Raw genomic sequence first — 72089 nt, 5'->3', positions numbered from 1 at the left:
TTAACTATCAACAAAGTGGAGGGAAATCTGAGTAATTTCATTTGTTTTGGGGCTTACAACCTCATTTGCTTGCTAACAGATTAAACAGAGGAAAAATTAAATTATCATGACATATGAAGTGTGATGAATTGAGTATAAATTATTGTATTGCGAAGGGATGAAATACAGGGATAATATTATATTCCAGATTTTAGAAATATATGCCCACCTCACAACTATAATTTACTTTATGGTTGGTTGATAAAAGTTAAAACTTAGTTATAGTAGTAGTTGTAACATATCTTTATTAATAGTTAATTCTTAAAGGTAGCTGTCGAAGTAGGTGTTTTTGGAATGTGGAGAATAATCTCTTAAAGTAATAACACTTTGAATAATTAATCTTCCCATTAAATCTAATATTGGTACGATTAGTAAAGCAATACCAAAATCTTATATAGTTGATCACACAACTTTACCAAACACATAAATTCAATGTTGATTACTCTAGCACAAATTTTGGGTTATGGTCACAATATTTATTCGCTTATCCCTTTATTCAAGCAGAGCCGTATATGGGTGAGAACCAGGACCCATTCCCACCTAATTAATTTAACCCCAATACCCCATTACATTGTTATGTTAATGTAGTACCCTTAAAATATTTCAAGTAGTACAAGTTAAGATCGCGTATAATTTTAGACCCACAACACCATTATTTAATGGACAGGTTTTTTATTTCAGGGAATGAAAATTCCAGGAGAACTACATGATCTCACTTTTTATATTTTTGAAATGATAATGTATTTTGGCTCTAAGTATTAGAACACTGAAGATGTTCGAGAGATACATTAGTGCACATGCATATGTCTATATAACACTGCCATTGATAAATTTAGTGGGGACCTCCATGGTTGGCAGAGGTTAAATCTGTTGCTGTCAGCCTTCCGATGCTTCTGTTCTTGGATAGGCAGTCAATTTGACCTTTATAGCAGATATTTACTGCTAATTGTTTAATTAGGAAAAGAACAGGGATAGTGACCAAAGCTCCGCCATTCTTGGAGCCAATTTAGTAGGGATTCTTTCTTACCTACCCAATCGTGTTTGGATTCTCACATAATTTTGATGTTGTATTGCTACTAAAAAGGAGTTATACTCTTACTACCCATTTGGCAGTCGTTAATAAATTACGGTAATGAGAATGAATTTTAAGTGTAATTTTATAAGGAAAGCACTCTTAAAATGTCCATGGGGAGGTATTTTTTTCTCCATGAACGCAATCTCATTACCCCTAAACTTGTGTTTTTGTCTTCAAGGAAAAGCAATTTTCATTACCATTCATTAGCACCTACAAGGTGGTATTGGATGGGAATGAAAATTGAACAAGAAAAGTGAACAATTTAGGATAATTAGCATTACCAAGGAAATGGACAATGATATTTTTTACAAATTTACACACAAATTCATTCCCATTACCATCATTTATGACCAACTACCAAACGGGCCGTTATAGTTGGAAAATTATAATCGAGTTTAGTGTTTTTTTAAAAGTAGGATGAAGAATTCAAGTTAATGTATGAGTTTCATATTAGGATTTGTCTTGATTCTCGAATTATGTTAAAAAATGCATATAAAAAAATAGTGTAAATCTAGATAGAATTTCAAATATCATAAATGGGCCAAATCTGGTTGAATGCCGGTTTTTGGTTAAGGTAAAAAGTTTCTCCTATGAACTCCATATCGGACATGGTCCAATTATCAAATCAATCAACAATTGCTAGGTATATCTAGTAGTACTAAAGGTGTAAAGTGCTCCAATGACCCTTTTTTCTTTTTTATTTTATTTTATATTGGATTAGAAAGTGTTTAGGTGATATTAAAATCGTATAGTGTTTAATTGGTACTAAAAATTATACCAAAGCCACATTTGTAGTACCAAAATGTGATCTAATGCTCCTATTAGACTCCACAAGCAGACATGAGGTGAAGAGCTAATGCCTACACATGTGATGCTAGTCTTTTGTACACAAAAGTGCTTAATATAGAATCATAACCCCATGTGATCTTACATGTTTGTCTTACAGCTTCTAGCTAACGAAAAGCACGAGCAACACAGGGCAATGCTCGAAGAATATCACTCAAAAGCAAAATACTATCTCTGCTCGTGTCTCAACAAGAACAAGAATGGAAGCAACGTAGAACGTACACCGGGAGGCCTCTTATACGTAAGGCAATGGAACAACATGCAGTACGTCTCATCCGCAACCTTCTTACTTACCATATACTCCGATTTTATCCGAAGCACGAACCAAGTTCTTCAGTGCCCTGAAGGCCCCGTGAATCATGAAGATATGTTTAATTTTGCCAAGTCTCAAGTTGACTATATCTTAGGCTCAAATCCTATGAACATAAGCTACTTAGTAGGGTATGGATCTAATTACCCTAAAAGGGTGCATCATAGAGGAGCTTCAATTGTATCATATAGAGAAAACAAAGGCTTCATAGGTTGCACCCAAGGGTATGATAATTGGTATGGTAGGATTGAAGAAAATCCGAATGTGCTTATTGGCGCGCTTGTTGGAGGGCCAGATTTCCAAGATAATTTTACTGATCATAGAGGGAATTACATCCAAACTGAAGCATGCACTTACAATACAGCACCTTTGATAGGAGTTTTTGCAAAGTTGAATAGACTAGAGGGCCTTGAAGTTAGTCCTCTAGAGGAGTATCTATCTTCAGTTGCTTCCTTTTAAGTAGCAACATTGTATGTGCGTGCACTGTGTTGAGTCAAGGATTTATGCAGGTTTTTCCAAATGTAAAGGCATATATATATATATATATATATATATATACATATAGGGGTTTTCTCCACCCCAAATAGTATACAGATTGTAACTCAAAATTTCGATTTTGCTTATCAATTATTTCCCTCTATATTTTGGCTTTTCTTGTCATTTATTAACATCATCTGATAACTACATGATTTTTTTGTTAATATGATTAGATAAGAATGTATTTTGGATATGTTCTTTTCACTTTATTTTTGTTTGTAGAACAGGTAAGGAAAAAAAACATTCAGAAAAAGCTAAGAGAATAAAAAAAAATAAGAAAAGTTAGAGAAAATAAGAAAATTTAGAAAAACAAAAAAAAAATAGAAAAAATATATATAAAAAAAGGTTTAGAAAAGCGACAAAAGGTTAGGAAAAATAAGAAAAGTTTATAAAAGTTAAAATAAATTAAGCAAAAATAACGTGAAAAGAACAAACCCTTAGTATGGAAAAATTAAATAATAAAAAATATTTTGTAGAAAAAGCGTGAATATGTACTACACAATTGTTGCACAAGACCATATTAGAACGTTTTAGCTAATTGGTTAGCCTCTGATTTTTTTCCCCTCCAATTTCCAATAAATGCAAACATTTTTTTCTTTGGAGAAATAATCAAAAAAAAATCTCAAATTTGAGTTGTCTTCTTTAGAGGTGTAAAAGGAATGAGAAAAAACCCATTGCCGAATCCCGTCGGCATGTTGAAAAGGTATGGACTGATAATGTTTGAACTGAATTTGGTTCAAATTTTTTAATCAACAAAAAATTGGACTGGATTGGACTCAACGATTTAAAGTCCAAAGAGCATAAAGAAATTTATTGATTGAAATTCTCGATTTAAAGTGGCACGGAAAAATTTGCTTCAAAAATTTTGTATTCTAGAATACATATGTATTATTTATATTTCAGGATTTTTTAATAAGTGACACGGACAAAATGGGAGAGTAACAAGGAACCTAAAAGAGAGAAAATGAGGGACCACATGTTTAACCAAAGTGGGTGAGAATTAAGATTAATAAACAACAAGTTCTTTTATCACTTTGAACTATGTGTCTTATATTTTCCTAAAACGAAATGTAATCACTTATTAAAAACGGAGGAAATATATATTATATATTCATTTACATTTTAAAAAATTAAAAGAGGAAAAATGATGTTTCTTTTTCATGTGAAGCATGGCTTAAATTAAGTTTAAAAACTATTGAGTGTTCCGGGCGATGCCCCAGGTTATTTCTTTTCGTAAATTTTTGCCTTGTGAGGAAAAAAATTGACGTCATAAGATGAAAAAATACAAGAAATTAGAGTAAGAGTTTATGTCTACAATAGTCTATTATCATTACCATTAATGTGTTAGGTATCTAACTACTTGTGTAAGTCTTTGAAAAATATATAATTACAAGATCTTATTATATTTTATTTTGAAATACTAACATATTGATGTTATGCTGGATCAATGATTAAGCTCTCATTTTTCATTTCAAAGGTCATGTGTTTGATACCTTGCAACTATACAACATTATTTTTTTAGTTGAGGGGTTTGACATGAAATACATTTGCATTAGAGCCTTAGAGGAGAGTGTCACATGGCACATAGACATTCTTAGGAACGTCTTTTAATATATTAGTATAAATGAGGTATTTCCTTCACAAAAACGACCATAATTAGTCAATGATAGCTCCTACATTGATCAGAGAAGTAGTACAATTTGATGTCCTACAATGTTTTGCTAAAACGTTAGCAATTCTATTTTGCTAAATTTAGTGAAACCCGCTAATTGTACAGATTGCCATTGATCAATATTTATAGTTACAATGCTAAGCGTACGTATTATAAACCTATATCTATATTAGAATTCTATTTACAAAACATATCTGCAAAATATCATATTCTCATATCTCACAGTCAGAGCATGAGGAGTGCGAACACTAAGACTGGACTTAAACTCCAAAAATAATTGTCACGGAAGACTTTTGGTGAAGAAGTACTCAGCAAATTGATACCATCTAGGAAAACGCAAAACCCGTATATAACCCAACACAACTTTTTCCCAAACAAAATGAATGTTCATCTCAACATGTTTGCCTATTTGGTGCACTGGTGTTGTATTGGGTTGCGAGATAGGTAACTAGCATTGATATTATCACAATAAATTATAGTAGCTTTCTAGAGCGAGCAATGCAACTTTAAAAAGATTATGTAGCCAACAAGCTTCCACGACAACATTCGCAACGCCTCAATATTCTACCTTGGCACTTGTTTTAGAAAGTGTAGCTAGGTTGATGTTTAGATTGCCAGGAAATTAAGTTATCCCCAAGAAAACAACAATATAGTGAGATAGAAAGACGAGTGTTGGGAAAAACTCACCCAAATCAGCATCAGTATAAGTGATAAAGCGTAATTGAGTAGTAGGATATAAATGTAATCTATGAACAACGATTCCCTGGATATAGCAGAGGATGTGTTTTAATGCATTATAACGAGATTTGGGGGGTCATTCATAAAAAGGTACACATGTGTACAATATAAGCAATGTCTGGGCTACGTGTAAGATATTGAAGTGCATATGCCAGATTGCGATAATGAGTCAGATTTGCCACTTAAGGATCTGAATGCACTAAGGTTGGAGTTAGTGTCAACTAGAGTTGTGTAGGTCTACAAGTCTCCATGCCTGCACGCACTCAATATTTCTAGAGCATACTTCCACTGAGAAAGAAGCATATAAGAAGTCGTACGAGTAACTGAGATGCATAAAAAATATAATTGAGAGGCTCTAAACAGATATAGCAACCGAGCAATGATATGGTCCCGCAAAGCATTAGAAGATGTGCACAAAATAATACCATCAACATATAGAAGAAGGTAGGCCATATCAGTACCATGGCAAAAAGTGAATAATGAGTTGTCACTCAATGCAATAACAAAACCCATCTGAAGAAGAAAGTGTGCATAATGCTAGTACCAAGCTTGGGAGCACGTTTGAGACTATGGGGATCCTTAAGAAGGCGACAAACATGATATTGGAACCTCTTGTCAACAGACTCGAGAGGTTGATGCATATAAAGTCACCATGTAAAAAGATATTTTTCACATCAAGCTGATGAATAGACCATTTGCGAGCCATAGCTAACCCCAACAATGTATGAATAGTTGCAGGATGCAAAACTAGACTAGAAGTTTCATCACAATCAACACCCACTTACTGAAACCTGCCATCACAAACAAGAAGAGATGTGTGCCTTTGAATGTTACCTTATCATTTTCTTTGTGAGTATAAATCCACATGCAACTCACAATATTCACTTCTATAGGCCTAGGCACTAATGTAATACCTCATATTTTTGAGTATTTATTTTAGTAAATAAATATTTATTTTTAAAAAATAAATATTTTAAGCAAAGGGTATTTTAGTAATTTATTTGTTTTAAATTATTTTGGCAGGATTACGATGCCAAATTTCTAGTTAAATTCTTATTGAGTTATCTTAATAATTTTTAATATATAAAGCATTTAAAATATTTACTCAAAATAATTTTCTTCTTTATAATGGGATTTTACAAAAAAACAAATTTATGGGGATGGCCGACCACCCTTAATGAGGAGGGGGGTGTTGGTTTTGATTTTTCCAGAACTCCCAAATTAACATGTAGGTTACAAATCTTAGATTAATGTTCTAATTTATTCTGAAGGTTACAATCTTTAATTTTGAAAATTAAGTACACCCTATTCTATAACTATAAAGACCCCAAACCTTAAGCCATATATTCCACATAAAAACTTTGAAAAATCCAAACTCTCTTAGTTTTGTATTTCTTATTCAAGTTTCAATTTTATTTGATTTAAGTAAAAGATTTTCATGTTTCTAAGTTTAATATTTTGTTCATGATAAGTTTATGTATATAGTCAATTTCTAAGAATTCGTGTTTAAGTTTATGTAATAAGTTACTTATTAGATTTTTACATTATTGGTTGATTAGGAGAACACTCAAGCATAAGACTAAGTGAAGTTACTAGTATACTCTTTGTGCAAGATCAAGGTACATTATGTAGCTAGATATTTTGAAATGTGGTTTTATGTGTTAAAGTTGTTTGCTGATTTAATGGTTGAATTAATTTAGAAATTTAATTTAAAATAGTTATAACATTTTATTGTTCACTTCTAGAAATGAAAAGAATGAATGAATTTATCAATCATATTATATGAATGTTATGATATCGTTTTCGGAAATTCAAATTATTATTACAAGGAATGATTTGATTGGTTTGATGAACTTTGTGGGTTCAAAAATTGTTTATGAAAAAAGGAAAATTATTCGTGATTTACTAAATCGTATTATTATATTACCGCTTGATTAACATCAAGAAGGGTTTATATTTCAAATTCCACTTGTTAGCAAATATTGTTACCCCTTGATATAGATCGGTGATGGGATGACTAGCTTGGGGGGAGGGGGTGCACACTTAGGCAAAGATAAGGGAGATAAGAAGAGGGATTGTTTTCAAGATCATTTTAAATCCAAGTTATTTGGAAAGAGTTTGTTCTTAAAAAGTATCCTTAGATTATTATTTAAGGAGATTTCGGAATGTAAAATGTTGTGAGCTAGTAATTGTGTTTCCTATCTTGTACATTTCGTACTCATTTTTATATTGACGCGTATTTTCCTTTTTCCTATTTATCTTTGAGTTGTTTACCTTTTGGTAAGTAGTTTTGTAGGTAAACTTTGAATGCGCACAGGAGAATTTTAGGAAGTGGATTTTCTCCTAGCTTAGGATGCTTAACTTGTTTTAAGTTTGAGATAATATTTATTTTGGTTAAAGTCTTTCATTGTAAGTTATTTTGTAAAGTAATTAGTTGCCAAAAGCGTGAGGCAAGTGGCGATAATACTCCTAAATTGCTCAAAATATATTTTTTTAATTATATTATTCTAAAGTAAGTAGTTTGGGGGTGTTACAACTAATTCCCGTGCCCATATATTAAATAAAGCAGTATCATATTCATCATGCTTCGCCGTATTCCAATTCGGGTCAGTCAAAGCCACTTTATGAGATTTGGAAGAGGGAAACGATGTAGAGGAAGAGAAGGGGTAATACAATGTAAGCCAAATTTAGGATTGGGCTTTGAAATACCTGATTTGGACCTGGTGCGCTTAGGAGGAGGGAGGGATGGGGACGCTGATGTGGACATGGATGGTTTCCTAAAACAAGTCCTAATTTTGTTAGGACACGTTATATGGTCTCCTAGTTCTGTTAGGAAACTATGTATTTTAGGTGATTTATTTGAATTAGAATTATTTTACCCATATGTTTTTACCTTTCACTTGAAAGGGTTTTTCCTATTTTAGGCCTTAGATTTAATTTGAGTTATTTAGATTTCAGTTTAGGCGTATGGTTATGAATTTGTGTTAGCTTAGGTTTCTTGTTTCCTAAGTAGGCGTGTAAAAGGAGTCTTACTTGGTGAACAAGTATCTCTTAGTTATTTATGTTTATCTTTTAAGCTTTCCTACTTCTAGCTGGATTAGAATTACTTAGGCTTATTTATTTGCTTTTCACGCATTAATTATAATTAGAGTGAATTTGATTAACAATTATTCCTTTATAATAAATTTGTTGTTTTTGCCGAGATAGCAAAATAACTCGTTGAATTTATCCGAAATAGCTTTATTCTTCAAACCTTAGTTGAATTTGACCAAGATAGTTTTGCTACTGATTTCATCCATTATAATACATGGTTGCTAAATTCAACCCCACTTTACTAAACACAACACTTCAAAATACCAAAAATACCCTCTTGCTCATAATTCTTTTCTCCCTCTACCCATCTCTCTCTCCTTTCCCCTTTCTCCTTCTTTCTTATTCCTCAATCGTCCAAAGTTGGGGATAATTACCTTCATAAATTCACCCAATTTCTTCGTATGTGACCGAAAATGGGAGATTAATATTATTTTCTCCCTATTCTTCTTCCTCCTTTCTCCATCTTTCTCCATTTTCGTGCGGATGGAAATTGAGAGTTAATTTAAGGAACTTGTGAGTTAGATTTTGGAAGGAAATTTATAAGAAGCAAATTGTATATTGTATAATCTTTGAATTGTGTGTTTCTGTTTGGTTTCCTTCGGATTTGATAGGCCATTGATATCTATACTTCGTACTGCATCGAAGTGTTTCAAAAAAAAAAATTAATCTCATGCCCATGCGTTAGAATTTGATTTGCTGGCATGATGGAATTTCTTCAATTAAATATTGAGTTGAAGATTATATAATCTTTGTGAAGCATTATTTTGGTCACGGTTAAATCATACTGTACTAAGATGGAGTGAATGTATTAACTTAATAAAATAGCTAATTAATTTGATGGTGCATTTTGTTGAAGGATCAGAATTCATGTGACAACCTTGAATCTGAAGAATGTTTGCGAGTCTCTGTTGGTGATCCATTAGGAATCTACTCCTATTTGGATGAGCAAGGCCCTGTGAAACTGGTTATCTTGTTTCATACAATTTGCACGAAGTAGATTAATCTGTTTCATACAATCATTAATAACAGTTTAATCTATTTCGTTCAATTTGCACGAAATATAGTAATTTGTATCTTTGGGATTACAAAATTGCATGAAATCGATTAGTTGCAGAAGAAAAAAAAAACTGTTTTAATAAATAATAAATATAATAACATAGTAGACTACTTGTACTGAACTTGACTCCACAACCAATAAGTTAATTAATTTAGATAAAATAGGCACTAGTGAAAAAAAGCTTATCTGATGGGGTCAAGATCGGGCTTACTGATGCGGTTTTGGTCCGCATCATGTGGGCTCGCAGCATGTCCCATTTATTTATAGATGCGGTTCTTAAGAAAAACCGCATCAGTTAATGTGATTAACTGATGCGGTTTTCGTTAAGAACCGCGTCAGTATATCATCTGGCGCCAACTCCTTGTGTGCTTTGGACACAAACTGATCCGGTTATGTTATAGAACCGGATCAGTTTGTTAAATATATATATAAATATTAATATTTATATAAAGCTTGTATCTAAACCTGGTATAACTGAAAAACGTCTCACGCATGATATATATATATATATATATATATATATTATATATATATATATATATATATATATAATATATATATATATATATATATATATTATTTTGAGAATGTACTACAAATGAAGTTGTAATAAGTACTAAAATCAAAAATAATTATCGTGTAAGTAGCTAGTAACATAATAAGATCAAATAAACTGTTGCGACATCATATTCACATGCAAATGTCGGTAAGGTAGCGTGCTCGCAAATTCCGAACCTCGTTTATCTCGGTAGTGGTGAAAAAACCCTCCCTTGGTTTGCCATTGAGGAATATAAGGAAACACACATAAGACTTTAGTTGACTCTAAAGAGATTAAGCAAATAATATAATGTAAGAAATCAAGGAAATCGAGCATAAAAAGCAAAAATCGGCCAAAAATAACAATCATAATTACCCAAAATGGGTTCCATAGCATGTGAGTGGAATTTAGTTAACTCATTCACTTACATATGTACTTATTAGTACTATTTATGACCTTAAATAGAGACAAAGTGCGGGAGGTAAATGAAAGTTGAGCTAAGAAGTCGAAAATCTGCCCGAAATGGCCTTCGTTTAACCAAAATGGGTTTCAAAGCATGAAAAATGAATTTTCTTGACTCTAATAGTTATATATGTTGCTATTATAACTATACATGTCCTAACATGTGGCTAAAATATGGAAAACTAAGTAAATTAAACTTGAAAAGCCAAAATCGTCCCGAAACGACCTTCATTTACCCAAAATGGGTTTCAAAGCATAAAAAATAATTTTATTGACTCTAATGGTTATATATGTTGCTATCAAAACTGTATATGTCCTAACATGTGGCTAAATGTGGGAAACTAAGTAAATTAAACGTGAAAGGCCAAAATCGGCTCGAAACGACCTTCATTTACCCAAAATGGGTTTCAAAGCATGAAAAATGATTTTTCTTGACTCTAATGGTTATATATGTTGCTATTAGAACTATATATGTCCTAACATATGGCTAAATGTGGAAAACTAAGAAAATTAAACTTGAAAGGCTAAAATCGTCCCAAAATGAGTTTCAAAGCATGAAAAATGATTTTTCTTGACTCTAATGGTTATATATGTTGCTATTAGAACTATAAATGTCCTAACATAGTGGCGAAATGTGTTAAACTAAGTAAATTCAAGTTAAAAGGCCAAATTCGGCCTAAAATGAGTTTATTTTTACCCAAAATGACATTTATCTATCCAAAATGGATTTGAGAGAATATGAGTGGACTTTACTTGACCCTAATGGTTATATATGTTGTTATTATAGCTATACATGTTCTAACATGAGACTAAATGCGGGAATTAAGGAAAATGAACATGAAAATCTAATATCGGCCCTAAATCACATACATTTACCCAAAATGGGTCTTAAATGATGTGAATGTATTTTAACTGACTCTAATGGGTCTATATGTATTTGTTATAAGTATATATGACCTAACATATGGCTAAATGCGGGAAAGTAAAAAAAAATTGAGCTTACGAGGCCAAGGTTGGCCCTAAATTGAGCTACTTATTAGTTATGTATAATACCTTCTCAAGATCCCCGACTTCCTTGCAACTTGAGGTTATATCGAACATGAACTTCAACACATAGTAGCGACACACGGTTCCCCCGGGTTGTTGAGCATACTAATTATAGAATTACATTAAAAAATAATTTAAGAAACATACATGTTTGTTTTTTGTAAAAGAAAGAAGTAGCTTAAATAATATGTATTACCTTCATTGCTTTCCACCAAGGAACTTTTCCTGTTTTCTCAACCTTCTTCAAATAACTGTAGTTATGTTAATTTCATGTGAGAAGTGAGCAAATGATTAAATTAGTGAAACGTGTTATGCTAATAATAAGCATTTTAAGTAACAAACATACCTATTTATGCATGATTTGAGGAGTAAGGATCGTGGTGGATCTTGAGTTGCAGAATCAAACTGATATACTGTGTTGTTTGAAGGACAAATGACAAGAAGCGACCAATGGAGACGAAAATCCCAAAAAAAGAAGTTAGGAAGCAATCATATGAGTACTTGTATTGTATAATAATTATTAAGTGGTAAAAATGAATACAGGGTTAAGAAATATACTCTTCAAAACAAGGGGCAAATATGAACATATGTTGTGCACGTTTAACTGTTTTGAGACATAGTCAAATATACTCCTTAACCTCACTTGTGTTTTGCAAACAATTGTCAGCTCGGACGAAATTTGGACATAACTACCGAAACTGATCGCGTTGACAAGGATAATCTTGGAGTAATCTTCAATTCAAAGCACAACCAAGTACATAACATAATTATTAGATGTGTTCATATATTTCATAAGTACAAATGTTATACCTCATGAATGCTTGAATCAATGAAGCATTCAACATCTCTCCGCCAAAGGAACTCCTTCACATCAACCTTGGACACCCATGTCGATGTTTCCTCGTGGTAGTTGAATTCCGTGGTACCCAACTTCACCTCCACAGGTGTATCATCCGGCATATCACGCATATTTGCATGTAGCCATAAGCATGCCTTAGTGAGACACTGAAGTGTTGATGACTCAATCCAAGTATATTTAGAAGGGTTTTGTTGGCGACTTGAATTTAGGAGACTTGCGTTCCTTTACCCGAAATGGCCTTCTTTGGCTTGCTTGAAACCTCCTTTTCCTTCGCCTTTTTTAGAGGAGGTGAGTCCGCCTTGCTTTCCTTAGGCTTGTTTATTCTCTCCAAAACCTATTGATTCAGACAGAAAAACATTCAACTTAGTTAGTTGATACTTAATAGGTATGAATTAAATAAATCAATATGAATATGGATTTTAGTTGCTTCATTTTACCTCGTTTGAAAACCTCACCCATGCCGATGGCCATAACACATAACCACCACGAACGTCGGTCAAGACATTTATATCAACCGACAATTTAGGCAACGGGAGAGCAAAGTCTTTGTAACCAGGAGTGATGGTGACTACACTAACCGCCAAGTGCTCATTGTCCACAGACTCATGATGGACTATTTCTCATTCAATTCGTGGTTGTGCATTTCCTTCAGCCACCACAATCAAACCCTCATCTTTTATATCTAGTAAAAGCTGGCAAAGCGTTTCTTCCTTCAAAAGTAAATGAATTGAGGTTAGTTTATATAATTACTTTGTTTTAAAAATTATAAGAAGGATAGTAGTTACCTCTAACTCAAGTATAAATGTTGCTGATTTTTGTATGTTTGGATGGCTAGCTTTGTCCTCCAAAGGACGATCTAGTTTAGGTTGACGTATCGCCGGTATACCATATTGTGAAAGGACCGTGTTGAAACTTTCCATGAGTTTATCCGTCACCTTCTCTTTAATTTCCTCCGCCAGCTTCTCCCAAAGAGCTTGTGCCATAGCTTCCATATCATGTGGTGCGGAAATATTAGAGCGTGATTTTGTACCCATGGAAGAATCTTTAGTATATGCTTTTGTCCCACCGAGAAGAATACCACCAAAACTCCTCAAACGTCCATTGTGGTCCTTTTCAAAAGTCTCGTAAAGAGCATCTTTGTTGCCTTCGGGAGTTAACTCGCTGCTAACCTCTTTTTTTTTTAGCCTCATCTATATAGATTATAGAACTACAAGTGTTAGTTTTAAAAAATAACAAATTAACAAGGGGAGTTGTGCAAGGAAGGAGGGGATTATGCAAGTGAATGAGAGTGAGTGTGCTAGGGGGTGGGCAGTTGGGAGTGGAGGGTCTGAACCAACAAGGGGAGGGCGGTCTGCAGGGGGCAGCAAGGGGGGAGGGTGGCAGGTCTGCAGGGTGGGGGCAGAAGGTGGGAGGGTGGGAGGGTGGGAGGGCAGCAAGTGGGGTAAAGCAGGTTGGCATCAGGCTTGACAGCAGGGTCGACAGCAGGTTCGCAACAGGTTGGCAGGGTGGGTGACAGAAGGTGGGAGGATGGCAGAAGGTAGGAGGGTGACAGCAGGGGGTGGTAGAAGGTGGGAGGATTGGCAGTAGATCGGAAGGGTGGGTGGCAGAAGGTGGGATGGTAGGCAGGGTGGTAGAAGGTGGGAGGGTGACAGTAGGGGGGTGGCAGAAGGTGGGAGGGTCTGAGGGTTGGTAACAAGGTGGGAGGAGCGTCTGAGGGTTGGCAGCAAGGGGAGGGCGGTGGCAGGGGTGAGGTAGCAAGGGGAGGGGGGTGGTAGAAGTTGGGGAAGCAAGGGGAGGGGGTGGCAGGGGTGAGGCAGCAAGGTGAGATGGGTCGTACAAAAAAAGCGGGGGAGCAAACAAAACCGAGGGGAGAAATTTAAAAGGAGCGCAATTACATACAATGGCATTAGCTATCTTCAAGGTCCCCGGATCTGAAATGATCATTTTCTTGTCTGAATCATGCCTAAGCATGGAGCACCACCAAACAGAGACACGGTCAACTTTGACAGATGCGGCATTGGAGGTAGAAGATGTTGTTGTCGAAGGGTAAAAATAGTCGTCAACCCAAACTTGTCTCGCCCTCGCATGAGTGTACGAACCCATATGATGGTAGTGGTTCCTTTGTCTTGCACTATGTGCATGTTTCTCACGCTTAGCCTATAAATCACATGGTTAGTTTAAAAACACATCTAATTGTACTAAAAGTAAATATGCAAATTCTAATATAGCTTAAAGCACAATACTTACCACCATCTTCGGCGTAGTATTTTGGGCAACAAATGCCTCCCGATCTTCTCGTTTTATATGTGACCAAATCTGAAAATAAAAGGCATGGTATCCGGTTGTCGTGGCTCTTCCTCTCCCCCATCCTTTTCTGTTTCTTCCGTCTCGTTTTGCTTTGATTTTTGAATTTTCCTCCTTTTTACATTCCTCTTTCTCCATTTCGTGATCCACCCACTAACTAGTTTGCTTTCAAAAGTTTTAAATCTTTCGGCCACCGCGGATAGGAACAACGCCTTTTTAGCTTCATTAAGAGTGATATGGAACAAATTCTATAGAAACAAGAAATAAACAAATAGTTATTTTCCATATACATATACATCAATAAAACATGTTGCTAATATGTGGATAAATACGGAAAACAAAGTAAGTTGAGCCTGAATAGCAAAAATCGGCCGAAATGGCCTTTATTTACCCAAAATGGGTTTCAAAGCATGTGAGTCTAATGGTTTTATATGTTGTTATTAGAGTTAAATATGTCCTAACATGTGGCTAAATGCGTGAAACTAAGTACATTGAACATGAAAAGCAAAAATAGGCCCGCAATGACCTTCATTTACCCAAAATGGGTTTCAAAGCATGTGAAATGAATTTTCTTGACTATAATTGTTGTATATGTTGTAATTATAGCTATATATGTCCTAACATATATCTAAATATAGAAAACAAAGTAAGTTGAACATGAATAGCAAAAATCGGCTCGAAATGGGTTTCATCTTCCCAAAATGGGTTTCAAAGCATGTGAATGTATTTTAGTTGACTCTAATGGTTGTATATGTTGTTATTAAAGTTAAATATGTCCTAGCATGTGGCTGAATGCGTGAAACTAAGTACATTGAACATGAAAAGCAAAAATCGGCCCGAAATGACCTTCATTTACCCAAAAAGGGTTTCAAAGCATGTGAAGTGAATTTTCTTGACTATATATAATTGTTGTATATATTGTAATTATAGCTATATATATCCTAACATGTGGCTAAATACAGAAAACAAAGTAAGCTGACATGAATAGCAAAGATCGGCTTGCAATGGCCTTTATTTACCCAAAATGGGTTTCAACTTCCCAAAATGGGTTTCAAAGCATGTGAATGTATTTTAGCTGATGCTAAGGGTTGTATATGTTGTTATTAGAGCTAAATATTTCCTAACATGTGAATAAATGCGTGAAACTAAGTACATTGAACATGAAAAGCAAAAATCGGCCCGTAATGGCCTTCATTTACCCAAAATGGGTTTCCAACCATGTGAAGTGAATTTTCTTGACTATAATTGTTTTATATGTTGTAATTATAGCTATATATGTCATAACATGTTGCTAAATACGGAGAACAAAGTAAGTTGAACATGAATAGCAAAAATGGGCTCGAAATGGCCTTTATTTACCCAAAATTGGTTTCATCTTCCCAAAAATGGTTTCAAAGTATATGAGTGGATAAAATGGTTATATATTTTGTTATTACAACTATCCATGACCTAACATGGCCTAAATGCCAAAAATTAAAGTAATTGCATTGAAAATTAAACTTACACAAGTGTCTTTCCATAATGATTTTTTCATTCCCTTGAGCATATCTTTCCGTTTGACCAAAATGTTGAGTTTGCGCATATAAAACCAAATATGTTGCCCATACTTTGCATGCCACTGACCACAAGGTTGACCCAAATCATCATACTCGATGGTCATATGGGTCTTAACATTTAAACCCTTAGTCGAACCCTTCCTTTCCGCTTCTTTGTTGCAACACTGCTTGGAGTTTTGGTGATCCTATGCAATTCTTTCCCCGTATTTTTGTGTGGCACAATGATCGATGAGACACATGGATGACCTTCCCTAGCATTGTTGTCAATGGGGGGAGCATTATCGGCTAGCTCCTCATTTATTTGAACCATGCACAATTTCTCATCTTGCAAGCACTTCTCCTCATCATGTGTTATGTCTTCCGATTCACCTTTATCCTCCTCCTTCTCCGCATCATACTCATCATCATCCAATGACTTATCATAAGCATCGTCGTTTTCTTCCTCCACAATCACATCATCTCAGACCATGATTGAAAGTCCTGAAATGTATAAAGAAAAAATAGAAACGCGCAAGAGTTAACAAATAAAAATAAAGATTAGGAAAGAACATCAAAGGAATATCAAACGAACATAATAAAAAGACGAACGTCAAACGAGTCCGACCCCCCCCCCCCACACACACACACCGCGCTGCCCCCTACACTCCCCCCTTTGTTGCCCCCACCCTGCTGCCACCCTCCCACCTGCTGACCCCCACCCTACTGCCACCCCGTCTACCACCCTCTCAACCTGCTGCCCTCCCCACCCTGTTGTACCCCTCAGCGTAAACCCCTACCCATGTTGCCCCCATGCAGACCCCCTGCTGCCACCCACCCTGCCACCCTCCCACCTGCTGCCCTCACCCTACTGCCACCCTCCCAACCTGCTGCCCTCCCCCTGCTGCTCTCCCTACCCTATTGTACCCCTCTGCGGAACCCCCACCCCCTGCATTGCCCACCTCCCTGCACTCCCCACCCCTTGCACTGCTTACCTACTGCCCACCCCTGTACTCCGCACTCCCCTTCCCACCCCCTGCAATGCAAACCCCCTTGTTGTCCCGCATCTCCTTGCACATTCCCCCATGCACATCGCCCCTTGTATAGTCTCCCCCCCCCCCCGCCACAATCCATAATTAGGCCCAAACGACATTCATCTACCTAAATCGGATTCTTCCACTATGTGACCAAACTGTAAGTGACTCTAATGGTGATACATATACGAATAAGAACTATACATGACATTACATGCGGCTAAAAGTGATAAATTAAAGAAATTGAGCTTGAAAAGCCGAAATCGGCCCAAAATGACATGCACTTACCCAAATTGGGTTTCAGAACATGTGAAGCGAGTTTAGTTGATTGTAACATATATATATATATATATATATATATATATATATATATATAATTATATATATATATATATATATACTAATTAGAACTATAAAATGACATGTATGAGGCTAAAGCGATAAATTAAAGAAATTGAGCTTGATAAGCCGAAATCGACCCAAAATGACATTCACTTACCCAAATTGGGTTTCAAAACATGTGAAACGAGTTTAGTTGATTGTAATATATATATATATATATATATATATATATATATATATATATATATATAAAAGTCAAGGGAAGAGGTGTGGTGTCCTCATTTGAAATGACTAGAATACCCACTAATAAATTAAAATATGTTTTTATATTAAATTTAAAAATGAGAATCAATGTAACTTGCCATATGGAATAAGTCAAAAATGGAATATGCAATCACCATTAATAACTTCACTAGTTTGACACAATCAATTCACGAAATTAATTAAAATCTTCAATTTAAAAAAAGGTAGTGATATATCATGACAACATAATACTTCGTATTTAAAAAGTTCAAACAATATGCATGATTTATTAACATTTACAATCGTTAAAGAACTATACTAAAGCTGCTGACAAAGAATTATTAAATCTCGACCAAAATTTTTAACAAGTAAAAATCGGTCACCTTTAGTTCAAAAAGATAATAACATCTACAAAAAAAAAAACTCAATAATTTAAATCACTACCAAAATAATTTAGATTAAAAAAATATATGTCGACGCACGCATCGCGTGCATATACGACTAGTACTATATATACTAATTAGAACTATAAATGACCTATATGAGGGTAAAAGCGATAAATTAAAGAAATTGAGCTTGAAAAGCCGAAATCGGCCCGAAATGACATTTACTTACCCAAATTGGATCTTAGAACATGTGAAGCGAGTTTAGTTGATTGTAATACATACATACATATATATATATATATATATATATATATATATATATATATATATATATATATATATATACTAATTAGAACTATAAATGACAAATATAAGGCTAAAAGCGATAAATTAAAGAAATTGAGCATGAAAACCCGAAATTGGCCCAAAATGACATTCACTTACCCAAATTAGGTTTCAAAACAGGTGAAGCTAGTTTCGTTGATTGTAATACATATATATACTAATTAAAACTATTAAATGACTTATATGAGGCTAAAAGCGATAAATAGGGAAATCTAATTCAACACTCCGTCACTAGCTAGCTTCAATAATCAACAACAAAGTTTAAAGTTAAAATTAGTATAAATTAGCAAATCAAACAAAACTAAACAAAACAAAACTAAACAAAACAAAGCTAAACTAAACTAAGCTAAGCTAACAAAACAAAACTAAACTAAACAAAACTAAATTAAACTAAACTAAACTAAACTAGACTAAACTAAACTAAACTAGACTAAACTAAACTAGACTAGACTAGACTAGACTAGACTAGACTAAACTAAACTAAACTAAACTAAACTAAACTAAACTAAACTACACTAAACAAAATAAAACAAAACTATACAAAACAAAACAAAACAAAACAAAACTATACAACACTAAACAAAACAAATTAATTAACTAAACTAAACAAAACAAACTAAACTACTTACTAACTAAATACTACTACTACTACTACAACAACAAAAACAACAAAAACAACAACAACAACAACAACGACGACAACGACAACGACGACAACAACAACAACAACAACAACAACAACAACAACAACAACAACAACAATAACGACAACACAACAACGACAACAACAACAACAACAGCAACGACAACAACAGCAACGACAACAACAACAACAACAACGACAACAACAACAACAACGACAACAACAACAACAACGACAACAACAACAACGACAACAACAACAACGACAACAACAACAACGACAACAACAACAACAACGACAACAACAACAACAACAACAATGGCGAACCTTCTCGAGCCGAGCCCAAGTTTTTTTTCAAGCGCAAGCCGAGCCCATATTTTCGAGCTCAAGCCGAGCTTGGTCCTTCCCAATCTCGAGCCAAGCCTATCCAGGTTCAGTCTCGGCTCGTTAACACCCCTAGGCGCAGGTAGTTGGCAGTGTGGTGGACGGTGGAAGTATTATGGCTAGCTGTGGTGTGGTGGACGACAGAATCAATGGCAGTCGCAGGTGGTGGCTGGTGTGGTGTTGGGTGGTCGAAATCTTCACTTAGTGGAGCAATTAGTCTAGCTAGTTGAACTAGATAGTAGGTGAATTGAAGGAAAGAATGAGAAGAATGGAGGACGCGGATTTTTGAGGGAAAAATAACAATAATCTGATGTGGTCCTCCAAACCGCATCAGATTTTTAAAAACCCACATTAGTTTTTTTTAATCTGATGCGGTCCACAAGAGGACCGCATTAGATTATCCTCCTAGCTCTCCCTCCCATTTTTAATGTTGATCTTCGGATGCTGTTTTACAAAAAACGAATCTGTTACTAAGTTACAGATAAGGTTTTTTCCACTAGTGAGGCAATGAATAAATTATTTAGTTGTTATGACTCACAAAGTAAGACAAACAATATAATCATCATGGATACATGAACTTTCATTATTATCTTAAGATTAGATAAGGTTATCATCAACTTAATAACCCAAGAATAATTCCAATATTGAATTCCAGTACCATTATTTATTTGTTGGTCCAAGTCAACAACCAACCAACCTTTCATAGGTAAATAACCAACTTACCAAATAAGGCCAAAGGGAACAACATGATCCAATACCAACATAATTATTAATCCCTCATGTGAATTAATATAGTAAAGTTTCCAATCCCATATGCTTGCATCAATCATCCATACAAACATAATCTAATCATCATATTCAACATGCTTTACACAATGGCATAGAACATGCAAATTCTCTTGAATATAAATCATATATGAACTATAAATAGTTCCCTATACATAATACTACATAAATCTCATCCTTATGACATGCTTCTAATCCAACCTATACATAGTTACGTATGTACCTTGTGTAGACAAAATGTGAGGCTACCTTAAGAAGCTTAAAAGTCGCCTAAAGACAAGTCTTCGCCTACCAATAATCAACGTAACCACAAATCAGTACTCTAATAAATTTCCAGCGACTTTAAAATACTTTAAACCCTCTTTAAAAGTGTTTGAAAACCTTTCTCATCATTAAAACTTCAATTATTAATACTTCCTAACATAGTACTACTATACTAGTCACTAAAACCCTCAAAACCTCATACTTTGATAATAAAACTCCATCATAAGCATACTAATAAAATTCCAGCAACTTATAAATGTGTAGAAAACCCTTTAAACCATACTTAAACATGATCAAAATCATAAAAGTACTCAATTTCATAAACTATAATATATTATTATGATTTTCCAACTCATAACACCCTAAAAGATCATGCTTTGATACTTACATTAATTTTAACGTAATAAATTAATCTGAAATTTAATTACTTCATTATATAAATTACATAATCTAAAATTTATATTTAAATCATCGAACTATAAACTTTAATCATGAAAACATTAAATCAATCTTTAAAATATAAACTTTAACATTAAATAAAAATAAAGGAGAAATAAATAACCAAAAGATCGAGGGCAGAAAGATGCCGGAAGAGGAGGAAGGTCGAGGGAGACCACCAGCGGCGCGTGGCTACCGGCGAGTGACGAGAGGAGGATGAGGAAAATCGGGAGAGAGAAAAATAAGATGAGGGAGAGCCGAAAAAAAGGGAGGAGGAGAATGAAGAGAGAGAAAATAAAGTGGGAAAAAATTGGGGTTTGGGAGTTTATATAGTTAACCCTTTTTGGGGTTAGTAATTTTTGTTTGTGCTTTAAAATTTTTTTAATGATTAGGTATTTGGCATAAGTGGGTTATTCTAATCCAATTTAAAATCCATTTTACTAAACCTAAATATGTTTAAGCTATTTAAATAATTTTCAAAGTATGAATAAATAAAATATTGGAAAAATTGATAAAAACAGTCCCAATTATTGGACATCTTCTCTAATCAGTCCCAATTTTTGATTATTTTTAATTAGGCCCAACTTTTAAATCAATTTGATAAAAACGATCCCTTGAATTAGAGACCTATGTGTAGCACGTAAACCAAGTGTCACTTCAAACTCACGTGACTTTTAACGAATTTTGTTCTTTTTGCTATTCTTTTTTTACTTTATACTTTACTTTTATCTTTTCTTTTTCTTTTTTTCTGGTGTCCTCTTTCCCAGACTCCCTTTTACTTCCTTGTTCCCTCCATTCTTCTTCTTCTTCTTCTTCTTCTTCTTCTTCTTCTTCTTCTTCTTCTTCTTCTTCTTCTTCTTCTTCTTCTTCTTCTTCTTCTTCTTTTTCGACTTCATGGCTACACCAAGTCATCAAATAATCACAATCAAAGCATATTCTTCTACTACTCACTGCTTATGATCAATTTCCATTTATTGCTCGCCAATTTCATGTGTTTTTGCCTCTTTTTTTGGGCATGTAAACGTCAGCATCTAACGATGGGGTTCGATCCCGGAGATCGACCAATTAGGATTCTCCATTTTTATCACCATAGGTGTTCCTCCTCTTTTATGGTGCTTCTCTCATTCATTCTCCTTTCAATCATTTAAATCTCTAAGATTCATTATCTTTGTGGTGCCATTTTTAGTTTCTCTCACCTCCTTAAAAATCAAAAACAAAACAAAAAAAACTCACATCTAAAAACCTTAAATCGATAATCAATCAATAATGTGATAAAATCTAGCTAAAAATCGAATGCCATTGTTGAGATTTAAGGTTTTTAAAGAAGGAGAAACAAAGATGGGAGAGGTGGGAAATATGAAGAGAGAGAAAGTAAGGTGAGAAAATACATAAGAAAGAGTGGAGAGAGGAAAAGAGTGAAAGAATAAGATGAAGATGAAGAAAAGTAGAGAGTGAGCGACAATGGAATGTGATAGATAGGAAGGTATGGTTTGATAGTTGGTTGGGACATGTGAGGGGTGGGTTTTCATTATGGTGGGTGTTTGGGGCTGGATAGAGGAGGGTGGATGAGGTGGGAAATAAAAAAAATAAATTAAAGGAAAACAAAATAAAACAAAATCGGCAAAAGTCATGTGCAACTCACATGTGAGGGTTTTAACATGTTACTATAGGTTATCAGGTCACCATGACTGTTTTCAGCAAAGTCATGTAATAGTTTGGCCCAACTAAAAATAGTTAGAACTTTCAAATAGTCAACCTTTTAAAAAATAAATCAGTTAAACATTAAAATTATATAATATACATTAAAATGCATTTATAAAATTCATAAGATTTTGTGGGATTACACAAGATGAATTATGTTCCTGTTGTGGGATTGACGTTGAGTCAATATGTCATGTTTTATTTGAGTGTACAATGAAGATGGTATGGAAAGATAACAAATATGTGGCTATTATTATAGTAACCCCGATAGGGTCTTTTGTTACAAAGTTGCAATGGTGAGCAAGCAAGAGGTGAGAGAAATTATGACTATAGCATGAGCTCTTTGGTTTTGTCGTAATAAAAGCATTCATGAACAAGAAAGCATGAGTTTTCAAGATTTGGTGGAGAGTTTTTTTGAAGTTGGTTAGTGAGTGTGGATTGTATAGGAAGCTGGTTACTTTTTCCTATCCTACTAGTGTGGAACAACAGACATTTGCAATAGTGTGAAAGTGCCTTCCGAGTGCCTACGTAAAGGTGAATGTTGGATGAAACATGGAGAAAGAAAGTGTCGAGAGAGAAAACCCTCTCCAAAAAGAATCCCTAACACCACTAACCCAAACCCACCCAATCGCCCTCAAGACCTAGAGTGAGAAAACCAGTCCGAGTCTCCTGGGGTAGACCCCCCCATACACACGTTCAAGCAAATGTCGGTTTCAGCGTCGTCCCAAATCTAGCACTAGACCCGCTGCCACCATCGTGCTTGGGTGCCTAGTCTTTCAAACATGCCATAACCAAGGTACCTAGGGGTGAATTTGCAGTTTTTCAGAAGTAATCCTATCGACGAACCAAGTGTGCCCTTCACGCTGTCTCAACCCTAGAAACCCGAGGGGGATGAAGTGTTCATCCCAATATCGGAGGAGCGATACCTGGAGATGGTGAAGCCTTGGAGTGAGGCCATTATATGAAAAATGTTAGGTCGCTCTTTCTCACATGAATTTCTAAAATGGGAATTGCAAAATACATGCAAATAGGAAGGGTCGATGGACCTTGTATCTTTGGGGAGGGGATTTTATAGCATAAAATGTAGCTCAGCCAAAGAAAGATCTCGAATCTTAGCTGAGGGACCATGGTTTGTCATGGGATCCTTGGTTTTGGTCCAAGCATGGCAGTCTGGGTTAAAACCCTCCAAAGCCAACATTTCACAATATCCAATTAAGGTCACTCTCCCGGAGTTATCGCTTGAATTCCATTGAAAATATATCTTACAAGCTATTGGGAATTCGATGGGAAGTATTATAGAAATTGATGCTCACACGTTCGAGGGTGATCGGAAAAAGTATGCGTCCCTTTGTGTGCTTATGAGGGCAAACCAAAAACTCCCTGGGAAAGCATGGGTAGGAGAGATTTCTCAAGACTTAACCTTCTTCGAATCATCGTGGGTCTGCAATGCTTGCCGACGTGTAGACCACAACTTGAAAAGGTGCCAGAAAACACAAGGAGAGAAAAAATGATAAATCGGGTCATAAAGAAACGGGGAAGGTGAAAAGAATTGTTGATCAACAAGGTGGAGATGCATGGGTACAGGTGAGAAAGTCAACTAAAGTCGACAAAAGGAAGAAAAAAGGAGTTGGGCCCATATCCAGGTGGACGTCCAAAAAGAAAGGGGGGGGGGACACTTTTAATTTGGCGGCAGCAGCAAACTTCTCACAAGTTTGAGGAAATCAAATCCCCAAAAAGGAGGGTGGGGCCGAGGAACTTAAAGTTCTCTCCAATACAAGCGAAAATAGATTTTCGATTTTCGAAAAATGGCAGGAAGAGACCCATATCCCCGGTACCTCTGCAACAACGAAACGTGAAGGGAAGGGCTTGCAAAGGTCACTCCTAAGCCTCCCTACTCCCCTACCATGTCAACTCACTACTCCCCTCCCCCATTACACTCTTCCTTGTTGGCTTCTCCACAAAAATCAGACACTAATTCCCTCCTTCTATTTAAACCCTAGTGTGAAAATCAACTCATCTCACAAAAAACCCCTCGACAAACTCCACAAAAAAATTCACTCCATTGCGTCCCCTTCTTCTAAACAGGAAAAATCTCCCCTACCACCATGATGATTCCCCATTCCCCGAAACAGCTCAACCTATCTGAATCTTCCTCCCCACCCCCACCCTTGTCTCCTCCAAACTCCACCGAACCGTGTGTATTAATGGTGGTCCGTCCCCAAAACCCGGTGATGTTTTCTCGCCTTGTCCACCCCCTCAAACCAAAAATCAACATGGAGACAGTGGAGTATTGCCTATCCTATTGTCTAGAAGACCCGAACGAGTTCCACACGGAACTAACTCCCATATAAGTGAAATCTCTTATTGCAAACTCGGGTCTGAATCCCAAAACAACCGATCTTTTAATGATGTACTACAACTCCGAATTCCGGCCAGCCCATGTCCCTCAAGTGTTAGATGTCAGTCATCTTCCCCTAACCATGAAGTTGTTCTTGAATTGGCTCCTAGAGAAAGAGGTCGAAGTAGAGAGCAAAGAACAAGCCATGTTGGCGAGCCTAGGGTCGTCGAGAGACCCAACACAACTCCTACCTATGGTGCGCACGATGCTTCGGGTGGAACAAAAGGATGTGCGGATGATGGTTCGATGTAAGACCCCGATAATTCTCTCTTTTCCGATATACCTTTTCAATATAGAACATAGAGAATCACCAAAGCATTATCGCCCGTGTGATAACGTATCGGCTTATTTAGAATTTTGCAGCGGAAAACATATAACTAAACTTCATACTTGAATATAATAAATAAATAAGTAAATAAGTACTTAAAACCAAACACACTATAAATGTCTACTCAAATCAAACTTAATATAATATGTTTCTACTAAGGTACTAAATATGAAATAGATTACACAAGCTCTTCATTTCTAGATTCCCAATGGTGCAACATCTGCGAACCTGTAAATGGCAATGCTCTAAAGAATCTGCTCACCAAAATGGGTCATCATAGGATCAATAAGGCAAAGCCATGATCAACAATCACAAACAAAGCACGTAATCAGCAAAGTTGAGTACTACATAGTATTACATAAACATTCCTAACATGATACTAAAAAATAACATGCAGGGATAAATAATAATATAACAATATAACATTCTGCAGATAACTTCTACTAAACTAAACTTCAAACATCTTTTTATTACTTTAATGGAATAGTTATTGGACTTTAGTTGTCTTATCTAAACTTGCCTTCACCTAGGAAGACCAAATACGGGCGCTATATTTCAGAATGACCTGCGATATTGAGGAACTTTTGAAAAATATAGGGATGGTGATCAATCCATCACCCAGAAAAAGCCATGGGCTACCACCATGTACTCTAACTTGTAAATGTCCAAATCTAGACGTGCACCGGTCTACAATTTATGACTATCCAAGTTACACTTTATTTGATTTATAATTTATTACTTGCTATAACACACACAAGTAACGCACAAATATCAAATCAAACAGTCACAACTGAACTTCTTTTTATCTTAGGATTTAATAAGTGATCAAACAACTTACAATCCAAGATTACTTTCTCTAATTTCAATCTTTCTTATTTTGTTGAACCTAGCCAACAACCAATCTTACCTTTTAAAGGCATAACTTATCAACTTACCAAATAAGGCCCACATTCCTTATGAAGTAGTGAAAATAATACTGTAAGAGAACACATGATAAAACATGATTCTATCTCAATAATATATTATTTCCCCCGTGTGAATTAATATCTAAAGTTCCCATCCACATGCTTGCATCAACAATTCCATACAAACGTGATAATCTTTAACTCATAATCAAATCTCAATATCAACATGCTTGCACACAGGCATAAAACATGTAAAATCCAATCATACTAGAAAATCACATATGAACTTTTAAAGTTCCTATACAATTTCCTTCTTAAATCATGATACTATATCACGTAACACATAGGTATGTACGTACATTGTGTAAACCAGTTGATAGGCCACCTTTAATTCCTTAAAAGTCACCTACTGAATATTCTCCGTCTAAAATAATCAATATAAACTAAAATCAATATTCTAAATAAAATACAAAAAATTTAAAATACTTTAAATCCCCTTTAAAACTATTTAAAAGTTGTTTTTACTATTAAAATTTCAATTACTTTTAATATCTAGCATAGTACTACCATACTAGCAATTAAAATCCTTCAAACTCCATTATTAAAGCCTTTTCTAAAATTCCATCAACTTATAAAATTATAAAACTCTATTTAAACATATATAAACATGCCTAAATAAATAATTTAAAACAATCTCATAGTTTATAACATGATACTAGGATTTTCCAATAATTAAAACTCTAAAAATCCATGCTTTGATAATGTAAAAACTAAATCTAAAAATAATAAACAAATCTGAGATTTTATTCTTTTAATACATAATATATATGAATCAAGATTAATCATTAAAATAGTAATTTAAAGTTAATATTCATGGTTAATATTAAAATAAAGTATAAAAATATGATTTTTAATGGAAACTTGAGGAAGAAGAAAAGAAATCAACGAACAATTCACAGAACCAAGAAGAACAATGAAGGGCGCCGAAATCAAGGAGGCACGCAGCAACGATGGCGTATAAAGATTTATGATTTTGAAGGTGTGGTAAAGTTTCTTGTCGAAGAAGAAACGTTACTTGAAGAAGAAGAAGAAAGAAACTTGAGAGAGAGAGAAAGAAATTCACGTGGAAGAGGAAGAGAATAGGGGGTCGGCTGGTTATCTGAGGAGAGAGAAAAAAAAAATCTTGTGTGGTAAAATAATTGGGTATTAAGGTATTTATAAAGAGGCTTCTCCTTTTGGGCTTAGGAAAAGGAGATTGGGTTCAAATAGAGCTTAATGATGAATAGGATAAATGAATTAAAACTCCTAACATCAATATAAATTCTTTTCCTAATCTACTTAGAATTTTGGGTAGTCCTTTGGCCACATAGAATGATGTGGACTTGTCCACAAACAGGAGCCAAAGTCGACCCGTGGGTAGTAGAAAACGAGGGGATTCTAAAGATACTCCTCGACAAGACACCTTTACATAAAGGAATGATAGTTCTCTTTTGGAATGTTAGGGGGTTAGTGAGGCCCTCCTTCAAGCCGAAATTTCGCCTACTTATGCAACAACACTACCCGTCCCTAGTTGTACTTGCTGAAATTTGGGTAGGTCGGGAAAAAACGAATGCTATTGTTCGGGACTTGGGCTTTAATTCGTGGCATTTTCTTGAACTGGATGAGCTTGTGGGTGCCATTCTCCTATTATGGAAATCACACTTCCTGGATTTTCATGTTGTAGGGGAAGGTGCTCAGGGAGTCTATGTCGTGGTGGAGGTACTATCTTCTAACATCTCTTTTGTGCTTATTTCTTGCTAATACAAAATTTCATATTCGTGAGAACTTGTGGAATGATCTAGAGAACTTTGCTCAAAATCTGCATAAACCATGGTTAATAGTAGGTGATTATAATGAAATCACTTATCAAAGTGAAAAGCTGGGGGAAGACCCATTTTTAGGCTAATAGCCAAATTGTTTACTAGTAATATGAATAGTTGTAATCTGGTAGACCTTGGGTATGATGGCCCGAAGTACACTTGGACCAACAAAAGAAAGGGTAATCCGATTTTTGAGAGACTTGATAGAGGATGGACAAATCCAGAATGAATCCAGTTGTACCCTAACGCTAACCTTTGACACCTCTTGAGAGTCATGTCTGACCATTGTATTATCTTTTTAAAATTGGACAACCCCCCGTTCACTCTAGGTGAAAAACCATTCTAGTTGGAACCTATGTGCGTGGCTCCTAGACAATAGGTTTAGGGAGGAAGTGCTTAAGGACTGGCCTAGACCTTGTAGCACAATACAGGAAAGCTTGAGTATCTTTAGCGAGTCTCTTATTGAATGTAACTGGGGTTCATTTGGTAATATCTATCATAGAAAACGCAACCTACTAGCTTGTTTCAAAGGCACACAGACATACCTCCAAGCCCATCCCATGTCCTAATTTCACCAGGCTCTAGAGACGGACCCACATAAAGAATTTAATGGACACATTGGACCAAGAGGAAGTACTTTGGAGAACAAAGAGTAGGATGGACCGTGTTAAGAAGGGATCGTAATACTAATTACTTTCATAAGAGTGTTTTGATTAAAAGAAATGCCTCTAGGATGTAGGGGAGGATATCAGGGACCAAGAAAGTATCCGCAACTTGATGTTATTTTTTTACAAGGGTCTATATACAACAGATAAATTCTCGTGCGTAAGAACCCCCGATAGATCAATGAGTGTTGAATAGAATGTCGGCCATGAGCCTACTTCAGCTGAAATTAGGGTTGAGCTATTTAAAATGAAACCCCATAAATCCCAGGCCCTGATGGGTTCCATCCAGTTTTCATCCAAAAATCTTGGGATATTGTGGGTGATGACGTCTGCATGGAGGTGAGGAAATGGTTTATACAAGGATGGATTCTTGAGGACCTATGTCAGGCTTTGATATTGCCTCATTCCTAAACAAAAATCCCCCGAGACGGTCAACCAATTTAGATTTATTAGCTTGTGTAACACGTTATACAAACTTGTCACAAAAATCATTGTCACTCGCCTTAAACCTTTGATCCCGACTTGGATTTTGAAAACCCAAAATAGTTAACCTAGTTGTAGCCTCAGAGGTGTTACACTCTATGCAAAAGAAGAAAGGGGAATGGGGGTGGTTTGCCCTAAAAATTGATATTGAAAAGCATATGACTGCGTCGAATGGGCTTTCGTGAAAGAGTGTCTACAAAATCTTCAGATACACCCAGAGGCTGTAAGTCAAATTATGGACGGTGTCTCGAAAGCCTGCTCTTTGTTCTAAATCAATGGTAGGAAATTTGAGGATATTAAACACACTAGAGGGCTAAGACAAGGGGACCCTATGTCCCCATACCTTTTCAATATATGCCTAGTGTAACGCCCCGACCTCTAATCATCGTGGTTAAGTTAATTAATCGATTATTAGCAGCGGAACCTAGATAGTCGGCGCGTTACCGCCGTACTTTCCATAAGGAAAATACAAGGCGACATAAAATCATGAACTTAAACATTTTATAACATGAAGCATAATATAGATCCAACATTAGTCTTGATTAATAGAAACTTAGTTACTAATCAGAGTTTTGACATAAACTTAAATTAAAACCAAGAGAGTCTATATAATCTAGATATTAATTAAATCCTCACTGCTACGCCGTCCCGTTGTCACCATCGGTACCTAAAACATAAAACAAAACGTCGTGAGCCGAGGCTCAGTAACATACTATTCTAACATCGTAAATTCATTTCACATCATTTTTAGTTAAAAACAGGGAGGAGAGAATAAGTAAAACCATTTCACAAACATAACATATCAGGTTACATTATCTTCTTTATCATGTTCGTCATCATATATCTTTTACTTTGGTAACTTGGCTAGTACATCATAACATAGGGGACGTCTCCCATTACATAACAGTCAGGCGGTCACATCATAGGTAGGGGTGTTCAATGTCGGATACCGGATCCGATCCGATCCGAAACTTCGGATATCCGAAAATTTCGGATCGGAGGAATTGCGATCCGAATCCGATCCAAAATTTTCGGATATCCGAACTTTTCGGATCGGATCACCGGGTTCTCGGATCGGATACCGGATTTTCGGATCGGATCACCGGATTTTCGGATCGGGTTCGTTGAAATTTTTGAAAAATCCCGATACGTATCCGATCCGAAAACCCGAATTTTTTTCCGGATACCTGATCCGATATATCCGAAATCTTAAAATCGGATCGGATATCCGAAATTTCGGATCGGATCGGCGGGTTTTCGGATCGGGTATTTCGGATCGGGTATTTTTGCACACCCCTAATCATAGGTGACACTTGCGGTGCCCGTATCATTTAAACAGTCAGGCGGTCACAACATAGGTGACACTTGCGGTGCCCGTATCATAAACAGTCAGGCGGTCACAACATAGGTGACACTTGCGGTGCCCGTTAAAACGTCAGGCGGTCACACATAGGTGAACTTGCGGGGCCGATATACTGCAAGAACCGTCTTTCACTTGAATTTATCATGTTTCATTGGTTTTAAGTAACATCACATTATGAATAATCATAATCATCATCATTCATTTATAGCATCATATCATAATAACCATCATAAAATTTCATTTCCCGCAATCCATAATAAAAATAATATTAATCATGATCATAAAACATACTTTGAAGGGGAATGCGGGTGTTAGCAGTAGACGTTACCTGGATTCCTGCTTAATACCTTGATAGCGGGGAGGCTTGTAATATCTTTATCTTCCTTAATCTATTCAAGAATATTTTATTAATGAAGTTTCGTTATAAGTTTTAAGCCTAAATATTAGTAGCGTTATTAAGGTCATACGGTTATTATAACGTCGTAAAGGTCTCCTTAAAGGTCATTATTTCTTAATCGTTAATAATTTTTACAAGGTGATCTTTAACAACTAATTAATGAAATAATCATTTAGCTATATTTTTAGAATTATGAAACATTAAGTTATATTACTATATATACTTTCGAAAACATAACATTATTCTATTCATAGTTATAACTAATTAGTTACCATTAATTAATTAAGTTTAAAGTTTAATAGATCATTAACATTATTTAATATTATTTAGTCATTTAAAACTAACAAGTCAAGTAACTAGTTTTATAATGAACTTTAAGGATAATGAAGTACTCCTATTAAACTTAATTATAAAACAATGCTTAATGAATTAGTTTTTAATTAGTTTTAAACAACTCAACTAGTTTAGAAATCATGAATTATAACCCAATAATAGATTTTGTAATAAGTTAGGTGTTTAGTAAACTAACTAAATCAGTCCACTAAGCTCAATATACTAAGTAACGATTATTAATGATTTAACTAAGTAATTCAGATTATAAGCCCAATTATACTTAACTTGATTAATTAAATAAATAGCTTAATGAAATACTAAATCTGTTTTAGTTTAATCAATTTGGCCCATCTAATATAAGTAGTTTAGCTAAAACAATAAAGTCAGATTTGAGCCCCATTTAGTGAACATGCAACACTTAAATTGAGTTGGTTTAACTAATATAAATCAGTCCATAAGTATAATTAGTAAGTCATGAACAAGTTCAACTACATCTAAGTCCAACAACAAGGATTCAGTTTAAGTACTAGTTTAGGTTCTAATTGAACTATTCTTTGGCCCAATCTAAACTAACTTAACAATAGGTAGAAATTTGGGCTTGCATTATAAACTTAAGGAAATCAGAAATTTAAAAAGGAGAATATCATCACTCTGCTACTAGGAGCAGGGAGGACGAATCGCGACTGAGGTGGACGCCGGCTTCGGTGGTCGACGGCGAGCAGCAGCGACGTTCGGCGATGGTCTCCGGTGTTCAGCGCGCGGGTCGTCGGTGGTTCAGCCCGGTACTGCAGCGCACGAAGAAGAAGAGGGCCGAGAGAGAGAGAGACCGCGAGGAGGAGAGGGAGAGAACGTGAGAGTGTTTGCGCAGGTCTCCGGCGAGCTGCGCGGTGGTCGGCGAACGACAGCGGGGTGGGGACGGGACTGGGCGCGGCGCAGGTGGCGCGCGCGGTGGCCGACGGTGGTCGGTTGTGGGGGTCGAAACAGAGGAGAGAGAGAGAGAAAATGGGGTTTTTCTTGTGGGTTTCCTTTAGTCACAATTTCAATTTTCCGGTAATTCGTTGACAGAATTTCTGATTAGAGAGAGAAGAGGGGATGAAGATTGTTGGTGTGTTCTTGATGTTGAATTTCCATGGCTATTTATAGTGGAAATTTGGGAGTTAAAATCAGTGGTTGGGAGGAAGATGGTGAAGTAAATAATCTGATTTTGTTAACTTGAAGAAGCAATGGTGAGGATTGGTAATAGATTTGACTGAAGAAGGAGAAGAAGAGAGTGTGATTGCATGAGTGACAAATGGACATGGTGGAGTGAGGAGGAAGACACCATTAATGGGGATTGACCATAGCTTTCTCTTCTTTTTTTTTCCTTCTTTTTTTTCTCAACCAAAAATCAGAAATTTTCCACACTAACACCTATCAACATGACTTAGTGAAATCTTGGGTGAAATGTTGACATTTTGTACTTTAAGTGAATTATCAACTACATTAACCTTCTTGTTTCACTCATGAAATTGTAAATTATAAATTAGCGTCATAATTTAAGTTGGTAAATTTTTATGTTAAAATTTTATAATCATTTTTATTATACGTTGCTTAAGTAGTGGAACGAATAAAATAAAATATATTCTAACTACATTATTATGTTAATTATTCACTTAAATATGTTTAAGATTTTTAGGATATTACACCTAGAAGTCCTAACGAGTAAGATTAATGAGGCTTCTCATAACAAGCTTTGGACCCCGTTTTGGGTTGGTCGGGGAAAAGTCTCGTTTTGTTGATCACCTCTTACTCTTCGGAAGAATGGATGAATCAACGACATTTGCGATTCGGGAAGTGTTGGAGAGCTTTTGTCGTGAGTCAGGAAAGAGAATCAACGAGGCTAAGAGCAAGCTTATCTTCTCCCCTAATACCCCCGAGGACCATATGACGCTGTTTAAAGAGACTCTAAATATTAAGGAGAATATTAATTTTGGGACGTATCTAGGGCTACACATCTCGCACAAAAGGCCTACGAGATCCTAGGTCTAGTTTATTGTCGAGAAGGTCAGATCTCGACTGGCCAATCAGAAAACAAAATATCCATCCAAAGCTGGCGTTTATGCCTGATCTCCTCAACCTTGACCACTATCCCTGCCTATTACATGCAAGCGACTTGCCTCTCGGTTAGCACCCTTAATGACATGGACACCATTTGTAACAATTTTTTATAGGGTGAGGGGCGAGATAAGAAAAAGCTCCACTTAGTCAGTAAACAAAACACATTCCTCCGCAAGTTCCAGGGGGGATAAGGATTTGAAGCCATAAGATTCTGAACAAAGCATACATAGTTAAGTTTGGGTGGAAATTAGCTCAGGATCCACCTAATCTGGCCCAAAAGTGTATCAATTCCAAACACTTGTATAAGAATCGGTTCACAAAATTCAAAAATGGTTTTGTCATTTGGAAAAATGTTGGCTTGGGATGGATGTTCTAAATCAGAATAGCCTTTGGAGCATAGGAAATGCTCTAATGATAGATTTCTGGTATGATGACTGGTTATCAATTGGCCCTATATGTAACTGGATCCAAGGTCCCTTGGGCTTTGAGGATAGTGCCAGGAAAGTCCATAGTATAGTCCATTTAGGGAATTGGGACCTCTCTACTCTAATTATTACCCTCTCGAGCTGCATAGTCAGTCGTTTTCTTAGTATGTCCCCACCCACTCAAAACTCTTCGAAGGATCTTCTCATCTTAAAGTTTGTCAACCATAAAGATTTTATGCTCAAATCTACCTATGCTTCCCTTCTCCCCCAACCTAGATTATGATAAATCTGTCATGAATTTGGAGTGGGAATATAGAACCAAAAATCAAGTTCTTCATGTGGTTATTATGGCAAGACCGTATTCCTCATAGACATCTCCTTGCTGTTAGGGGGGTTGTTCAGGACTCTGCCTGCCCTAGGTGTCATGAACATACCGAGCATGAAGCTCATATCATTTGAGATTGTGTGAAAAAGTAGAGAGATTTGGAGGTGCCCTGGGATGCCCGTAGTACTTAGTGGGGAGTTTCAAGCGTGGATTTATGAGAATATGTCATCGAAGGAGACCTTTAGAGAGATTCCCTAGAGTAGTGTCTTCCCCTATCTCTGTCATGAAATTTGGAAGGATAGGAATAATTGTGTCTTTCATGACCGAGAGCCTTCGCCTATGATGGTATTGTGCTTTCGGGCTACGGGTCATGCTTGGGAGTATATCAACTCATAGGAATAGTAGCATAGAATAACCCGTCCTTACGAAATTTTCTCATCCTCAAGATTACTTGATGATTCATGTTGACGCTTCTTTTGTTGGTCTATTAGAAATAGCTGGGATTCGTAGGGTGGTTCGTCACGGAAATGGCCAATGGGTTGTGGGATTTGCGAAAAGAATTTACATTCACAGCTCTCTCGCAGCGGAACTCCTTACAATATTGGAAGCCCTGTACTTTGTGGAAACACACAATCTCCCCAAGGCTATTATCTACTATGACTGCCAAAATGCAATTGACGGAGATTTTGATTAAGTACTGCAACAGAGAGTATAATCAGGTGGCGGATAGCATGGCCAAGGCATGTAGGGTCATAGAAGATGATTGTGTTGTAACTAGGATTTTCCATCACCCCCTACATTGTAATGAACACCTACTCTCGAGTTGTAACATTTTGAACTTTGATGTTTAATGAATGAAGGACTTTGTTTACCCAAAAAGAAGGTGAATGTTGATGTGCTCACGTGGTTGAGGGGGTATATATTAGCGTGGGCGCTGTTATACGAGATTATCATGGCAAGATCCTAATGGTGGCAGCTAAGCGAATTGAAACGTGTTGGGATGCAACCATGGCAGAAGCAACTGCAGTGAGATATGGATTTTAGGTGCCAAGTAGATATATAGGTTGATAGAGTTGGCTTGAAGGAGATGTTGTAACGTGGTCATGGCGATTAACAAGGCTCAAGATGGGTGTTCTCCAACTTTTGTTTTATGATAATATTATTAAGTTGGCTTTGTCCTTAAGATATTTTAGTTTTCTCATGTAAAGCGTGCTAGGAATATAGTACGTAGCTCATCTAGTGGCAAGATGGGATACAAAAGGTAATGCATAACTTATTTGTATGGACTCGATCTCCCAAAGTATTATAACTTTGTCGGATCTTGATTTGCAATAATATCCCGGACTAACTTTCCCCTTAAAAAAGTAAAACATAATAAAGCCATATAAATTATATGTAACTATAAAGACATAAATACTCTTTTTGATGTTTAACCTTTTATTAAGGTAGTAACATAGTCTTAACCCCCAATTCTATTGAAATTGTTATTTTTATCTCCAATACTATTTAACACTTATTATGTCATAACGTGATTTTTCAATTTTGTACTGGATACAAAATTTACGAAAAACTAATAAAATCAATTATAAAATTTATGAATCATAACATATTTGATAATTGCAACCGACCAGCAACATCAGCCAGGCCAAAATACTTGTTTTTTTTGGAAAAATTGATAATAGGGGGTATGAACTTTGGGTGATAATTTTAAATATCTGAACTATTGATTAACCTGTGCAGGTCCTAACTACGGGGGTCATAACTTTGATTGAGCCCACATGACTTACAACTTGCTCATCAGATTATTTTCGCGTAGGACTCACAAAACTTCTTCCACTTTGCTCCCCCTTTCTAATTTACTCTTCTCTTAAAAATTTACATTTTTCCTTTTAAACTATCTTAATTAATTTCAAACAACATTATTTCTCACCTTTTGATTTTACTTTTCCTTTCATTTAGAGTATTATGATAATTTCTCACCACTAATTTCAGCAATAAAGTTGTTATATACAAATACAAAGAATACAAAGTGCATACGAAGTTGTATTTTTCCAACGATGCTAGAGTCTGGTGATGAGCAACTACGTTAATGCACCAGGAGCAGCGACACCATGCAACTGTAAAGGGACAAAGAGAGAAACACACAGGGGCAAGAGAGCAACACCAAAGTATGCCGCCAAGAGCAAGCAAGGCTTGCTGCAGCTTCGACAACCAGATAAACAACGATAGAGCTTCTCTCTATTCATTTAGCAGTATGCGGTGGTGAAGGGATAGACCCACACGTATGAGACTGCTCCTTGATTAACTTCTGCATACCTTCGTTGATGAGATATTCGATTCTTCCCTCTTCAAGTTTGTTGCTCCAATTGTCATTATTTTGTACACATTAATTTTTGCAATTAAGGGGGTTTTTAATTGGGGTTAAACTATTTCAAATCCTCCTAATCATCTTCCACTTAGTTAATCGTGATCCATGATTCAAGACCAAATTTAATTTCAATTTCGATGTTGCTCATAATTATAATGCATCTGAAATTGACAACTATATATTGTTTCGCAATTATATGAGATGAGAAAACGCATCCATAATTTAATAACAAAGAATAATCAAAAGAAGTTTTTAACTAAAGAGAAGAAGATCAAAGACAAATGAACAGAGGAAGAAAGAAACTAGAGTGACAAAAAATTATAAAAGAAAATATAAAGAATTAAATCACATAACTTTATTAATGTCATATGACCAGTAAACCTCGTACAATAGGTTGTTATAACCTGTTGGGTCCAACCAAAATCAACACTCTCTAAACCTCATTAGTTAATCATTAGTTAAGAATTAAGACCTTCGAAAATTTATCACTAAAGTTCACACCATTTATCGTCAATTTTTTTCTCTAAGGGTCCAATCAGTGCAAATTAGATCCTGCACCGAGGTGTAGGATGCATCCTACACATTGCCCAAAACGATGCCATTTGATGGTTTTAGGGGAGCCAAAATTTGACTGGCTTTTGGCAATATTTTTGAAAGTGGGCCAGCTCTTCTCTCTCATCACTCACTCTTTCACTCTCTTTCTCTCTCATTTATTTGTTGAAATATTTTTTTTAATGTACAAATGCATATGGTTTGGTGTACAATAATATACGAGTGTACATTTGGGGATTTTCAGTGATCAAAGTAATGACCATTAGTGTACATTGTGATTCATCCTTATTTACGTTGGTTGCGGTACCTTTTTTATTATTAGGCACCTGGAGCACTATGAGGTATGGGACTATAATTGTACATATTGAATTTCATTAGTGAACAAACATCAAGACACCAGCGTACAAAGATTGCAAATTACTCACTTGACATCAACTTCAGGAATTGGGTTACTTTCAGCTGGGGGGCTGTCATGGTACATTTTGATTTTGTTAATGAACAACCACGAAGCCAAGAATGTACAAGGAGGTTGAGTGTGGAAAAGAGAGAAGCGGTGAACAATATATGGGGGGAAATGATGGCGGTTGACATCAAATCAGTTATTAAATGGTGAACAGTAACTGTCAAATTAGTTACTTTTTGAATTTTCGACATGTACACTGGATGTAATGGGAATGTACATTGGCTGTCAAATCAATTACTTTTTGTATGTTGAATGGTGCGTTTCATTCTTCTTGCCTTGCGTTTTGGAGCTGGTGTAGGATGCTCATCCTACACTTCATACCTAATGCGTGCATTATGCTCTCGGGAGCACAATGAGAATTGTGCTCCCACAATACAAGATAGAACATTTACGAATACGAAAACGAATATTTACGAATACGAAAACGAACATTTTACTGTTGAACTGGAACATTACAAAATTCATTTACGAAAACAAACATTTTATTGTTGAAATGGAACATTATAGAAATTCTTTTATGAAAAAGAACATTTTATTATTGAAATGGAACATTACAAAAATTCATTTATGAAAAAGAACATTTTACAGTTGAAGTGGAATACCAGAATTCAAATATGAAAATGAACATTTTTGGTTGAAGTGGAACATTACTAGAATTCAATTACTTAAATAGAGCATATGCTTATCAAATATAGAACATATTTTTAGTGAAAATAGAACATATTTTTTGGTGGAAAATAAGTTTTAAAAGAACATTTTTTAAAGTTGAACATTTGCTTATCGAAAATAAAACATATTCACAAAATATAGAACATAATGTTTTACTAAAAAGTAAGCTTAAAACGAACATTTGTTGAAATAGAACATTTGTTTATTGAAATTAGAACAATTTTTACAAAAACTAGAACATATTTTTTTGCTGAAAAATATGCTTAAAATGAACATTTGTTGAAATAGAACATTTACTTATCGAAAATGGAACAAATTTACCAGGTGCATGGTGTGCACCGTGCTCCCAGAAGCACAATAAAATTTTCACCTAATACCAACATCTACTAATTGTCCAATCAGAGTGTTTGCTAAAACCCGATGCAGGTTTCAAAATTAGTTCGAAATTAACAACAGCCGTCCCGCAGCCCATCCTCATTCCTCCCTATACTGTTAAACCTCCTTAAACCCCTCTTCTTCTTCTTCTTCTTCTTCTTCTTCTCTCTCCTCTGTGTAGCTGCCCTCGCAAAACCCAGGTAAAAATGGGAATTTTTGAGCCCTTCAGAGCTATAGGTTACATCACAAGCTCAGTACCTTTCTCTGTTCAAAAGTTGGGTACTGAAACTTTCGTCACTGTTAGCGTCGGAAAAGCTTGGCAAATCTACAACGTACTTCTCTCTCTTTGTTTTTATCTTTCTATCTTTGTTATATAGTTGATTTTGGCAATATAACTAAAGCTTTATTTTATTTTCTCATTTTTTTTGTGGGCAGTGTGCTAAACTTAATTTGGTCCTCGTTGGTAAGTGGGCATCTTTCTAATTGCTAATTCTCAATTTTGTTTTACTGGGCAATATTTATCTGTTGTTATTGTGGGTTTTGATTGTTTGTTTTTTTATTGATTTTGTGAAATTTCTGTAGTCAACTTATTATTCTTGACGGAAATGAGTGCCAAATTATTCTTACAATTAACCCAATTGTAACCGTTATTAAGAAGGGGCGAAGGATAGAGATGTTGGAACGTTTTATTGTTAATTTGTTCGATCTTTAGGGAAGAAAGTCCAGGTTTTTTTTTGCACCATTGTCAAAACTTTGCCTCAATCTGCATACTATGTGATTTGATTCATTTTAATGTAGAATATAAGGATACTGCTTTAGGCTGAGTGTGTTGAAGGTGCCATATCCCGACGTCTTACTTATTAATGCCAATATGTTATATAAGTCTTGTGGGAATTTTAATTCTCTTGTTCGTTGCCAACACATTGTTGACAATTGATTTTCTGATGCTTTTATGATCTTTTTCTTTGGATAATGGAGGTCCTCAACTTCCCAAGAAAATTCGGGCTCTTGCTTCCTATCGTGATTATACTTTTGCAGCATATGGGAATAAAATTGCTGTGTTCAAGCGTGCTCATCAGGTTTGTGATTGGAGGCTCTTTATTAAGTGCATATTATACATATGAAAGATTCTGTAACCTGTCAATAACTGCTGTCGGATACTCTATAGGTTTTATTTGCTGTAAGCATACAATATGTCTAGCTTCAGTAACAGCAGAAGCATGTACGAATTATGATAGATGTATATAGAGTTGTTAGCCAATATCCGTGGTTGGAGTGTTTGGGGTGGTTATACTTTCGCTACCTTTTCTTGCAACTTATTTGTACTAGCACTCACATGTTACTCAAAAGAGACACTATTTCCCTCTTCCAAAATTTATATGTAAAATAAAGTTTCTGGTGAGGAGAAAGCTTCAATTTTAGCAGCAATTGAGATAAACTTGATACTAATTACTAGCGATGAAAAACAGATAAGGAGGCTCAGTAAATCCCTTTCCCTGAGAGTGCATTACAGTGTTATCTAATCAAAGTAAAAAAATGAGTTTCGAATCACGATTCACTACCTAATTTAGTTAAATCAGCCAAAAGTATACCACTTGCATTGTTGCATCTAACGATTTACCTTTTTCTGAACATAGTAGTTTGATAGGGATTTAGCGAATTTGGTAATACTAGTATGTTATATTTTTCAACTTTCAAGGTAGGGAACCATTTACTTTTCAATTGTGAGTTTTGCAAGATTATCTTGGCATAAGCTCTTTGAGGTGGTTGATGTTTTGGATTTGTTTTGGAAGGTGGGAACCATCTCGATTCATTAGCATGTTTCCTACTTCCCATATCCTGTGGGTGTTGTGGGTATAGTAGATTCACGCGGTGTTCCATAGTAAAGGTTTTTAATGAATTCTTATGTTGGATGTAGCTACTTGATTTGGCCTTTCTTTATCCTTATGGGGCGACAGTGTTATTGGCACCATATTTTTTTGAAGAGGACTCTATGACCTCTATTAATATACATATAGTTTATATATTTCTTTAGCAGAAATTCTTATCTGAAAAAATATGCTGTTCTTAGTACATCGTAACATATTTCTGCTCTGATTTGCTGCTAAAATGGTTTACTATGGTCATTCTGGATTGATTTTCCTGACGTCTAAAGGTATTAATATGTCTTCCACTCTTTATTGCTCTCTTTCTCTTTGGCATTTTCTTTTCCACACTTAGAATGATTACATTTCGGTACTTCATGGTTATATTCTAAGTAGCTCTTCAATGAGTCCCTCGAACTAATTAGAGGCAAGAGTCAAGACTGTGTATGTTTGGCAACCTTGCCATTGGTGGAAATTATAAGATGTTGAAAAGTTATTTTGGAATAGTTTGGATACCTCAAATTCAGATGTGAACTTGTTATAATGATAAATGAGCATCAGTTGTCTCTATCCGGCTGTAACCGTTACAGCTTTGCAGTAACATATATATCTCTCTCGGATGTCAAAAGGAGAATATTTTGGTCGTCTGTTCATATCCATCTGCGAACTAGCTTGTATGTTACACATTTAGCTGAGCATGCAACTCATTTTGCTGGCTCTCGTTACCGATTTTGCAAGCTACCATGACCCATCTCTTGAGTTATCTCTGGCAATGAAACCACAACTGGAACAGTCTCTTGGCTACCCTTTCAATATGGAGAGAAATAAGGACAGAGTGATGTGACATCTGAGAAGTTTGAGGTGCTGTTGGCTCAGTTGTTCAGATTTCGGCAGTCATCGAGTCACTCAGCTATTGGGTTGCTTCTAGGAGCGGATCCACATTCAAAGACTTTTTATGAGGCAGCATATGGAATATTTGAGGATGCTAGATGTTGAAAAAAGCTGTCTTTCTTGCTTGTGGGGAGATTAAGCTGCTCTAATCATGTTTTTCCAGTAATCCACTCTACTATCTTTCTCTTTTAAGGCTACAGAGGCTATCTCTTTTGCGTCAGTTTTAACTTTTGCTTGGGATCTTTAATATAGGTCTCCCCACAAGAGGCTGATAATGGAGGTCACTTGAGGTTTTCGTTCTTTAATTATTTGAGGTTCTAGATTCCAGGTGGGGTGAAGCGATTCATGAAAGTCTTTTATTCAGTCTTTATCTTTGCCAGTTTCTTTTATCCCCATTTTGTAGTAGCCCACATTATTGGAAGGATAATGTTCGATATAAGGTGGAAGCTTTGTGTGGACGTTAGCATTGGCAGGAGTAATGTTTTAGATATGCTCCAAAAAACAAAAATCCGAGTTGACTATCTCACTGAATATGTGTATGCTTTGCCAAGTTAATAGTGAATCCCACTTGTCTCCATTCTCGTCTGGTATATTATACTTTCTGTGGACTGGGCATCCTAGGATATTTACTTGGCTTGTTGTTCTATATTTTTTCTGGCTTACTTTCCTTACTTTCACTTTCCCAGTTTCTTTGTTTACTCTCTTCAGCTTATTCCTTTACTCTCATTTGTCATGGAAACAATTTCCCTCCAACGCTAGCTATTTTAATTGCATCATTGATCTTATTATTGATAATTAAACAGGTTGCAACTTGGAGCTCTCACAGTGCAAAGGTCAATTTATTGTATCTATTTGGCGATCACATCTTGAGTGTTGACGCTGATCATCATATGTTTATATGGGCATTTAAAGGAATTCAACAAAATTTAGAGCCACTTAGTCATATCTTTCTGGAAGGCAAATTTTCCCCGACTTGTATTGTGCATCCAGATACTTACTTGAACAAGGTAAAGACCTTTCTCCAATCTCATTTTAAACTGTGTAGACTATCTTTTTTCCTTTTCTTGATCTACAAATATTGCAGCTATACTTGAAATCTGAAGGAGGATTTATATGGACATATTGTTGCTGTTTCTCATTTCTTAGTACTGTTAGACGGCTTTTAAAGTTCTATTTATGTCCAGGTTATTTTTGGGAGCCAGGAAGGCAATTTGCAGCTTTGGAATGTTAACACAAAGAAAAATCTGTATGATTTTAAGGGATGGAATTCACCCATTTCTTGCTGTGTCTCGTCTCCAGCACTAGATGTTGTTGCTGTGGGTTGCGCTGATGGGAAGATCCACATCCATAATATTCGTTATGATGAAGAGCTAGTCACATTTGAGCACTCTATGCGAGGTGCTGTGACTGCTCTATCGTTTAGCACAGGTAAGCGTTTTGGTTCATTAGGTTAAGATTTATGAGAAATGTGGGTTAAAGCAAATCAAGGGCCAGCTTGAATTGACGAGCATCTGTTTCCTTCCAGGGAACTTTTATTTTCTGTAGCTAGAATGACATCGTTTTGTATTGAATTCTCTTACAGGATACCCTGCTCTCTATGGCTATAGAATTTTGTTTTTTCTTTGATCCCCTATTTTCTTCTTTGTGATAAAATCTTGACAATTCATGTAAAGGGAAATATGTAGAAGATGGATGGAGTAGTTTTACATAGATGTTTTTGGGTAGCGTTAGTAGTTGGTTGCACTTCTTTTTAAATATGCACTGTTGGGATGTATCATCCGAAAGACATATATTGGGTAGCAATATTGAGATGCCAGAAGAATTCAGATCCAAAATTTTGGTCCTGGATGTTATTTTCTGTTAGTATGTACAAGAGTGGGGGAAGGCCAAGATGATGCACGTCATAGTTGTAATGTGTTGGTGGTGAACTCTGGGAAACTCTGGGAATATGGTGGAAACATTGCCATGTAAGTAGTCATTAAAGAGATAAGTGACTTCAAGTTATGGGTTTGAGAAGGTGATTCTGAACAGGGGGGTAATGTCGTTTGCAGGAGGTGAGTATTTGATAAACGGTTCTGTCAATGTGAAGATAGGTGAAGGCTGTGAGGATGGGGAGGCCAAACGTGTGAGAGATTTCTTTGAGTGAATCATGAAGATGTGTTATTGTGGCTGCATAAGAGAGAAACGACTTTCAGTTCTGTGTTTGAGAATGTAATTCAATCCAAATCTGGCAATGCCATCCAATGGAGGTGAAGATGATGAACATCACCAAGCAATTTGATCATTAGTAGAGATTTTGAAATTTTGCTCTGAAGGATCATTTGTTATTTTATTGTAGTGAGGATTTACAAGTTTCTCCATTAAAAACTTGTACTTACTTGAAAGTTGAGGATTTTAGCAGGTGGTGAGAATAGAGGACGCAAGAGAGGGACCTTTGAAGTTATCCTTGTATTCTATCCTTTGTTTTATAGTTGAAAAAGAAATGAAGTTTAATTGTGTAAAGGGGTTTCTGCATCAAAAGGGTGGTTTGCTGGTTTTGCGTGTGATTACTGGCCCTTGCTTTCATCTCCTAGTCCTTTCACGCATGAAAGAAGTTCGTTTGAAGTCAGGACTAATTAATTTATTTGCTAGAGTGCTCTAGAACTTTTGGGTCTGCAATTTTTTGGACACTTGAGAAGTGTTGGTGCTAAAGAAGACCTGTGAGGAAATGTGCCATTTCTTTGTTTCATGTTAAAACATAAAATTTCTTCATAGAGAGCTTGTACAAATGACCAGCCAGCTGCCACATAATTGCTAATTAACCCCTTCTGGAAAGCAATAATTTTTGATACATTTGTAACTGCATACCTTTGGTATATGTGCTTCTTCAATAACTCTTCGTGCGTTGCTTAGTTTTTGTTTGGACATCTCCTCATATCAACTTATTACTAATATTGTTCACAGATGCATAAATGTCAAAGATTTTGCTGCCTGGTATAAGGACCTTGAGGGACCTGTCGGAACTAGGAATAATTGATGCTTATGCAAATATAAGATACACTCAATAGATGTTGCGTCATTGCATATCCGTACTGTGATGTAAATATTATAATTTTATAGGCAGGAAGGCATTGTGTCAACTATTAAACACCTGGTAGGTAATAAAGAGTACCCACAGTACCTGTGTTTGCTTGGATCATTATTCTACTGCATCCAGTAGATGATCTATGAAGAAGTTAGAAAAATTATACAGAGCTTCCTGAACTTAAAGATGGGCATCAAGTTAACTGGAATGAACTTTTCTATCCTCTCCATGTTTTAGTTAATTGCTGGGAGTAAAATTTTAAACATAATTAGTTTATTTGTGTTCGTGAAGGATTGTACAATTTAATTTTCTGCACCATTTATCTAAGCAAATTTGGTATACCAGATGGACAACCTCTTTTGGCATCTGGTGGTACATCGGGTGTCATTAGTGTGTGGAATCTTGAGAAGAGAAGGCTCCAGTCCGTCATAAGAGAGGCTCATGATGGTGCAATTATTTCACTCCACTTCTTTGCCAATGAGCCTGTACTGATGAGTTCATCAGCAGACAACTCTATAAAAGTAAGTCAAGCTTCTATGTTGTTGACAACTAGTTTTCGTTTGGCTATGCTTGACTTATCACTTGTATTGATATCCTTTCACATCATTTATTGGCCCGTCATATATGAAAATGCATTGCATAGAAAATTGATTTATGTATGAAGAACTGTGATCTTACCAGGATCACCACTACTTAAATGTATTCAGAGAGTTGTTAGTTGGTGAAAGGAACAGTATTTAGGTCTGTTGAAATTTGTTCTACTTAAATGTGTTTATGCATAATTGAACTGCTGGGATTATTAAAAATTGACCTAGACCTGCTTGAGTATTGTGGATATTGGATTTCTTCCCTGAAGGGAGATTTTTATGTGCTAATTCCTGCTGCTTCTATTTTTATTTTTGGCCTAGGCTCTAATTTTGTTTGAGTAATTTCCTTTCTCGCATGTTCTCCATTCTTTTGCACATTGAAAGGTATTGGCTTTCCATATGGGCTTGTAAAAAATGCAATAGTTATTAACAATGTGTCAGGTTATGCAAAATAAGAACTATAGGCTGCTACCAACTTTTTAGTCTGTGACCCTACCTTAGCATTTTGGATATTGGCACTCGAATTACGTAGTATCAGCATCTTTGCTATTAGCTGAAATCTTCTATTTGTCAATCTCCAATTACCTTGATTTTTGTTAAACCTTTTATCAAATTCCTTCAAATCATGTCCTCTCTCACATTTTCTTCATTTTTTTGCCACCTGAAATTTAGTGGTTGTCATACCAATGGGGTCGCTGAGTTTAGTAAAAGAAATTAGGAATCCATCAATTTGTAATAAAAGCTCTAGATTACTGCCAATTGCAGCTTTTATTCTGTGAAAGCTACTGAATTTTGTGTTTTGGAATGTCATTTTGACAGGATATTCTCCTGTGCAGCTTATGCTTTACTAACCTTTTTGCCTCATGTAGATTATTGTGTTATATTTCTTTAAATTTCCTTTGTATGCTCCGATCTAATTGTGAGGACCTAGAGGCCATTCATATCTTCAGCAATGAAAAAGTGAAAACTTTCAACTTCTTCACCCATTTCAAGTTTTCAACTAAATCTTTTTTTTTCTTTTTTTTTTGCAATACGTTTCGTTCCCAAAATTCTTGATATTCTGACTTTCTTTTCTTTTCCACGACGCCCTTCTATTTTTGATAAAATTATCCTCTAATTCTCATAAAGAAGTAGAGATTTGTTTAAGGTGAAATCTGTTGTTTTTTTTCAATGAACTGTGAGGATTATTACAAGAATCCAACAATTTTAGTATGTTATTCAGACTCGGATAAGGCGTCTTCTCGGATCCGGTACTTTGTAAAAATGTCAAGTTTTTGGTTTAAAATGAAGTATCCAAGTGTCGTGTCACACACAACACGAGTCGACATGCGACACTTGAGGTAAATGGAGGTGTTGGAGTAACAAAACGGTGTTGACAACCTTGTTGTGAACTATAACTTAATTTTTATTTATCTGGCAAATAAAAAGAACTTTATTGAAATTTGAAAGGAAATACAAACTAACAAGGTTACCATTGAGACTAGAACCTGCAGATCTGAAAAAATTGCAAATATGTTGCGTCACTATGTCCTCAGTCCCCACCTTCATGGGTTGTACTGTGGAAATTCATCATGTGCAGACAGATTTTGATAGTAGGCACTGCCTGTGTTGATAATTACATCTAGAGGCAACCTTAGAAATGATTTCTCTGATAACAAACTCATGATTTCTGCTCTGATCTAGAAATAATTGCATTTCGGTGGAGCCTAACCTGAAACTTTTAGGGAACAGCATTGCATACAACTCTAATCTATTAAGTGCCAGGTCGAATGTCTTAATGAATTTCTGTAGCAAACCCTGCATTAAGTCTTTTGTGCTGTAGTAATATAAGACTTGGCCAAATCTCTGCTGCAAACTTAAACTTAACAAATAAATGCTCAACAGATTCTGGGAAACTGTCATATAGGAATGTGTGGAACCAATCATTGAGCAAGCTTATCAGTGGTAGGAAGTTTATTGAGGATAGCCAACCATATAAGTAGAAAGACTTTTTAGAATTTGTTTTGCTATTTCATAAAGAAATATGTTACTTCTGTTCTTGATAAACTCTTAAGATATATTTTAGAAAGACACCAAGCAATTTAATACCTTCGAGCATGCCTTTAAAGTTTAAGCTATCATGAAGCAATATATCTACAAAATCTAGGAACCTCAAGTTCTGCTTAAAATCTAATACCAGACTGTAGCAATGCAAAAGCCTCAAGAAAAGGAATTCTTGCAGGAATTATTACTGTAAGAATAGGAAAAATAGAATGCAACTTTAAAATTATTATTAAGGCTTGAATCAGACAATATGAGTTTGTTGAGAAAGAATTTGCTTATCATATCCATTTTGGAGCATGAAAGGCAGCATACAAGATGTGCAGTTGCTTTTCATGCTTCATTCCTTCATCATTTAGGCATATTAACTGTTTCTTGATTCACTTGGCTTTATATTTCTTCTAAATCTCCTTTTTCTTTTCTTTTTTGCCTTGTGTTAGATGTGGATATTCGACACCACTGATGGGGATCCTCGTCTTTTGCGATTCCGGAATGGTCATAGTGCACCTCCACTTTGTATAAGGTAGTGTGTTATATATTCTGTTAAATTTCAGATTCTAAAAAAAATTCAGAGCTTTCAAAACTTTCTGATAATGTTTATAATGTGACTTTATACATGTCGATATGTAATTCATTCTTAGTGCTCTTAAAGTGACTAGTTTCTTAGCCCATGCAATGCACGGGCTTTGTTATATTTTAGTTTCTTTTACTAATGAATAATAAATTTTAACTTTAGCAATTCAATTACCATATTAATTAGGGTTTATTCTATCTTATTAAGTCTTAAATTCTAAGATCATGACTAAATGAAATGGGTATAAAACAATTACCAAGAGATCATATTAACCAATTGTAGAATTCCTACGTGTATATCTTTGAAGTTCTTGGATCGTTGGTTGCTGATTTTTTTTTTTTTTTTTTTTGTGTTGGATGATATGGTCTCTCATACGGTTTATGTGGTTTATCAGATTTGGGATTTCGATGGAATTTCGTTAGCTTGTACTACCTTTGTTTCTTTTTAATCTATGCGTTTCATTGTCACGCTTTCAACGCACAACGTTGACCATTAATATCTCTAATCACGAGTAAGTAGAATTTGTAAAAGTTGGTGTTCCAAAATACATGTTTAGACAAATCTAACAAGATCTCACATGAGTATATTTTTTCTTATGTATAAACCACAAATGATGGTTAAAGTGAAGTATGTGAATAATGGTGAAGTACAAAGTGTGCAGATTAAAAAGAAATGAAGAGGGTAGTTGCTTGAAATGTTTTTTATTAGCATCAACTTTTAGTTGATAGGGATGGCTATTTTAATACTCACTTCATAGAGAAAGAGGAAGTGAAAGATGAAGATATAAGGGAAGTTAAATGGGAAGGGAGTAGACACATTGATGATGAAGGAAAGGAAAAGATTTGAGCCATAGAAAAAAACGCATTCGCGGTAACGGTCGCGTTTTCGCGGGAACCCCCCGTAACGGCCAAATAGAACGTTTCGCGGCCGTCGCGGCGTGAATTTTTTGGAAAAATTCACATAAGTGGCAATTTAATTTTGTTTTATGTTTTTTTCTTTAAATTGTGTCTAATAGTATTATAAATGCACTCTTTGGGATATTTATAAATATATTTTAAATTTATTTATTTATATAGTTTGAAGTTCAAAGTTTACTACTAACAAAAAGTAAAAAGAAAAAAAAAACCAATGGTTTACACTTTACTATATATAGTTGTTCAGTGTTTGAGAGAGAAAGGAGAAGAGAAGAGGTGTACTACTCTTAATTGTGTTGTGGTACAGCTGCACTGCTACTTTTTAAATATAAAAAAAGTACAGCTGTACTGCCACTTTTTAAATAAAGCATTGCTTCAGTTTTTGGTTCACGTGGTACCATGTAAAAAGTCAGCAACTCTTAGATGAGAGAAAAGCCCCACGTCACATCTCCGATTGCCGTCGTCGGAGAAGACAACTGGCAGGAGATTCAACGTCATTTGGCTCGCCTCCATCCCACAAGTAAAAGCCCCATCAATTAATTTCTTTTTGTGATGGATCTTGTCGTCAATTTCTAGATCCAGGTTTTCTCCTTCTCCCTCTTTCGCTTCTTCTTCTTCCTTTAACTTTTTTCAGAAATAACGGGGATTCTTATATAAAACCCGTTACAGAACGGTATCGCGGCGAGTTTGTTGTGAATTCCAACTCCCGGCGTTATAACGGCGTTTCTCGGAACGGTGGGTCTGAAATCCGTTACAGAACGCCGGTTTTGTAACGGAACGGACGAGTTTTTGATCCCTGATTTGAGCTCTTAAATGTTTGTATGCGTAGTAGTCTTCACCGTAATTTTAATTATGAGTCCCCCTTATCATTCAAGGATTGGATATTTTGCACGAAGGGTATTATGCTTGAAGAGAAGTGGAACTAAATTCCTTCGAGGCTGATTTTATCTCCTTCCTTTCAATGAGCCACCTTGTTTCTCCCCCTATGATGATCCTTTCTTAAATTTGTCAATTAATCCTTCAATGAATTTCAACAAACCCCACAAACCTCGTGAATTATAACCTCTCTCGAGAACACTAACTAGAAAGATAAAAGTCTTTGTAATCTCTCCCCATATTTGATGAGCATCTCTACAATACAAAGCTGCCTAGCCTTGTTTATATAGTAAAGTCCTACCCCTTTTTTCCAAGAATCAAATATTCTATCCCTAGAATACATGATTTCTTATTTTCTTAATTCAAATATCATCTTACTAGGAAATAAATAGTCTTAAAATATATAAAGTAAATTCCAAGTAATAAAGAAGCAATAATAGATGTGTTAAAATCTGTATGCAGAATCCCTTGCGCGGGCACACAAGTTTTTCTACTTCTAATCTTGGTGTAGGTGCATGTGTTTACTCTAGGCAAGCGCACAAAATCTTCTATTCCATTACTCTTCTTCACCTACGAACTTCCTTTAACTACTCCCATAATTCACCACGTGTCTCCTGGACCTACTATCGTGTTGGAGTACTGGGCTTGCATACCTAACAAACTGTGGGTAATCAATTTAGACAATGTTAGGGTTTATTCCAAAAGAAAAGAACGGATCACAACAATTATCAATATCTTTAACTACATTCAGATGAATTAGATGAAAATCATCCTCGCGACTACAACAAATTGTTATACCGTCTCTCTGAAAATTTTAGTGCGAAAAATGTCCTATGGTGCAAGATCTACTCAACGATTGTAGTTTTAATGAAGGAAACATTTATTTATTTCAATTTGTTATGTATTTGATAAATTCAAATTCTCTTGTAGATGTCATATGACTCTTTATTAATGAATTGATTTTACTAAATAAAATTAAACGAGTTAGCCATCTAAGGAGTTTATTGTAGGGAATTTGCACTCGGAATCGAGACTAATATGGTATTTACGCTGAAAATATTAGCAAGTTGAGAAAGATTATATCTACTCACTCTTAGACTTTTTTCATTACAGACTTTGGAAGAGATTGTTGTTTCCCTTTTATTTACTTGGGGCACTTATTGTTAAGAGTTGATATTTGCCCTCGGAATTGACTATCAAATATGATTTATAGGATTATGGTCGTATATTTATTTTCTCTTATTTAAAAGGTTTAAGAGAGGACGGAAAGAAAGAGAAAATCTATACTGAAAAGTGGCAGTGTTAGTGATTCAGGGAGGAGACATCAAAAGGACCGGTTATCACGGGATATGTTCTAGGAGGCGGTAGGAATAACTATCCATTACATTTACGCCTTTGTTTGTGAAAAAGAGTTGTCGCATATATACTCAAAAGTGGCAGTGTTAGTGATTCAGGGAGGAGCCCGAGCCCGAGCCCGAGCCCGATTAAGGCTCCATCACCATCGCCCCTTTTCTACCGCTCCGCAATCTCATGACTTATTGCATCTAACGACCTATAATCTATCAACCAACCATATGGTGGTCTACACCGCTTCCCATCAATACTATTGCTTCAATGAGTTACCTCACTCACTTACAATGATGTTGGATTTTTTCAATTAATGCCAAACTGTTATCAATGTTTTTTAAATTGCACTAAATTTGACTGTCTATGTTTTGGATCTAGAGCCTTAATGGCCCAATTTGACAACCACATGTTTGGATTTGTGGCAGCATCCATGAGAAAGGATTTGATTTGGCTAGCCCATTTCTCTTTGTGTGTCTTATGAAATGAAAATGCCTCCTTAATTTGCAGCTTTTGCTTTTTGTGGTCAATTTCTCCTCAATCTTTAGGATATGTAGTTGAATTAGGTGGGGTAGGCAGAAGTACTTTTTGCTAAACTTTTAAAAGTGAATCAACATTGAGACGTCATTCGAGGACAAACTGGAAAGCCAGAAAGCAAAGAAACGAAGGAGTAGCACGTTTGGGATCTAGTTCCTGTCTTGCCTTCTAGTTCTCCAGGTCGAGTTGCCAATCCCAAGCCGGTTTCAAGTAAAGTCAAGGAGCTGCTGCCCTCTCCCTATCGGTCGAGTGGCTCATTCGAGAGTAGGATGCTTGATGCCCTCTCATTGGTTGTGGGAGTGCAGGGGTATGTTTTTGGGTTTAGGACTGGGAAGGTTACATGGTTTTTCGAACTATTAAGCTCGGGATGGAGGCCAACCAAGCCGCAGTTACAAAGAAAAAGAATCGTTTGCCTGCTAGCTTTAGAATGAGGTTACTGAGGGGCGTATTTCCACTATATAATAGAGGAAGAGATCTAAGATCTCTTTTCGCTTTGGTTCGATAAAGCCAAATTCCTTAGCTTTGCGAACCTTTGTCAAGCCATATGAGTCATCGATTTTTTTAGTCCATGAAGAAAGGGAGAAATTGAATTTAGTTGCTTCCATCAATGGAAGGCAAGTTAGTAAGGAAGCATTGGTCTCTTACCCGAGTTCAATTGTGAAAGAATTGTTCTCGCGGTAAAGTAAATATAAAACTCCCTTCTTACTTCCTTAGGGTACGTCCTCTATTGCCTTTCATTTTGGAAAGTCAGATTTCTATGTTGGCTTCGGTACCCCGTGAGCTACTTACTTTTCACTATTTCTTTCGTTGAGTAAGGCAAATGCAGATTGTTGAAGAACGGAAAAGGATTCGAGCACGACTCAAATGCTTCTTGGATAAAAGCAATCTTATTCTTACCCAACCGGGACTGGGCAAATACATCCTTCAACGGGAAGCCCTATGCAATAAATGCTTTCATGCCCTATGGAGTCACGTAAAGGGAAGAGGGTGCTACGCTTCCTAAATAGAATTCTTATTCTTAAAGGGACAACCATAAGGACACCAAAAGGGACAACCATAGGGACATCCACCACGGCTTGACGTACGGATGTTCCTAACCACAAGTCAGACCCAGCTACCATCGGATATAACAACGCAACGTCTTTTCACTCAGGTTTCTTCCACTAGCAAGGTCCGAAGCGTCGAATAGAGATCCAAGGCTCAGTTAGCATGTTGTGAGCGACAAACCTAAGACACTAGGGTTCCCTAAACTGACATAGCACAACTTTCGAGAGGCAAGCCCGTTACTGGCGTTCACTACCCTTACTAAGACTGTTGATAACCGTCTTCAAGTGAGATTTGAATTCAGTTTGTCTTTCGGCTAAGCCTTTCGTAAGTCCCTATTCTATTAGGATATATCTAGTTTTAAGAGTCCTTGCTATATAGACACTTTATGGCAAACAATTTCATTCGTCTATTAGTGATTGCTCTATCCTGAACTTCTATTTAGTGAAGGCCTTATGACTGAGAATTGGAATTGGACCAATATCTCCGAGCAACGACTTTTCCTTTAGTCTATCATGACGGAAGACCCCCGTTGCCTGGGATCTTGGCAACTTCCTGCTTTTCAGCAAGATATTAGCCTTTATTCTGACTTACATCTAATCTCAATATAAATATAAAGTTAGAAGAATTAGTTATTTAAAAGCGCTTCTTTTAAGAAGGAATCTAGTTCCATCTTTTTTTTGATAGTAAACCTCCTTAAGGGATTGTAATAATTCTGGTTTTACACCATTTGGAATGTTTCGCTCATATTGAGAAACTTTATCCAGTGGCATTTGATCACATAATTCAATTTGTTTTCCATTGGAAGTGGCGCATATTGTGGTTGTTTCAGTACTTTTGTAAGCCTTGCACCTATACTGAGTAATGGCTGACTTGCAGCATCAAGGTCTAACCTAAAATTAGCAAAGGCGGCCAATTCACGATATTGTGCTAATTCCAGTTTCGGACTACTGCAGACTTGTTTCATAGCTTTCAACTAAGCGGCAGACCCTACGCGACTGACAGATAAGCCGACGTTGATAGGAGGTGTGGAAATGTCTCCGAGATATGGAGGTCTTGGATACTGGTGGTGGCTTTTGGTAGTGGAGTTAGGCAGTGGAACTTAGAGGTGGTATGGGATAATTGGTCGTCTGGGCATCTAGTGGTTAAGCTGGTGGCAGTGGCTGACTTGTTGGGAATATTGGTGCATTTGTGTTGGGAAACATAGGTGGTTGAGGAGCTCTTCAAGTCTCGACCCAATAATCTGAGAACCCAAAACTTTAGGGGAGTGAGGGGAATCTGGATTCTACAATATGGATTGATTCAAGGTAATAAGATCAATTAGTAATTAAAGACATAAAGGGCAAAGGAGTAAGCATAATCTTTGCTTGCTTCCCTTAATTTTATTGCAAGGCAACCTTCGTAGTTCCATTTTCAGTCATTACCCTAGCCAACATGACACTCCACCTAGTGAAGGTGCTGGCTTCTTCACAACCTCATTTGGGAATATCTTTTATATGTTTTTTCTACTGGTAGGTTTTCATTTCTCTTCTTTGATGATAGTAGAAAGTTCTAAATTTTCTGCATTGATTTGAAAGGAGAAAATGCTGCACTAAGGGGACACAAAAGCACGGTGAAACTCATAAGCACCCCCGTAATTTCTATGTATCAAAAGAACATGGTTTTTGAGGGTTCTATATCTTCACAAATATACAGTATTGGAAGACTAGATGAATGGAATTATTTTAGGATAGTACCACTAGATCATCATGGTGGCGTGAATCATATGAGAAGGCGCTTAAAACCAGAAAGGTGAGAAGGAGTAATGTGCATTTTATTTTTAACTAAATGCACATCTTAATATATGCATTATTTTTGAACTTTAAGGGCATCTTTTTTTTCTTTTTCATGAAATTTTGTTAAATTTTATTGAAAAAATTAACTTTTAGTTCCAACAAAAATATGCACCTTTTTTTTTTTTTTTTGGTGAAAACAGGATGCTAGTATTAGTTTTTCATTTTTCAATTTAAACAAAAAGATGCACATGGTCCTTTTCTTTTCTTTCTCATTTTAAGCATCTTCTCATTGCATCCCCCCTTCCCCACACACATGATTGTGTATCAGTTTCACTTAATTCGCTAAACCCTTCGGATTGCGGAACGGGTAGGGGAACACAATTCAAAAAGTTGAGAGAATTCGGGATCACATTGAGGGAATTTTGTTTAGTATGAAACTTGGGAACATAATTTGTTTTACTTGTTTAATTCGCTAGCTTATTTTATTATACAATTAGAAGGAGAAATAAAAATGAATAAGAATGCCCATTCATATTTTTATATGAAAGTATGTAATAGATATCCTAGTTGATATGTTATAACTTGTTACTAAATAATCTTTACCAGATAAACAGAATAGCTTAGCAAAGACAGCCAATTCCTTTCCCGCTTAACATAATTAAGTGAGTACTTTGATTTCAAAAAGAAAAAGGATAAAAAGAATATAGAAGGTCTGAGGTTGACAGAGAGTAAAGGAGAGAGTAAAAGCCTTCAATCACGTGGGTCATTTCCACTCTCCAAAAGTACCTAACCCTTTTTACTCCCAACCTAAATTAAAAATAAAACACAAAAACACCGAAGAACAATGACCAAGCCTCAACAGCGCCGGAGAAGACTGCTGCCGAGAGAATCTTCAATGAGTTATCACATCATCCTCTTCGACTCAACCTTATTGACAAAAGCCCTTGACAAAAGCCCTAACAATAAAACAAAAACATGTTAACTCGGCAGTATTTTCATTTCAGCATCTCCTTGCGCCCAGCCCCCTCAACTTATTAGCCTTTCTCTCCTTACCCGTGGAACTATTTGAAAAGTGGGTAGCAGCCTCCTGCATAACCAATTCAAAATCCTGTTTTAGGGAGGTTAACATTGAATCACACATAGAAAGCGGCCTTTTAAGCTAGTAGCCGCATCACTATTTTGTCTTTGATTACAGATCTAGGGTCTTCTTTTCCCAAGCCCTAGTTCAAAAAATACTCTACATCTTCTTGCATTTATTCTTCAAAACGAAGACAGAAAGCAACATCTAAGGGTTTGGTGCGCTAATTTGAGAGTTCTAGATCACGCACCACCACGATTTGGAACGTGTGCGAATTGCATTTAGGAAGGGACGAACTCAGATGAGATTCGCGGGTGGTGATAACGCTACATGTGCATTGATGCTTATATTTGATCCTTTGTATAAGTACTTATATATGTACAAATACATGTTCTTATTTCCTAACACATTTATTTGTCCAATTCAGATCAAATTCTTGTTTCACGAAACTACTCTTTTTTTTTTTTTTTTAGCTTTAGCATATTGACTTTTGACACTATTCACAAATTTCACTTTACTTTATTCTATTATTTATGCACAAGGAATAACATAGTCATATTATCTTGTTAGATTGATGTTGTGATATAGTTTCATAATATCAACTTTTTATAATTTCTACTTCAATTAGAGATACTGATATTTAAAGTGTATCGACAAACATGACAAAGCCTTTGGGTACAGCAAAATGAAATGGAGGGGGTATTAGGCAACGTAATTGGTAGTTAATGTCCATCTTCTACTATTATTCTGTTTCTTGCCGTGTCATTTGGGAAGAAGTTTGTGGTGTGAGTGTGACATAACTGCTTGAAGAAGATCAATTGATCGAGCATAGTTTTATTGTCGTCAGAATTCATTTATCACAAAAGGCCACATTGTTCAAACAGATTACCATAGGAGGGCCTTGCCAATGTCACCACAAATTCACCCCCCCCCCCCAACCCAGAAAAATATATCAACCAATAGAAAAAAGTTAGTCCCTTTGTCCTCAATTGACTGTTATAACCTAACCGTATCACTGGTAATGAAAAGAGTGATTTTCGACATTCTTGCAAGGGTAACTTCTTTTAAAGAAGGAACATGTGCCATAGTGATCAATCTTAATTAATTTGTCTTTTCTAAATTTGACCAAATTGAATACAATAATTTGTGCCTTCCGAATTTCATCTGTTTTCTTGGCAGGTTTTATGCGAATGGGCGGCACATTTTATCTGCTGGCCAGGACCGAGCTTTTAGGCTTTTTTCTGTAGTCCAGGTATAATTGCAACTTTGTTTTAATCAGTTCGTTTGCTAGATTTAATCAGCAAACTTGGGTTCCAAGTACTTGGTATGCTTAAAGGACATTTGCTTCTAGTCATCTGATTCTTTTTCATCGTTGCAACTATGGGTGGATACTCTAATTTGTGGGTGAGGATGGTACTGATTTGGGTTTTTGCTGTTTATGGTCCATCAACTGTAGATTTAAAGGTGAATTTGTAGATATGTCCATGTTAGGAGTAATCGAGTATTAGAGTGGATATTATACATTCATAGATTGTGAATGATCAGGCTTGGAGGTGAACCCATTGAAAGCGATAACTTCCGCTGCAGAACTTGGAGTTTTTTACTGAAATTGCAGCAACTATAATGGATAAATAATTAATTACCTCAGTTTGATTGTTTTGTTAAATATATAGATCATATTCTCCCCAATGTCTCTTTTGAGAAGTAGAATCCGAATATTAAGGGCTTTTTTTGGCCTATCATTTTTTATGGCACCTATTATCAAATGTTACATTCTCTTTCCCCAAGTGTGTATGCTTCTTGATAGCCACCATCCTTTCTTTTAGATACTAGGCTGCAGTTATAAACTTTGGCTTGCTATGAATAGGAATGGATGATGGGTGTTATGACATTATGTGAATTTCTGTTTGGTAGTTTTTTCTAACTTTTTTATTATGATTAGGATCAACAAAGTAGGGAGCTTTCACAGCGTCATGTGACTAAAAGAGCCAAGAAACTGAGGGTGAAGGTACACAAATGCACTCCTTATATAGTTTGATTTATTTTGGTACGTAATCTTTTTAACTTTTTGCTTATGATTATGCTGACTCCTTTGTGCTCGTCTTTTCTTTTCTTTTTAACTCGTTTTTAGAGTTGTCTAGGAAGGGGAACCTGATAAAAATTTCTAAGCCGACATCAGAATATAAAAAAGAAACAGCAATATGAGGAAAAAGAAAGGACTATTTTTAGAATGGTAACTCAAAGCAACATCTGGTAAAGGGGTAATTATGGATGGTATATTTAGACATCACCCAGAGCAACATCTTGTGCAACTCTAAAATGGTAAAGGGGTAAAGCCAATACTATTTTTAGATTGCACTTATATACGGCTTTGTTTATGTAAAACTGGCTCGATAGTCTGGTATTTAAGTTTTATACTTGTTGGGAAATGTATAATCTTGTCAGTTCTTTGTTTTTCGTCTATGAACAATTGAACATCTTTCACGTCTATTGTTGCACACGACTATGTGGGTTTTAGTTTTAGTTGCTCCATGTGTGGGCTTGCAATAGCAACTTGAATAATGTACTGAAACCTTCTTTATTTTTCTTCCGAGGTTCTCTTCTATTTAAATGAGTTAGATGCTTCTGATCATTTACTTGCCTTTAATGTGTTTATGCTATAGTGGGCTTACTTGGCCATTTGTTGTCTTTTTCGTTCTACATTAGGCGGAAGAAATAAAACTGAAGCCTGTTGTTGCATTTGATTGTGGTAAGTTATTCTCTCTCAGATAGAGACACATTCGTATGTCTTTCCAAGTCAATCTGGCTTTATCATTTTCTGTTGTTTTTGGCTTCTCAGCCCTTTAAACATTGAATGCTCATTGGAATACTGTTTGATAGATTGTTTTGTGCTCCAAATTTTGTTGATTGAAGGCACTATGTTTTATGAGTTAATGGGATCTTCAATCTTATGCTGCTTTCCTGAAGAATAATTGAAAGATTTTCGGCCGCACAGATTCTTCTTAGATTTACAATAGCAATTATAAGATTGATAGTCTTGGACTGCATTTTTGTGATGTGATAGGATGAAATAACTGCACTTCAGGAGTTAATGGTTTGAGCATTTACAAACTTTTGGAACCAAGAAATTGTTAGTGGATAGATAAAGGACGTGCTTATTTGGCTTAGCATAGAGGAGGTATCAAGAGATTCGTGCAACTCTTTTTGTCATATTTGGGTGATGTCTAAAATCTAACTTGGTTCAGGTTATCATGCACAGTAAAAAAAAACTGTCATGTTTAGGTGAAAATGTTTAATTTTCAAACGTCACTATCTTGTTGTTGCCACTTATTAGTTGTGGGTGCAAATTTAGTTAAACTCGCATAATTTTCATTTTATTTAGAACGAGTTTGAACCACACAACAATTAGACCGACATTGTTGTACGGCACGGAATGCCGGGTAGTGAAACATTGTCACGTGCATAAGATGAATGTGACAGAGATGCATATGTTACATTGGATGTGTGGGCATACAAGAAAGGATCGATTGCGGGATGAGATTATTAGGAAGAAAGTAGGGTTACACCGATTGCGTTTAAAATGATGGAGAATCGTTTAAGATGGTTTGGACATGTAAGACGTAGACTAAGTGATTCCCTTATTAGGAGGCTGGAAGGGTGGCAAAGTGATAGGGTTTTAAATGGTAGGGGAAGACCTAAGAAAATTTGGATGAAGGTGACTGTTCTACTTTGGATTGAGGAAAGTATGGCGTTGGATAGGGAAGTGGAGGGAGAGAATATATGTTGGTGACTTGACTTGACTTTTATATATGTTCCCTTTTGACCCCTTTTCTTTTTTTTTTAAAACCTTTTCATTTGTTTTCCCTACAAAGTTGTTTTTTCTCTCTTCTTCTGTTCCTGGTTCTCTTCTATATGATATTTTTCAATGTGTTTATTTAATTTATCTTTCCTTACGTTTTTTCGTTTTTAACTTTTCTTATTTTTCTTACCCCTCATGTTATTTTTATTTAATTTTTTTCGTCTTGTTTTTCTTTTATGAATTTCACTTTCTCCCATTTCCTTGTTTATTCTTTTTTAACTTCCCGCTCTTTTCTTCTTTCATTGGTCATGGTGACGATTTCCTATGACGATTCATGTTAGCGAACCCCAAATCATTATGAGACTAAGGCTTTGTTGTTGTTAGATAGAGTTTAAACATGTATATAATAATTCATACTTCTTGGTTTCTTGGTCTTTCTGTTAGTGTAAACTTCTTAGGAGTGCCATATGCATCTGGATCTCCCGAGAACTCGACAATTCTTTGTTCCCACTGGCTTGATTTGGTAACTGTTTTGCTGATTTCTTATTGATAATTTCATGTGTTGAAACCACTTTGCAGCTGAAATCAGGGAGCGTGATTGGTGCAATGTGGTTACTTGTCACATGGACACTACTAAGGCATATGTGTGGAGACTCCAGAATTTTGTGCTAGGAGAACACATACTGAATCCTTCAGATGAAAATCAGACTCCGATAAAGGTAAAGACCCTGTGCCGATCACCTCTGCCTTTTCGTTTTTTCTCAAGCACATAAGACAAATGCCAAAATAAAAGAGATGGTTATATAAGAAGACGGAAAATGCTATCAATGGTGTTTGCATCGTGGGCCGCATTTGTACAAAACATTGCTTTTGACATTGACCACTCTTCAGGGTGTCGTTTGGACTTTGGCCTTCTTAAAGTTGCATGTATACGCTGGCAAGAGCAGATCTGCGCGTATTTCTTGAAGTTATGATTTTCTTTTATAGTCATAGTGGAAAACTTCGAACTTCTGTTGTTTCTTTTGTTTGTTGCCTTCCTTGATGGCTCTTAAAAGTTTGCTGTTGCAGTGCATGGAGACAAGGTTGTTAGCGGAGAATTAATTTATAATTGTAAAATTTCTTTGGGAATTGACTTAACATATGGATTTCCTACAGTCGATATTGAAAAGTGCTGGTAGTATTTGTAATTCATCGGCATTGCTGATCTATTGCTGAGACTTTAGAGAGTAAAGTCATGCATGCTTTCTTTGAATCCTAATTTTTTCTTTGTGCTTTCCAATTTTTATTTCCTCCACCCAATAGATTTTTTATAGGAAAGTACCAGGTGACCTGTTGTACTGTTTTTCAGGCTTGCACTATCAGTGCATGTGGGAATTTTGCTGTTCTTGGGACAGCAGGTGGTTGGATTGAGCGGTTTAACCTCCAATCTGGGCTTAGCCGTGGCAGTTACTTGGATAAGTCCGAAAGGAGGAGTTGTGGCCATGATGGAGAAGTGGTTGGAGTGGCTTGTGATTCAACAAATACCCTGATGATAAGCGCAGGATATCATGGTGATATAAAGGTATATTATAATATTGTACCTCAGCAAATATAATTTCCAAATTCCTCTCTGTATGTGAAGCAGCAGCCAATGCTAATAATTGACCCTTTCCAACATGTGCTAATATTCAGCGTATATTACAATTTGGCTCATATCTGTCTTGTGGGTTCTTCTTTTCAGAAGACTGGGAAAATTTTTCACATAGAAAGGCTTTGTATGACATTAACTTGCATATTTGACTTGTAGAGATGTTATATAAATGCATGAATGGCTGATTTGATCCAGCTAATGTGCTACTGATTTTGTGATCTTAGCTATAACTTGGTTACCTTGTAATTACTTCTTAACTTTCTTCTACTGGTTTTCACTAATCACTGCTGGCTGAAACAAGAATATGTAAATTGTATATTGTGGAAGGGCTGGGGGGGGGGGGGGGGGGGGAGTTCACTTGTGGGATGTTTCTTTTGTTGCTCTTTTCTCTTTTGAAAGCTTACTGAATTCAGGGCCAGGATTTAGTTATATATAGAAAGAGCTGGTGGGGAGCGAAGGGGTATTGAGTATTGACTTCTGCAATATGTGTCTGTGTGCTTTGTAATCATTGCACTAAGTTTCCTGATTGGTGATGGCTATTGTTCAGTGCAGAGTTTTTTAACAATGATTTGCAAGTCCTTTTCTTGCCTCTTAATGAGATATCCTGGGTTCTGCTTAGTTATCCTAACTTAAAGCTTGTGCTGCAGGTATGGAATTTCAGGGGACGTGAGCTGAAATCCAGATGGGAAGTAGGCTATCCTGTGGTTAAGATAGTGTACCATAGACCCAATGGTAGGATTTATGCTTTAATTTCCTTTGAAGACATTTATAGAATCTAGTTTGTTTCTCTTCCATTTCCCTACATATTGTCCATTGAGATTTATTGTGACATTCCTTAACTTTCAGGATTGCTGGCTACTGTTGCTGATGATTTGGTCATCCGTATATATGATGTTGTAGCACTTAGGATGGTTCGGAAATTTGAAGGCCATAAAGACCGTGTTACTGATATGTGTTTTAGTGAGGATGGAAAATGGCTTCTGTCGTCCAGCATGGATGGTACCCTTAGAATATGGGATGTTATTTTAGCTAGACAAATAGATGCCATCCAGGTTGATGTGGCTATCACAGCACTGTCTTTGTCACCCAATATGGACGTTCTAGCAACTACTCATGTCGATCAAAATGGAGTCTACCTATGGTAAGAGAGTAAGAGACTAGTTTGCTTAAAAATTGGAGCTCTATTAGAGTGTGTTTGGTATGGAAGTACTATAAAGCATTTTGTGGTCTTGTCTAGCTATCGCCTGGTACACTTGGCATTTTCATTTATGTGGTACTTGCTTCTTTTGTTGACTGTTTTAGTAAACTAAAGATGTTTGGTAAAATCAGCTATAAAATGTTAGTTGCTAATATGTAAAACGCCAAAACTTTATTTTCAGGTCAATAAGTTGCACTTGTCAATATTTTTTCTTTTGGCTACTAGTTGAAAACCTTTTGCAAAACAAGGCCTTTTTGGGAATGCAATGTGTGATACATATTCAGGGAGCCATGGGATGTTAGTGGATAGACGTGTGCATTGGTCCTTGCAGGTCATGGGCAGTTAGTCGGTTGGTAACATTTCTTATGTAACCATTGCAGGGTTAATCAAGCAATGTTCACAGGTTCATCTAGTATTGATTCTTATGCTAGTGGGAAGGACATTCTGCATGTCAAATTGCCATCCATTAGTGCAGCTGAGGGCAATAAAGGGACTGATGTCGAGGAAGGTGATACCAAGAATTCACTTGTGCAAGAGTCTTCCACAGTTCCCAAATTTGACCAAACAATGCCTGATTTAATAACACTTTCGCTCTTGCCCAAGACCCAGTGGCAAAGCTTGATCAATCTGGACGTTATTAAGGTTCTTCCTTGTCCTTGCTGAATATGGAAGTCTCTGCTGATTATGACAGTTACCATAAGACCCAGCAGCAGGATGTGTGCTCCATCTTTATATTGCTCTTGTGTTTATATAACATAATGTTTCCTTTTGTAATTTGCAGGTTCGAAATAAACCCATTGAGCCTCCTAAGAAGCCTGAAAACGCACCCTTCTTTTTACCTTCCATTCCATCTCTTTCAGGAGACATAATGTTTAAAGCAAGTGAGGTAGCCAATGAAGAGTTGAAGGATGGAGATACTGAACACAATCTGGATTATACAACTGGTTTGCCTCCATCACCATTTGTGCAAGTGCTCCAGTCTGCAGTAGAATCTAAGAATTGTGAGTTCATACTCTTTTTAAGTTTATATTGCCGATGCTCGAGTAAAATGGTTGTTTATTATGAACACCTTGAAGCGTAAACTTCTTTTCTAAATGTATGGTTGGCCATTTCCAGGCCTTCTGTTTGTTTTCTTATATAAGTTGAAGTATATTATCCATTTTCCATGTTTTTGGATAGTCACAAGTTTGACAGCCCGCTTGCTGTTAGAGAGACGAACAGAACTGAAAATGATATAGGAATCAGACAGAGAAGTTGGCCAGAAACAATATAAAAGGAAAACGGAGCTTGTTTAAGATGTTATTCCTGAGTATGAAAGTTGAATAAAAACTTAATCGGCCATCACAAAATTTTGCTACCTTGACTACAATATATGACGCATGATTATATCTAGCAATATTGTTTGCTTGAGTGAAAATTGTGTGTTTATTACTTTGCTTGGTTTAAAATTGAGCATTAAGAATCTTGAAGGACTTAACATTAATCGGGGTAATATTGCAGTTTCAGCATTCACCCACTATATTAAAGGTTTATCTCCGTCATCTTTGGATATGGAGCTTCGGATGCTTCAAATTATAGATGATGACGAGTCACTAGAACCTAGTAAAAGACCGGAGATGCTTTCACTTGACATGCTTCTGGATTACTTCATTCATGAAATCTCTTGCAGACACAATTTTGAGTTCATGCAGGCTGTTGTAAGACTCTTTCTAAAGGTTCGTTCTTTTCCTGTCTGTTTTCATCATTCTTTTGCCTCTGCCCCTCCCCTAAAAAAAAAGGAAAAAAATGGTTGATACTTGGAAGGACCGGATGTTTTGGTTTGTATTCCGCAAACAAGCCAAACATACTATTTTCTGCGAATTGCAATAGCAACCGTTTGGATTTTATTGTTATCAACTGTGGTCGGATCTTAGGATAAAAATCGTGGATGCAATCGTGATCACGGTAACGCTTTGTCGCTGAAGCGGCTTGTAATGGATGAAAAGAATGGATCACGGCCGACGCGGCGTGAATTTTTTCCAAAAATTCACATTAATATGTTCTAACCTTATATGCGTTGTTTTAGTTTATGAAGCATTATTACAATATAATATATTCAAATCTGTCAGTATATGATGTTTCATTAGCTATATAGTTAATTCATAAAATAATTTTGGCCAAATGCTTGAAAAGAACTGATGTGATGGGGATAAAAACGTTCTGACTCGGCGAGTTTGCGTTACAGAACGGACAACGAGGCGAGAAGTATATGATTATTATTATGGCATTCCATAACCGGATTTTGCATAATGGCAAATCCAAAATCTATTACAAAACTACCAAAGTGTAACAAAACGGGAGAGTTTAAATTCCATGGGTGGGGTACAAGGCTTCTTGGTAACTGTTAACATCCATAGATGTGTGAACATATTTTCCCTGCAAATTTTCGCTGCAGATTCATGGAGAAACAGTGAGGTGTCAATTAGAACTCCAAGAGAAGGCACAGAAGCTGTTAGAAACTCAGTGTGCTGTGTGGCAGCAAGTGGATAAATTGTTTCAGAATGCTCGATGCATGGTTGCTTTCCTCAGCAATTCACAATTTTGAAGGTACTAGAATCTGACATCCATAGCTTGTGCTTTTTCTCGGGAAAGAAAAGGAATCGCAGCCATATTATGCCATAGAAGAATGGCAATTCCACATCCATGGCGTTGTGACAAAAGTTGACGTTACTGTCAAAAAAGAAGATATACAAAAGCTGACGTGTGTATCATTTGAGATCTTACTGGAGGAAAACTGCTATAATGAGGCAACAAAAATTGTATGAATAGCTTCTTAGCTAAGAATTTTGAAAAATAATATAATTGTGTTTTGTAGTATCTATTTTATTTTCAAACTCTTGTTTCATGTAATTATATCAAACCCCCCCCCCCCCCTCTCCCCCTCTACTCCATTTTTTTTCTGTCAGAGATCACTGTCACTGTTCCAAAATACTACTTCATTTGGTCTTTATTAGTTTATTCGTATTCCTTTTTAAGATGTCTCGTATTAGTTTACCCATTTTTTTCGTTTATATTTGGGAATGAGACCACTAACTTTCTATTACACACACATTTAACTTTAATATAAATTAATCTTTGCTTCCTTTATATGTTCTACAATATCATCTTTCCTAAACTTTGTGCAAAAGGAACGGGTAAATTAACAAAGATTGGAGGGAGTAGAAAATAAGGATTCAGCTTTAAGGCTCTGTTTTGTAGGGCTTAAACATTCTTCTCAAAAACTGTTTTCTCTATTTTCAATTTTATATCTAAATAAAATTACTCTTCCTATTATGGAAAATCATTTTCTCTTCAAAATAAAGGAAAAATTGTTTTCCTTTCTTTTCTTTATCTCTTGTACACTTTTCTACCTTCTTACTTTCCTTTCATTTTCCTTTCATTCATCATTTTTCTTATATAAAACCAAACAATAGAAAACCAATTTTGGAATGGATTTTTTAATTAGAATAATACAAATTTTTGCCCGTTTTCTTACATAATACAAACTTTTGATTATTTTTTAATAATACAAACTTTTACCCGAAATTCCCTGGTAGGTCAATACCGGTTGTAACTTGTTGTAGCAAGTCACTATGACACGTGTTATTATGTTATTGGTTGGTTTTTTAATTTTTTATTTCAATATGGAAAAAAAGAACTCAAGCCACCCGAAAGTCCGAAACTAGACCCTCCACTCTTTCCCCCCCCCCCACCCCCACCCCTGGCCAGACCCTCCCTCTCTCACTTCCTCCTGCCCTCCAGCCCCTCCTCGACCACGAACCAAACCCAGTCCCTCCACCCACCCCCGAAACCACTTCCCCAGTACCTCCCCCCCCCCATAAACACTTCCCCAACCCCTCCCCACACAAAAACAATCTCCCTCTCCCTCACTCACTATCTCGTTCCCTCATCTCTCCTCCACCCAACAACCAATTTCTCAACCAAAGCAGCCTAAGCATCCCTAGACCGCGCCGCAATGTAAGGAACCATCAATCTCAAACCGCACTCCATCTGTTCGACGATATGCCCCAGAGAAACATCAAGACTTTTCCACACATTCCAAGCTTTACCCAGAACATCATCACATTCATCAACACATTCATCATCATCGTCATCATCATCGAAGAAAGAACGAAGGAGATTAGTGAAGATATAAGGGTGGAAATCACCGAGCCAAATAAAGGGTTTTCAATGGGGTTTCGCCAGTCAGGGAAGAGGAGCTGAGAAACATTGTCGTTTGAGGCGAGATCGAGAGCGGCGAAGTAGGAATTCAGTTCTCCAATGGTGTTCTCCAATGGCAACGCTTGCCCTGAATTGCGTTTCAAAGATTGGGTATTTCTAGTGAGAATGATCTTAATGAGCTCCTTCTCAAGCTTCGATTCTTCTTTAGAAAGCTGGGTTTTGTTATCGGCACCGATATCGATAAAGTCTCCTTCGTCAGAGGAGAGAAAAAATTCAGAGAGACGACTGGCGGAGTCAAGGAGAAGGTCGTCGAAGGAATGAGAGAGGAGAGGGTGGTTGTGATTGAGAGAATGAGGTTGTTGACGGAGTTGAAGACGACCCATCATAGATTGAAGGAGGAGATGGTCGAACTTTGGTGTGCTGCTGTTGTTGAATGAGCTGCTCATCTTTGGAGATGGTGTTTTGGCAGTTGTGGTTGTGGGTTTATGGGTTTAGTGGTGCTGACGGTGGTGGCAGGGTGTTTCTTCGAGTTTGGTGGAGGAGTTCAGTTGGGGGGTTTAAGGCTGAGAGTATTGAATTTTTTTTACCGATTTTGTAGGTTATAGGACATATTGACCTACCAGGGGAATTTTGGGTAAAAGTTTGTATTATTGTGAGAGAACAGGCAAAAGTTTGTATTATTCTAGTTAAAAAGTCCTTTTGGAATTGTATTTTTCATTGTAATTTTTTTAGGGGTGTTTTTCATTGTAAATTGTTTTCGATTAAAGTCATTTAATACCAAAAATGTTTTATACTCAACTAACGGAGCTTAAGAGAAAGATGAAGCAATCCCCATATCTACTCCATTGCCCCTAAAGAGTAGCTTTTTTTTCCAGGGTTTTTCACCAGATACCTCAGAGTTTTCAAAAAATTTACCAAGTACCCACATGTTTTCAAAATTCATAGGCTATCCCTTATTTTTATGTGAATACACCAAATATCCTTAATGACTAACGGTGTTAACCGTCATTTATTTTAATCCTAATTAACCTTAACTTCTAACCCTTAAGCCCTAACCCCACCCCTCCCCAACAACTCCCCATAGCCCCCTCCCCCACCACTCCACCCCCTCGCAGCCCCATAGTCGAATTTCGCCCCCCACCGCCGTCGAGTTTTTCTCCCCTCCCCTACCCCTTCGATTTTCACTCCCCTTCCCCCACCCCGTCGATTTTCCGGGATCAAAAATCGACGGGGGTGGGGGAGGGGAGCGAAAGTCTCTACGAGGTTGGGGGAGGGGAGTGAAACTTGATGAGGGTGAGGGGGAGGGAAGCGAAACTCGACTAGGGGGCTGCGGGGGGAGGGGGAGGAGGGTGCGGGGGTGGGGGATGGGGAGCTGTTGGTGTTAGGGGTGTGCAAAAAGATCCGATCCGAAAAATCCGATCCGATTATACGTTGATCCGATCCGAAATATCGGATATCCGATCCGATTTTTGGTTTTCTGATATTTCGGATCGGATATCCGGAAAAAAAAATCGGATTTTTGGATCGGATACGGATCGACTTTTTTAAATTTCGGATAATCCGAAAACCCATTTTTGAATTTCTTTTTTACATGAAATGTTCATATGGGCTTCACAACTTTTGGGTCAGGAAACCTTAACATTTCATTCATTCTCAGTCCTCACGCGTCTCTCAGTCTCTCTCTTCACTTCATGACGTTCACGCCGAAATTCTGCTCTGGTCTTCTAAACACGCCGGAGCTACGCTCTTCTCTCTCTTTGCGGCTAAAAGGGAACGGACAGCGTGGAAGCAATACCCAATTGAGAAAATGTTAAAATCAAGAAATTAGAATTATTTGATTTTGTTCCCCTGATTTTTATCTTATTTTTTCCCTCTTTGTTAACTGCTTGGGAATGTTGAATAAGACACCTTTTGGTTTTAGCTTTTGGAGATTGATAACAAATTTCCATTCGTATTGATTTGGGGCTATCAGTTGTTGATTTTGTATTTCTCTTGCTTGATTTTGCTGGTTTTGTATTTAGATGTTGGATGTTAAGGTTTCCAGCATTTTTGATTTAATTCAAGGGCTGACTTTTTGTTTGATTAGATTGTAGTTTCGTTTAACCCAGCTTTCAATTTAGTGTGAGTTGATTGGATTTGGTTTCCTGCATTTTGTTTGATAAGTATGACCACCAATTTGTGTTACAGTACCTTATGTGAGTTCCCAATTAATGGCCACCAATTTAATCTAGTTTTTTTTAATACTTTGCTTTAAATGATATCGGATAATTCGGATATCCGGATCGGATATCGGATCCGATCCGATCCGAAAGTTTCGAATATCCAACATTTTCGGATCGGATTCGGGTCAGTTTTTTAGCGATCCGAAATTCCGGATACCCGCGATTTCGGATCGGATCTGATCCGGAATCTGATTTTGCACACCCTAGCTGGTGTAATACCCCATAATTTTAAAGGATTTTATAAATATATTTTAGTATTTATATATTTATATTTAAACATAATTTAGTTTTAAATGATTTAATTATTTAAAAAAGGTTGACTATTTTAAAAGTCAAAAGAAATTATTTTAAGGATTTAAGGAAGTTAATAATATTTTATTTAGGCATGCTTTGAAAAAAGTTTGAAATGCTAATTTGATTTGGAAAAGAAGTCTAAGTGGACTTGAGGAACCCAAATTCTAAGTAGATTAGGAAAAGGAGTTATATTGATGTTAGGAGTTCTAATTTATTTATCCTGTTCATTATCAAAATTAATTGAGCCCAATCTTCTTTTCCTAAGCCCAAAAGGAAGCCTCTTTATAAATATCTTAATACCCAATTATTTTACCCCACACAAAGATTCTCTCTCTCCTCCCTCAAAACTCACGACCAACTTTATTCTTCTATCTCCTCACATTTTCTTTTTTTTTCTCTCTCTCAAATTCTTTCTTCTTCTTCTTCTTCTTCTTCTTCTTCAAGTAACAAACGTCACAAAACCTTCAAATCCTTGATTTCTACGTCGATTTGCTGCTGTTGCATGCCTTGATTTTCGGTTTTGTTCTTCTTGGTTCTTTGCTTTGTTGGTTAATTTCTTTTCTTCTTCGTCAAGTTTTCATTAAATACTATGTTTTTATGCTTTATTTTGATGCTAATCATGATTATTGATTTTAATTTACTGTTTTAATAAATAATTTTGATTCATGTATATTATATATTAAAAGAATAAAATTTCAGATTTGTTGATTATTTTTAGATTGAAGTTTTAATCATCAAAGCATGGATTTTTAGGGTGTTAATTATTAGAAAATTATAGTATTATGTTATAAACTATGAGATTGTTTTAAAATCATGAATTTAAGCATGTTAACACATGTTTAAAGGGGATTTTATGATTTTATAAGTTGCTGGAATTTTAGAAAAAGGCTTTAATAATGGAGATTTAAGGATTTTAATTACTGGTATGGTAGTACTATGTTAGGAATTAAAAGTAATTGATGTTTTGATAGTAAAAACAACTTTTGAATATGTTTAAAGGGGATGTTAAATATTTTAAAGTTGTTGTATTTTATCTAGAGTATCGATTTTAGTTTATATTGATTATTTTAGGCGAAAAATACTCGGTAGGTGACTTTTAAGGAATTAAGGGTGGCCTATCGACTAGTTTATACAAGGTACGTACATACATGTGTGCTATGTGATTAGTGTCATGATTTAAGGAGAAAAAATTGTAGTATCATGTATAAGAACTTTCATAAGTTCATATGTGATTTCTGGTATGATTGATTTTTATATGTTTTATGGATGTGTGCAAGCATGTTAATTATGAGATTTATTATGAGTTAAAGATTGTCATGTTTGTATGGAATTATTGATGCAAGCATATGGAAGGGAACTTTATTTATTAATTCACATGGGAGAAATAATATATGTTATATAGATTGAATCATGTTTATTCATGTGTTTCCTTACAAGTATTATTTTCACTACTTTATGAGGACTGTGGGCCTTATTTGGTAAGCTGATAAGTTATGCCTTTGAAACGTAAGATTTATTGTTAGCTAGGTTCAACAAAATAAGAAAGTTTGAGATTAAAAGAAAGTAATCTTGGATTGTAAGTTGTGATCACTTATTAAATCCTAAGATAAAAGAAGTTCAGTTGTGAATGTTTGATTTATAATTATGTGATTGCTTGTATGTGTGTCATAACAAGTAATAACATGTAAACAATGTAGAGTGTAACGAGGGTAGTTATAGACTTTAGACTGGTGCACGTCTAGAGTTGGACATTAGGAGTTGGGGTATATGGTCAGCGTGCCATGACTTTCCTGGGGGTGGATTGATCATCATTCCTATTTTTCAAAAAGGTTCCTCGATATCGCAGGTCATTCTGGAATACGGATTTGCGCCCGTATTTCATCTTCTTAGTGAAGGCATTAGTAGATAAGACAACTCGGGTCCAAGTAACTATCCATTAAAGTAATAAAAAAGGTTTAGATTTTAGTCCAGTAAAAGTTGTCTGAAGAATGTTATATGATTATATTATTATTTATCCCTACATGTTATTTATTAGTATCATGTTAGGAATGCTTATGTATTAGTATGTAGTACTCAGATTTGTTTGTAATTGTTGATCATGGCTTTGCCTTATTGATCCTGTGATGACCCTTTTTGGTGACCAGATTCTTTAAAGCATTGACATTATAGGTTCGCAGATGTGCATCATTGAGAATCTGGAATGGAGAGAATGTGTAAACTAGTATATTTTATTTTCTGCATTACTAGAAACGTAATTTATTAAGTTTGTTTGAGTAGACTGATTTACAATGTTTGATTTCTAAGTACTTATTTATTTATTTATAAAAAGGTTAAAGTTTAGTTATATGTTTTCCGCTGCAAAACTCAGAATAAGCCGATACGTTGTCACACGGGCAATAATGCTTGGGTAATTCTCTAAGTTTTATATTATATAGGTATTTCTGAAAAAAGAGAATTATCGGAGTTTTACAGCTGGGGTAGGGAGGGGGTGGTGGGGGGGGTTAGGGTTTAGGGTTTGTTATTTAAAAAAAGAGTGAAACAAGAATCTCATAAAAGATTAATTCGATGAATATGAGTCTTCTAGGCGTGTAATCACTTTTCCAAAAGAAGTATTCCGACCCTATACTGAGTGGAGTTTGCACGATAACATCAATCGAGATACACAGAAGAAAATAATGTTCTTGCTCACTAAGAACAATGTCAATTAAGAACAAATATGTGATTTAGATTTGTGGTGATGAGTTTGCTTTTGTGCTTGTGTTTTTAAGAGAGTTTCCAACCATTTAATCATATGAGAGAATTTTCATATGTATAGATGTTCCTCTTAATGCCTAAAACTTTACATCAAAAGCATAATAACTGCTCAAGACAACAAGCAACGTTTCGCTACAATTAGCAAACTGCCCAAATGGAGTTCTCGCTCCTAGCAGGAGCACACGCTCCATGGTCATCATCACTTCGTTGCTTTGTTTCCTTGATCCCTATCAACTCTGAGTGAGCGCTCTATTTAGGAGCGAACACTCTCCATGGATAGCCTTTATATCTTACGTTGTTAAGTCACAACACCATAACCAAGCGACTTATATGAACATAACATGAATCTAATCATATAAATGCTCTAAATCTCCAACAATCCCCCCTCATTTAGAGTATTTAAAAGATTATTGCACAACTTCACCATAACAAAGCAATCTCATGAATAAATGAAAGTGTGCAAAGACTTGAACTTTCACTTAGTATAATACACATTCAAAGTAATCGTATCCAAATGGTGTCAATAAACGATTGAACCATTAGCAACATATAATGATAACTCGAAGATACTATACACACAAGATTAACTACTTGTTCTCAATGTAAACTTGACACTTAAAGTCATGTGTCCATATCAATTTATAAATACATTAAAGCTATGCCCCACTAGCTCCTTGAAACGGCCTAACTTCGCACTTACATAGGTAGATCTCTTAGAAAAAC

The 72089-nt window shown here is 36.1% G+C and overlaps 2 protein-coding genes and 1 pseudogene across 2 annotated transcripts in view; 2 read left to right on the top strand and 1 right to left on the bottom strand.

The window, feature by feature from the left end:
- The window catches only part of LOC104896688 (endoglucanase 11), a 10011-nt gene extending 7101 nt beyond the window's left edge, over positions 1–2910 (top strand). The window contains exon 5 of the mRNA XM_010683458.4: positions 2061–2910. Within this exon, the coding sequence (XP_010681760.2) occupies positions 2061–2729 (669 nt within the window). The 3' untranslated portion in view covers positions 2730–2910. The remainder of the gene's footprint in view (positions 1–2060) is intronic.
- Positions 2911–38725: 35815 nt separating this feature from the next.
- LOC104896690 (U3 small nucleolar RNA-associated protein 21 homolog) lies at positions 38726–64769 on the top strand. The gene is made up of 18 exons (XM_010683459.4): positions 38726–39012; positions 39116–39143; positions 39659–39759; positions 42240–42443; positions 42621–42864; positions 44846–45021; positions 47568–47650; positions 56449–56521; positions 57212–57277; positions 57976–58018; positions 59648–59787; positions 60417–60629; positions 61346–61430; positions 61545–61839; positions 62277–62538; positions 62678–62897; positions 63397–63611; positions 64331–64769. The coding sequence occupies exons 1-18, from the start codon at positions 38887–38889 to the stop codon at positions 64478–64480; spliced, it is 2724 nt and encodes a 907-aa protein (XP_010681761.2). The 5' UTR covers positions 38726–38886; the 3' UTR covers positions 64481–64769.
- A 1039-nt stretch (positions 64770–65808) lies between these two features.
- On the bottom strand, positions 65809–66479 carry LOC130591847 (protein INAPERTURATE POLLEN1-like; annotated as a pseudogene).
- Between the last annotated feature and the right edge of the window lie 5610 nt (positions 66480–72089).

This window comes from Beta vulgaris, chromosome 6, assembly GCF_026745355.1.
Source record: "Beta vulgaris subsp. vulgaris cultivar EL10 chromosome 6, EL10.2, whole genome shotgun sequence".
In the NCBI taxonomy this organism is placed as follows: domain Eukaryota; kingdom Viridiplantae; phylum Streptophyta; class Magnoliopsida; order Caryophyllales; family Amaranthaceae; genus Beta; species Beta vulgaris.
The sequence above is the reverse complement of the archived record's forward strand: the minus strand, read 5'-3'. Positions and strand labels throughout refer to the sequence as shown.

Excerpts from the sequence above, each read along its gene's own strand:
- LOC104896690 (XM_010683459.4), top strand. The coding sequence starts at position 38,887 with ATGGGAATTTTTGAGCCCTTCAGAGCTATAGGTTACATCACAAGCTCA. Across the intron at positions 45,022-47,567 it reads CAGCAGACAACTCTATAAAA|ATGTGGATATTCGACACCAC; the intron begins GTAAGTCAAGCT and ends GCCTTGTGTTAG. Across the intron at positions 58,019-59,647 it reads TGTTGTTGCATTTGATTGTG|CTGAAATCAGGGAGCGTGAT; the intron begins GTAAGTTATTCT and ends ACCACTTTGCAG.